Here is a 72,089-nt window from a genome sequence, read left to right as displayed (position 1 = left end):
ATATATATTCTTTGGTTTGTGGCCTATATCCAAATTTAAGCTGATGTCTTCTCACCATATTCTGTTTTAATATTTACTTTTTGTTTTATCACTGCAATGGTAAGAGTGGACTGCCGTTTTCTTTTAACCTTTTGCTTGTTTTGATTAAGCCAGGCAGCCAGGGTTAGATACATGCATTTAGATTATTATTACATGATGGTTCAGGGGTTGTGAGAGCTAGGTTTTTCTTTGTTATTTAGGCCTTTGTCCACTCTGAAGCAAACGCAGTGGTTCCAGACTGTTAGAAAACAGATGTCCTACCCTATCCAAGGTTCATGGTTCAACCTCTGTCCTTTTCTTTTGCTGAGACAGTTTTTCGTATCTCAGGGTTTTAATTTATGACTGAATCATGTTGTTTGAGCTTATGCAGTACTAGGCCGATATGTGTTAACCTTTTCTATAATTGGTGTTTACACGTTTTGTTTTGACTTTAAGTCTCCTGATCTTTAAACAATTAAGGACATCCTGACTTGTGATTTTGTTTTTGTTTCTTGGTTTCCTGCCATAAGCAGACTCTTTTCCCAGTTGGGAGTTCTGGCCATAATGATTTGACTTGCTGTTTTTACAAAAAGGTGTTCGGACCTTTTATAAACCTTAGATTCTCCCTGTTAATGAGTCTTGTCAACCATTGATGGGTTATTTAAATTACTGGTAATATATCATGGAACATGAGTTAATGAGTATACTTTGGTGTGGTTTATTGATCAAACTGAACTATAATTCTAGCTCACTAATGGGTTACCTTACTCAGGTCTTTTGATATGACATTGTGTTTATTTTTGTTATTTTATCTTTTGCTGTTCAAACGTTTACGTTCAGGGGGAACACAATGCGAGGTTTTTGTTTGTATTTCATGGTTCTTTTTAACTCCTAAAAGAATGCCTCAGGGCATTTTCTGTCCATCTCAGTATTTTGTTTGGATGTTGACTTCACATGTGTGTGGTCTTGATTTTAGCTCAGGATGATACCATGTGGACTGTGGTGGTCAGTTTCTGGTGAATTCCAGCCCCACTGGGGGTCCCGATTGGACTGATTAGAAAGAATATTGGATGGTTGTCGCTGACGACAAGTCAAATCCCAGAGTGATCTCGCAGAACTCTTTTGTGATTTCTCGCCACAGACCATGAAGCCAAGGAGATTGGGGTCCTGCTGCAAGTCCTGCTACCAGATGGGGCATCAAGATCACTCATCTCATCCCTCCCACTGCTGAGAACTGCTGAGGGGACCACTACGACTGAACCATCCTCATGCGAGCTCACCGAGGATGGTAGATAAGTAAATGATCTGCCTTAAGCTTGCAGGATCCATCCACGATACCGCTGCTGATCCCTGGTGGTCGCACTCTACCCTGGAACCGCCCCTCAGCACCTGACGGAACGAGAGGAAACAACAGCAGTTGGGAGGAACAATGGAAACAACACCTGGTGGTTGAGACCCCCCCCCCCCCGGTCCGTCCACACGCTGCTGTGACCTGCCTCCAACGATGTCAAGATCCAGTACCCCAAATCTCCCATCTGGTTTCATGGCTCCCTGACCAAAAAGACATCCCCTCACCGTCCCAACCATCACAGGATCCCACGTGCTATAACCATCAAAGTTGCTGACACGCCTTTTGCTCAGGATGGCTCTCTCTCCTGCCACACAACTGGTGTGGCCTGAAGTGCAGATTGGCTCCCTGCCCCCCCCCCCCCCCCCCCCCCCCCCCGCCTCACATCACCTGAGGATGGGCATCCCTACGAGGACATTCAAGCTGAAGTAAGAGAGCCTGGGTCTGTGATGACCCTTTGCCCTGTTCCACCAATAAAAGCCAAACCCCTCTCATCGACAGCTCCACCACCAGGACTCTTCTGTTTCATCTCGACGAAAGTGCACCACCATCCCAACTGATCTTCATTGCTCTGCCCCCACTGCAGTCCCACATAATTCCCCACTGACAAGCCTTTGACCCTCGACTCTGCCCCAATTAAAGCTGCTAAGGCCCCCTGACGCTTCCCATGCTTCATAGATTGGTATCGGCTTTTGTGACAATGTTTGTTCATGATTTACTTAGTTTAAGCTGTGTTTCAGCCTAGTTTGAGGTAAAAGAATGGTTAGTCCATATTTTTTTTTCCTAATAAAGTTTTAGTTAATGTTTTCCCCTAATAAAACTGGTTTCGTTTTGGTTTCTACAATGCAGGTTTTGTAACCATTGTTGACTGATGTTCTGGTTATCAGCTCATATGATCTTATTGTCCTTTATTTTTATTGGTATATTTTTCTTAATCAGTATATTCAGTGTTATTATAATCATCTTAAAATTAATAATCTTTGATCATTTTTTATATTCATCCAATTTCTTATAGGTTGTTGCTTATATTACAGTTTTGAGGATCACTAAATATTTTGTGATCTATTGGTGTGTTAGAGGTTGATTCTTGTATTACACTTAATCGTAGTTTTGTTGTTATTATTTTATTCTGCTGCTCATAGAAGGTGACATATGTTTCCACAGAGGACTGTTAAGAGTTATTAAACTCTCCTGATTGTTTAGCATCTTAATTGAAGTTCAGTTGATAATGATAGTTGTTTAAGATGAACTCCGTTTGAAAACAGGGAGGAATGTTAGATAAAAACTGATTTTCACCTTCTCTTGATAATAATGTTGTTCTTTCAAACAGAGTTCATTAGCCTTATTCACATTTAAAGTGGTAAATACAGTATTAGATGCATGGAAAATGATTTTGTCTGGGTACCATCTGGTGTTTTTTAATTCAAACGAAGATTCATTCCTTGTTCATATTTTGTTATTATTCTGTGCCTCCGGCAGGGAAATTCGACCTTGTAAGTCTGCAGTTCTGTTATCACAAAAAGCTCCCTAGTGAAGTCCAGACGGGGTGCTTCTCTGTTATATCAAGAACCTGGGAAAGTTTGCTTTCTGTGAAGGGGGTGGGTGTGTTTATCTTTAATGTGTGTGTGTGTTATGTTACTTTTGAATAAAACCTTTTTGCGAGCTTCTGCTCGTCGAGAGACCAAACAGATATCCCATTGGTGTGTATCTTCATTTCTCTCCGGTTTTGCAAAATCTGGTTGTTGATTATTGGTGTTTATTGGTAAATGATATTGATAACCTAATACCTCTAACCCCCTCTGTGTGTGTTGGACTTTCTTTGAGGTACGCCTGGATTTTTTAAATAAAAATACCCAACAAGTATCACTACTGAATGAGTTTTAAGGACTTTCGTTTTCTCAATGCTAGTTGACACCGTACAGTGTTTTAGTCTAAGCTAATGCTACAGGAGTGCTGCCGGATCAGGAAAACAGCTGGGCTGTTTACAAATTTATTTTGCCCACTTATCTAACTATGTGAACTGTGAACATGTATTCACAATAACACATGGGGGCTTGCTTCTCTTATATAAACTAATATTTCAGAACAGTTAGGAGTCATACTGTGCTTTGGGATTTGAAAATATAATGTTTACAGTTACTTAATTTGCACTGAGTGGCCCTGTGGGATAGGTAATTTAAGAAAAACATGTTTTTCCAGACTTAAAATATGGCAACTACTAACATTTTGGATGTACTCTCTTGCCTAGGTCAGTGAAGATGGGGGAGATGCTGGCGACAAGCTCTTGTATCCTGGTGCTCCGGTTTCTAAAGGAGAGACTCTACTGATGGTCATGTCCTTTCTGTTGCGGCACAATTTGACTGGTGAAGCAGTGACTCATTTGCTGGAAATGTTCAATATTACATTTCCTGGTTTGATCACATCCTCCCATTACCTGTTCCAAAAATAATTTGGAAGCACATTGTCATATGAAGTACACTTTTATTGTGAACGGTGTTTTAAGTAAGTAAGTAAGTACGTAAAAGTTTATTTATATAGCGCCTTTCACAGATATAAATCACAAAGCGCTGATTTATATCAGTTTTAAATACTTAGGTATTCGAACTGACTGTCCCCATGCATGCGATTCTTGTAACACACCATTTGATGTAGATGAACACCTGAAAAAAGGGGTTTCTATACTTGTGTTACCCCCTGCATGCTCAGATCAAACAACTTCTGGAAGTGCACAGTATGACTATTGCTCAGCATGATAAAAAGTTAGGGATTCGCACTGATATTCAGTTTGGCAAGGAGTACCAAAAGCTACGTGATAGTGGAGTTTTAAAAAAAAGATGATTTAACTTTAGTTTGGAATAGTGACGGAGCACCAGTCTTCAAAAGTTCTAAATGCAGCATTTGGCCAATTCAGTGTCAGATAATCGAATTAGCCCCAAATGAGAGAAGAAAACACATTTTGCTGTCTGCTTTATGGTTTGGGCCTAGCAAGCCATCTGTTTACATTACTAACCCCATTTTTAAAAGAAGCCTTTTTGTTGGAGACCAACGGTGTAGATTGGAAAGATAAGCAGGGAAACCCTCATGTGTCTAAAGTGTTTATGCTCCTTTGTAGCTCTGATTCTGTGGCGTGGCCATTGCTTCATAACATAAAGCAATTAAATGGTTTTTACGAATGTGATTTTTGCTATCACAAAGGCGGCAAAGTATATTCATACACCAGACCGGAACCCCCTCTGCGTAATGAGAAGGACCTTTTTAGTCATGCAGTGTCAGCAACAGTGGATGCACCTATTTGGAGTCAAAGGCCCATCTCAAATCAATCAAATTTTATTTGTATAGCACCTTCTACAACATTATCCGAAGCCCAAGGTGCTGAACAACATCATTAAAAGAAAAACATTCCCAATACATGGGCATAAAAGCAGGATAAAAACATAAAATCATAAAATAGCAAGCAAACAGCATTACAGATAAGAGATATTGGAATAAGACCAATCGATAAAAAACAAATGTCGGACAAAATAAAATCAAGCATCCGGTTTAAAAAGAAGAATAGTTAATAATTAATAATAGTTGGAATAGTTGGAATAATCTGTTCCTTTTGGTATTCGGCATATACACACTACTACAAGACGAGATCCAGACAAGCGCAATCATGATGGCAGAACTGGCACTCAAAACATTTGTTATTGACTTTCAGAGACTCTATGGAAATGACTAAATGATATTCAATATCCATTTGCTTACCCACGTCGCACAAAGTGTTAAAAACTGGGGGCCATTATGGGCTACTTCTACTCTTCCATTCGAGTCCAATATGGGCACTCTCCTAAGTATTTTCATGGGACACAATCTGTCCCATTGCAAATAGTCAGAAAATGTCTGTTGTGGCGAGAACTTCCAGACAAAGCCAAACAAACAATAACATCTGGAAATCCAAAAGTAGAGTTATTTGTTAAAAAACTGTGTTCCTATGACCAAAGAACAGAAAAATGTGTCATACTTAATGGAAGTGTCAAGGGTTTTGGCAATCCTCCTTGGCAGGAAAACCTCCCAGCGTTACATCGGCTTTCCATTGGAAAACTATGTGAAAATCTAAGTAACTGCTTCTGGTATTACATGCATTTTTTGGTTAAAGGTGTTTTGTTTCACAGAATTATGAACGGTTGAATAAAAGATTCAACCGTGCTGTATCTTTGAATGATGGTAAATTGTTTTTTGTCTTTAAAGAAAAGTGTAAAGGTATGCACTTGAAAACCCAGAATACTGTGCATGTATCAAACATTCTTGTGTCTTGGAAGAGGAGCTGAGTAAATCCAACAGACCATTGTGTAAAGATTCAAAGATTAATGTAGAGAGTACTTTCATTCACAAAGTTAAAAAGACTGGAAATGTGTGTGCCATTTGGCCTGATGTGATACTAAAGAAATGTGTTATTGAAACTGATGAACTATACGTTGTACCTCTGCCAAATCCATATGAACGGGATTGATTGTCTTTAATAAACATTCCCATTTTAAGAACAACAATGAAATTCCTGAAAAGTTCATTTTTTTCCTCCTAAAACTAAGAGAAAGCAGGGAAAAGGTACAAGTCAACAACTTATATTTTTGACCAAGTCTGGAGAAGGTGAGGCCCATACCTAACGGTCCGCCTGCTAGTATCATCTAGGCCGCAAGGAAGCTTCCCCGCTCAGCAGCGCACAGGTGTTTAACACCTGTCCGATTAGTTCAACTCGCATGCTGTCCCCTGCAGGAGCTAATACCTCTTCTCCAATGCTCAGTTCACTCTGAGATGAGCGGTTGTGTCACGGCCAGTACAAAATAAACAAAGCTGTTGAGTGCACAACACAGTATGAGTACCAATCTCCTTAAAACTAATTGATTAGCCAGTAGAGTACATACCACCAAAGCACAGCCAATAACCTACTGAGGCGCAGTTTGAATACAGCAGCTGACGCCAGAATGCAGTGTTTCCTTAGCATGCTCCAACAGTGAGCAAAGCTCCCTTTTATACCCACAGCGCCCTCATGAGTATGGTAGCCGGTATGCGCCAACCCACCTAATTTGGAGCAGGCTTGTTTCATCCTGCTACACATGAAAAACTCACACAGGGTGGCTGATAAAGGGGCACCCATGGCAATGGGTTTGTATATTCAACTTTACCTGCAGACAAGGGACGTTGTATGGTTACTCTTAATACAACAGATTGCTACAACAAAGTCACCACACTTTTGAGCAACAGCACCACATGTGGCAAGGGGGAGAAACGAGGGCCCGGGCGGGATTCGATCCTCAGACTCCCGGGTGAGAGTCACGCTCGCTAACCAGTCAGCCAAAGGGACATCCCTGTGGACAAGTAGCCAGGGTGCATGATCAATTGGGATACAGTGACAGGAAGCTCAGTCTGTCTTATCTCCCCCCCTCTTTCCACAAGCACGTCCTGTGCTCCCGCGCAGGGCCCTCGTTTCTCCACCTTGCCACATTTGGTGTCGTTGGCAGGAGTTTCTGGCAATGCCACTGGTTACAACACACAGAGTCCATCTCAAGGGCTCTCAATCTGGTTTTAAATGTATTCAAGGAGATCAGATCAGTTAACTTCCAATTTCCCTGAAACCTGTTCCGTGCAGAAGGAGCAGAGTAAACGAAAGCCATTTTGCCCAGTTCTCTGTGAGCAAATGGAACACAAAGTAACAGCGGATCATTTGCACGCAGACTGTGAGAAGTTACACTTCTCTGTGAGATTAAGTTACAGATGTAGTTGGGTAATCCAAGCATGGCCTTATAAATCAAAGTGTACCAATGTCCCAACCTCCTGGTGGACAACGAAGGCCATCCCACTGGAGAATACAATCCACAACCATGTGTAACGTACCAAAAGGCCATGTATTTCATCCAAATGACCAAAAGTTATCTTCTTCATACAGGTCAGTCTGACACCGTGGTGCTGATGTGAAATCTATGATCTCGACCCAATACTCTTAACTTATCCTGTGGTATATCATAAGACATCAGGATGCTGCAGAAGACACAAGACTTCTTATCTATCTTCTTGAATAAAGTTGATCTTTTCTGGCTCATAAAATGACTTTATCATTTTATAAGTTATATATAATCATATTTTGTTGAACTGACAATATGTTTAAGTCTAAAGTGTTTAATAATGTGTCCAATGCTCTATAGGAATGAATGATGGGTTAACATGAATGTTCACTCCTATAATGATTTATTCCTCATCTTAATTTACACCAGATTAGTATAGTCTGATTAGTTAAAAAAATCCTGCCATGTGAATTCATGGATTTTTTTTCACATTCTGTCTCTCACAGTTGAAGTGTACCTATGATGAAAATTACTGACCTCTGTCATCATTTTTAGTGGGAGAACTTGCACAATCGGAGGCTGACTAAATACTTTTTTGCCCCACTGTACAAACAGTCCAAAGAACTGGGTATGAGCGTAGCCTCTGTGTGGCCCTCCACATACGGCCCCTTGAACGCCCAGATGGTCTGCTACACATACGTTTATGGTTCTGATCAAGCGGCCAAGCAGTCAACAATACTTACATACAAACAGTCCCAAGTCAATATATATGTCTGTGGTACCAAGAACTGGGAGTGAGTGTGGCCTCTTTGTGGTCCCCACAACATGATGAACACGGGCTTTAAAAACTCTGGACATCTCCTGTGATTTAGATTCATCATATATTTCCCCCAGTTTCAGCTGAGTGTCTCATTTAGTAACAAAACATGATGAAAGTAACAGGAAAACATACTAATATGATCATAAATAATACTAGATATTAAAGTTATTGTCTTTTCATTACACAGTGAAAAATATTGCACTTTTGGACTGTTTTAACACTGTAATTTGATGTACCAAAATAAACACACATCACATGCATTATGGTCAGGGAGGGTGTAGTTACTCACCAACTGATGTCAGAGCAGAATAATGCGTCTGTTGTTGTGGTTCAAGGTGAAAGCATCGGTGATGTCCTGCTCATCAAGGGCTCTTGCACGTTCTGCGTTGATGGACAACAAAGCCAGGTTGCTGTTTCTTGAGTCCCCGCTTTTGCTCCTCAGGTATGTTTTGACGCGCCGTAAACATGAAAAGCTCCGTTCACAGGTTGCAGATGTGACAGGCAGTGTGAGTGAAATCCATTAAAGTCTGTGCAGATCAATGAATGCATCCTTGTATGGATGAAGAATGGTAAATGGTAAATGGCCTGTATTTGATATAGCGCCTTCTAGAGTCCTGGAACCCCCCAAGGCGCTTTACAACACAATCAGTCATTCACCCATTCACACACACATTCACACGCTGGTGGGGATGAGCTACAATGTAGCCACAGCTACCCTGGGGCGCACTGACAGAGGCGAGGCTGCCGAGCACAGGCGCCACCGGTCCCTCCGACCACCACCAGCAGGCAACGTGGGTTAAGTGTCTTGCCCAAGGACACAACGACAGCGACAGACTGAGCGGGGCTCGAACCAGCAACCTTCCGATTACGGGGCGAGCACTTAACTCCTGTGCCACCGTCGCCCACTAGAAGGGAGAAACACTCCTGTGTGGTGCTTACAGTCTGTCCGTTCTGTCTTTAATGGTCAAGCATCCGTTGCACTTGGTGCAGTTCTGCAGAAAGGTTGTCTTTGCTTACTCCATAATGCTGAGCCATGGGTAACAGGAGATCCATTTGAAGAAAGGACTGATGTTTTGGATTTAAAGCAGATGTGCCTTGTAGAACGCCACATGCTTCATGTGAAAAGCGTCTTTTCAGTTCACTGACAAGTCTATCAATGACAGGGTAGAAAGAGTTGTGTCTAATGGCATCAGGAGAGTTGAGGGCTGGATGTCTTCCTGTTTGAGCTTCAACTACAAAGCCTTCTAACTTTCCCGCAGTTTGCCGCCTCGCTGGTCTCATCTCTGTGAAGATGCCGGCCTTGGTTGACAGGGTTTGAGCTTTATCCCAAATTTCACGCCAAAACTTTTTGTTTGTCTTTTCAGAGAGATGCAATTGTGGACTCAACAAGGTCTGTAGCAGATGCTAGTTGAAGATCTGGGGACTGGAGGTGATCAGACAAGAATTTGGTGGTGCGAAAGAGATCCTCAAATAGAGCAAGCTGCACAACAAACTGAAAGTCAATCAGGCCCTTTACTGATCTTGCTTCTGTCTTCCTTCGGGCATTTGGCTGCTGCATCATATCAAGTGACGCACAGATTGCTGGCAGAGTTTTCTGAATGGCTAACAGTGCAGAATACTGACAAGCCCATCTAGTTTCAGACAGCTTTTTTAGTTCAAAAGGCTTATCTGCAGCTTGAAGCTCCTTTTGTTTCTTCATGAAAATACTGTGCAAAACAGAGCCAGAAAAAAAATTATGCAGCATCTGCACAATTTCAAAGAATTTTCCAGCTGGTTCGACATTATTGACACAATCCACCAAGACCAGATTTAGTCGGTGGGCATGGCAATGGACATAAAGAGCTTGTGGGACCTCCTGTCTAAATTTTTCCTGGACACCATTATTACATCCTGACATTGTGGGCAATTTCTGTTATTCTTAAAGAAAAGAGTCGGAGAGAGTTTTTCAGTCGAGAACAGCGTGGTCTTTTATTTGTCTCCTCACATCTCAGGACAGCCGGAAAGACCCCAACAAAAGAGTGGTTCCCTTTTTATAGCTCACAGCCTTTGAACATTCATTAGTCAACCGGCGAGAACCAGACCATATTTGGTAGCACATCTCTTCTGTGGAAACTGTGGGTGGAGACTTCTGTCTGGGACACAGCAACACTTTTGGAATCACATCAAGTATTTAGCAAGTCAGATAAGCTTTAAGCAATTTTACTGGAAGCAAGCAGAGACCAAAACAGGAAATTCCTTTGGAGCTGATGTTGGAACAGCACACGAACTCTAGCCAGAAAACACTTTCAACCTAAGAACTCAGCTTTAACTCAATACATTTTGTAGATGACCTCTTGACCTTTTTTGGCGACAACAGTCCTCCCTTTGGTGGACTTGTCCACCACACATTACTATCGTAAACAAATTAGCAAGGTATGGTATACCAGTAAATGAATGCTTAACTAAGTAACAGAACAAATGAGCAACAAATAATGATAATGTAACAATATGACCGAGGATAGAGACAAAAGGGCATAACATATGACCTTGAATCAAAGATGCATAAAGGAGAACCCATGCCAAAACACGAGATGATGTTCCAGACTAACACAGCAACGTTAACATGTATATGTAATGAACAATGATTAAGACACTGAAAAACAACCGATGAGTTCACAGCTGAGACAATGAAAAACTATGAAACAAGACATGAAACATGACTTTAGCATTAACTGAACCCATTACTTCACGAATGTATTGCATGCGCGCTCCGTATGGAGGCGAAAAACCCTGTCCGCTGTACTTTAACAGGGAAAATTCCTCCATGTCCTCCCCGACCCCAGGGACGAACACCTGAAGCACAGAGCGTGCATGCGAGGACATTGGTGACACATGTCCTCGTCAGTGATCAAAAGAAAAAACACACAAAACAACAAAAGCACATGAAGATAAACAGGTGACAAATATAATGAATAATGAACAATTAGCTTTAGCGAAGACATAATGAAACAGTAATAAGTCCGGTTGAAAACTTCATTCAAAAGAATAAAACGGAAAATACAAGTTCAGCATCCATGTTGGCGTTGGAGGCCTTCTGCTGCAGGAGGGCTTTATGTGGACAAGTGTCCTTTATTTGTCAGGAAAGCAAAGGCATGAGTCCTTGGCTCAGTCCTCCCTTTGTCCATCTACGTGCAGCGAGGCGGTGCCGACTCCATCCTCCCCACAGCGAGCAAAACACAACATGTCAATGAGGAAAACTTGAATTAGCACGCCAACTGCCTATAAACCTATTACCACAAAAACTTCCTAAATATTAGACCCAAAGACAAAGCATCCATCCCCACATTCACACCCCCTTTCTATTCCACTCACTTTCCTAAATTAAAGAGATAATGACGTGAATGCAGGTATGGAAACCAGTCTAGGGTGTAGTGTAGTTGCATTTTACTCATCTGTCATTGTGAACAATTCCTCTATTGGTGTCGCGGTCGTCGGATGGCCTATAAAACGATGATACATTGTGGTGATGTCTTTGTCCTCTTGTTATGCTTGTCCATTGGTTATCCTCTTCACCTCCTCCAGCAGAAACCCCATTGTAATTAATCATGGATGGTTCCTTTAGCCTTCATCTCAGGTATCGACGTGAGTCCATGAGAGTCCAATCTTCATCTTTTTCCATCCTCACCCTTGGTCACCGTGCAACACCAGGAAGCCTTGCACTCCGTACGGACCAGACGTCCCCCGAGCCGATCGCCTAGGGATTAATGGTTATGCACAAAAATGTCCTATCTCTTACCGACCCTAGCCTCTGATACCTACAACATCAGACACATACAGCTACAAACAGCAAGCGCAATTAAAGGTACAGTGACATCATGACATGGACACACACGGACACACAAACACATACACATGCACATACACACACACAGAGAGAGATAGAGAGAGAGCAAGAATGTGTGTGTGGAAGAAAAACTAAGTGGGATCCACTTTGCCACCAGCATCTCCTCCTGTGTCACAGAGAAAAAATTGCAAAGAAATTAAAACATAAAGCAAACAACAATAATTCAATGAGTATAAATGATTCAACTAAAATATACAACCATTTTTTTTATTAAACAGTTCCAGTAACACTGGCGATGCCTTGTGCAATGGATTCTTAAGAAGGTCTTCATCAATTAGAGATTTTAACTGAATTGTTTCAGGATCCTGTATTTGAATTTGAATTGGTTAATTTACTCAGAATAGTCCAATGGCTTCATTGATGTTTCTCAAGGCTCGGCCACGCCCATATAAATAAAGGAACAAACAAACAAAACAAACACAGTCAAGCACACGGTCCATACACGTCTCTGTGCCCTCACACACCAAGCAAATGTCAGACTGAAGCGAAAGTGTGAAATTCCTCAGTTAAGTAGGCATGCATGTTAGCAATTTCATCCAGAGCTTCCTTCCACTTCTTAAACCCCTAGATTATTTCTGGAAAATGCTCAAACTGCAAGAGCGGGACGCGCACAACTAAACTAAACTACTTATTCTCTCCAGTCTGTGTCTCCGCTTGGTTTAAATGAGCCACTTAACCGAACACTAAATCAGTGGAAGGAAAAAATAATACCTAAAGCGTGTGATCAAATTAATCCAACAAAACTTCCCATAACTACTGTTCTGAACTCATGTTGCTGTGTGATCTCTCCAATTAAAAATTAGGACAACCACTTTACTATCAATTCAACAAAATAGTTTCAGGTTTTCCAATGTCCCTTACTATTCACCCCAATTATGAACCTTCTTTCTTATTTTCTTTCCTTTTTCCTTTAAGAACCTCACTAGCACAAGAAATCCTAAGAATTAATTCACTACTTAAGGTTAATTCATAAATAACGAAACTGCAGTTACAGGTTTGTTTGTATATGTGGGCAATACAATACTATTGTTTTGTTACTTACTATTGTTTTGTTTTAGGTGACCTTTAAATTTAGAGGTATTATTGTATTGTGCACCAAGGGAGTGGCACTCCAATTTCGTTGTATCCAGTACAATGACAATAAAGGCTATTATTATTATTATTATTATTATTATTATTATTATTATTATTATTATTATTATATGGCATTGGTCATCAGCAGTTTTCCTTATTTCCTCACTTAGAAGTGTATTTCTGTGCTACTTCTCCATCTATAACACAAGTTAGTATCATCCTTAAAGCATCTGAAATTAAGCTGCATTGCTAAATCAATAACGTGATTTGTGCTAAGAAATACTCCCCTATCCTCTTTTTACCTACTCCTTTTTCCAGAGGCAGTGATTTCATGACAGATTTAGATCAATTTAACGTTTTATTGCTATTACGTTTCACTTAATTAATTTTCCTTTTTCTCTTTTCTTTCATTTATTTATTTTATTTATTTATTTATCATGCCATCCTGTGATGATAAACTTAAAGACTTTTTCCTTTAGCCAATTGTCGTCCTATTCTCATCCCTCCTACAGCAGTTATACTCTACTGCTGGCGCTGTCAGGCTGCACGTACGCAGCAGCTGGGCTGATAAGCAGAATGTCAGTTCGCACGTACACAGAACACTGCTTTTAGCTCCTACACTCCAATTCCCATGCAGCATGAATATAGCTTCGTTTACCTTCAGTGACACCTAATTTAAGTCAAACCAACATTTCAGTTTAGCCAATTTTCGGCTGTAGCCAAATCCAAATGTTCTCGCAACGCCATTCCCGCAAAAGGCCAATTAAAAATGTTATGTTAAAGATTTCACAAGATGAGAAAATGTGAACATAAATATTATCGAATGAGAGGTACAATTATTCAATATTATGTAACATTATTTTCTACGTTAGAACTTACAGCTGATAGAAAAATATAGGATCAGGTTTCTAATCCTATTTTTTAAGGATAACTTCCTCAGTTAACTATGATCTGCAGTAGTTTAGTAAATTTTTCCCAATTCTGACATTTCACCAAGTCAACTGATTGTTGCCAAAAAAGCTTTTTCCATTACCTAACTGCAGCAAGCACTCCTTCACTGGGTGTAACCATAGGAGACAGTCTCTTTTGAGCCTCTCTTTGTAAGTCCAGGATGACCACCGTCATTGATTAAAGTTCACATGTTGGCACACATGCTCCTCCCCTTTGTCCTTTGTTTCATCTGCAGCAGGGCAAATAAGCGTCTGCCTCATTGTCCATCTTGTAGTGCTGCCCCATCTAGATGTTATAATTCACAGCTTGTGGTGGGGACTTCCTGCTCCGTTTGTGTAGAGCCAGATCCAGAAAACTTTAATTTGCGTCCGCCTCTGTGACGGGCCGACCTAGTAAATCTCATGCCACCACAGTTATCAGCAAAAGTCTTCCTTAAATATGTTGATTGGGTTGAAATGACAGAACTGTCTCTTTTACAAATCAAAGATGGCTTCTAATAATAGTCGACTTTACTGACTCAAAGGTAAATCTAGACTACTTCCTGGGCACAATTGTTCCTTAATCATCAAATCAGTTCTACACAGGTTTTAATCATTAGGTACAATCTAACCCAAAATGCAAGATCCCTCTTTTCATTTTTATTTTTATCCATCTTATTTTGGGAGAATAACTACCAGTTTTTAATTCAAAACAGCCTGGCACAAGTTTTAGCCAGGTAGAAATAATACAATTAGTTTATCTGTTTTTCATCATTCAGCGTCTCAAAATCCAGCCACTAATGTTAATGGTTCTTAAAGTTGAGGCAAGACAATTATTGTTTTTTTTACAGCAAGATTTACAGCAATAATTTTACAAAACCTATACTAAATATTTAGAAATGGGTTTAACTGAACGTTCTAGAGCAAATACTTTATTTCCTGACTGATTGTTAATTTTAAGATTGGATCCTATGATTCTAAGAGGTATGAGAGCTGCAGAATGCAGCACCCTGTGCTATTTATAGACTACGGGATTCTTGTGTGTAAATGTGGGTGGAGTCAGGCCCTCAGGCAGAACTTTCAGTCTCATTCTTCCCTGACCGTTCAGGAGAAAAGATCTCATGGAGGCCAACCATGGACTAAGAATTAAGACTGGACTAAGAAGGTACGCCCAAAACACCAGATTTCCTTGTCATTGCACGAACTATAAGTTCTTTTTCTATTGTTTTTTCAGTCGGGCAAAGCTGGACTACGCCCTGTTTTTTCCAGCAGCTCCCTTTACTAAAAAACTGCGTCATTCAACAGAGTATCCAGCCAGAAGCAGCATTTACTCCTCATGCAAGAAACACTCACTCACAGAGGCACAGAGAACATTTTTTTTTCAGTTTGTCACAGTCTTTTAAACAAAAGTAAGTCAGTCCGTCACTTATTTATTCTCTTTATATACATAAACGTCTGTTTTACCTGATCTTTTCTTAATCTCTTTGTTCCAGTTGGACTATTATTATTATGTTTCTCCTAATGTTTTCTCCCTTTTAATCTCCAGGCCATTACATATATATATATGTTACTTTAAAACCTTTTATTTATTAACTTATGGTACTCTGTTCAGACTGATCAGAACAGGATTGCAGAATTTGAATTTTGCGTAACTTCAAACATTAAATTTAGCACTGCAGTGAACTTTACATATGCGAGTTGCAACTTTTAGAGCTCTTATTTATCTTATTTATTTTCCTGGTACCGCATCAGGCCCTCACACTGTGGTTCTTTCTATTCAACCCCCACCTCCCTTTGATTCTGAGAAATGATGGGGTGCTACTTCCACCTCCTAATATGGTCAAAAGTAGTTGAGACTTACATAAGCTGGACTGAACACCATGTTGTGGAGCACGTAATCAGCAGCTGGGCTGCCTGATAAGCAAGAAGTTGCACACCACGTGTGCGGCTGGACTTGATAAGCAACATGTCAACATGCACGTACACAAAACACTGCTTTTAGCTCCTACAACACATCATCCAGCGCTGACCACCCACACACGGAGCTCCCAAACCTCGGCTCTGCTTTTTTGCACTCTCCTAGTGCTCAAACTGAGAGCCATACGCAGCCTCTCGCTGCAAACTCAAGACGTCTTCTCACAGGCCTCACTACTGCTTTGCAAACACTCTTAAATTTGTTACTCCTCGAGGACGAACCGAACTCAGCAAAGACTTCAACTTCTTATACAGGCCTCTTTTTCTCTTTTTACTTTGCCACAAACTCTTATTAAATTTACCAATCCCCAGGGGAAAGACCGAATTACAGGCAAAGCTCATCTCTCACAACTTCAGCGCTTTTTCTTCAGGATCCCCGTCTCTTCTCTTACCGAGTCAGGAGACTGGATTTCTCAAAACCTTGTCAGCTGTTCAGATTCTATTCCAATCTGCTGTCCCACCTTTCAATTTGACACTTAAAATTTGTCCGTCATCAAAATGACACAGCTGACTTCACACGGTGTGAATATTTTACCACTGTCAGACATGAATCCTCTCTCCAACTGATATTTATAGTATTATCAGAACAGGAGAACACCCCTGCCCAGTGACAGAGGCCACAAAAATGAACAAAAACATGCTCACCTGGGCCCTTAGTTCGGACCTCAGCCACTGGACAGGAGCCAAGGGACGCCACAGAAAGTCCTCGCTGTTCAAACATCTGAGGTGCCAATATGTGGGCAATTTCTGTTATTCTTAAAGAAAAGAGTCTGAGAGAGTTTTTCAGTCGAGAACAGCGTGGTCTTTTATTTGTCTCCTTACATGTCAGGACAGCCGGAAAGACCCCGACAAAAGAGTGGTTCCCTTTTTATAGCTCACAGCCTTTGAACATTCATTAGTCAACCGGCGAGAACCAGACCATATTTGGTAGCACATCTCTTCTGTGGAAACTGTGGGTGGAGACTTCTGTCTGGGACACAGCAACACTTTTGGAATCACATCAAGTATTTAGCAAGTCAGATAAGCTTTAAGCAATTTTACTGGAAGCAAGCAGAGACCAAAAAAGGAAATTCCTTTGGAGCTGATGTTGGAACAGCACACGAACTCTAGCCAGAAAACACTTTCAACCTAAGAACTCAGCTTTAACTCAATACATTTTGTAGATGACCTCTTGACCTTTTTTGGCGCCAACAACATGACAGCTGCCCCGTCATAACACTGGCCGATGCACCTGTTGTGATCAATCTTGCATTTGCTCAGAGTCTGTTTGATGGTTGTCAGAAGGGAGTTGGCATCTAGCCCATCAGCTGGAGTAAAGTGAAGGAACTTCCCATATTTCATCATTATGCAAGTACCGCACAGCCACAGACACCTGCTCCTTCTTACTCACATCTTTACTCTCATCAACTATCAGTGCAAATACGCCAGCCTCTTGTACTTCCCCGCTTATTTGTTCCCTGACCATATTTGCCATGATGTCAACCAGTTCATCTTGTATGTCATGATTAGTGTACTTAGCATTTTTTGGATTATTGGCAATTTTTGATTCAACTGTTTTGTCAAACTTCCCAATGACATGTAAAAGTTCAATAAAATTGCCTCAGTTAGATGTTTCAGATTCCCTGTGTCCTCTCTGTGCAATGGTCTGACATGCAGTATAGCGTAAAGCTTCCACAACTGCACGCATATATTCCCGGTTTTCACGTACCATTTTGGAATGTCCCTCGCTGAGTGCATTGCTTATTTTTGAGCCACTCTCTTTTCTCAGCTTAAATTCAGACCACGCATCCATTGCATATTTATGGCCAGCACTGACATTGTGTGTGTGGAATGACTGCAAGGGCGTCAGTTTGTTGTCAGAATTGCTGGGGACAATAACCATACACTTGAGTGGGGTTTAAAAATTGCTGGGGGACAATAAAGTAGGCTAGCACAGGGGTCGGCGGCTCTGGAGCCGCATGCGGCTCTTCCATCCATCTGATGCGGCTCTCTGTGCTTGTAAAATAATGAATGGATATTTAAATAAAAAGCTTTATATTTTACTGCATTAATTTTACATCTGTATGCCAATTCTAAATGTAAAGATTGTCTGCGTAAACCTGAACAGGTCCAACCCGGTCTTACTGTGAGACCGGGTTGACGCGTCACGCTTGTGCGTAATCATAGGCGCTTCCTGGGCTGGAGGATGTCAGATTCTGGGCTTCTCCTCAGACAGGTTCCTGGATGCGTCGCCACATTGGAGACAGGAACAAGCACTATTCAGCCAAAGTTTCATAATCAGGTGTGGCAGTGTGAGTGTCCTGTCACAGTGTCCCGATAGATCATGCGTCCTGGCTACTTGGCCAAGGGGATGTCCCTTTGGCTGACAGGTTAGAGCGTATGACTCTCCCCCGGGAGTCTGGGGATCGAATCCCGCCCGGGTCCTCGGTTCTCCACCTTGCCACATATTGACGGATAAACTCAAGGATGTTGGTTGTTTTGAAAGAATTACCCCGACGCACACTGATGCGCATGGATGAGCTGACATTTTAATCGTTACGCACATCGCAGAGGTAACTTTATTCCCATCAGAACATCAGAGCTTTATACTGGACACTGTGTTCAGTGCGGCTCGGAGCGCCCACGGTGGACAGTGGGCTGAAGATCTGCAGAGGGGTTCGCAGCGCAGTGCAGAACCACGGTGCAGGTGATAAGATTTCCTCCCACTGAAGCGGTCTGGAAACCCAGTCTCTCTGAGGGATGTGTCACTTGGAAAAATGTTCTTTTTATGAAATTATGAAACTTTGGCTGAATAGCGCTTGTTCCTGTCTCTAATATGGAGACGCATGACGCATCCAGTCTGAGGCAGAATAGCTCTTCAGCTCAGAAAGCACCTGTAGAGACATTTGATTACGCACAAAGTTTATGTCTGGCCTGCCAGCCGCAGAGGAGTTCGGGTGCCCCCAAATTGTGAAGTTACAGTCTGGGGCCGAGCACGCGGAGGCAGGGGCGGAGCAGAACGTTTGGTGTTGGTGGACACTCTACCTGGGGATAAACCCTGGGGAATAGCCAGAACTCTAGCTGTAGTTAAAGAAGGAAGACTTCCTATCAGACTTTGTAACCCCCACCCGCATGAAGTCATTAAAGGTCGCTACCAGAAGCTGGGTCAGCTGTACCAGGTGGAGGATTCTGATGTACAGAGGGAGAATGACCTTAGTCTGACGATGGGATCTGATGGCGTGGTGGAGGTGGGTGTGGTGGAGGCAGCTGGACCAGAGGAACCTGCAATCCCTGATGAGGAGGTGAGCCAATTAACCAATTGTATGGATTTGACCCCACAGCAGAAGGCAGAGCTGCAGGCCCTGCTTCAGAGATGGCGGAAAGTGTTTGCTGTGGATGAGGAGGACTATGGAAAAACAGATCTGGTTCGTCACCAGATCCACACAGGTGACACACCACCTATTAAACAGAAGTATCGTCCATTACCACCACTGATGTACAAGGAGATTAAGACACTACTCACTGATATGTTGGATAAGGGGGTTATTCGGGAGAGTAGTTGTCCCTGGGCAGCCCCGATTGTGTTGGTGAGGAAGAAGGATGGTAGCTGGCGGTTCTGTGTTGATTATAGAAAACTCAATGCAGTAACTCACAAAGATGCCTTCCCATTGCCACGAATTGAGGAGACCCTGACATGTTTGACCAGAGCAGAGTGGTTTTCGACATTGGATCTTGCCAGCGGATACTGGCAAGTAGAAATGGACCCTCGGGATCGTGAGAAAACTGCTTTTACCACCCCTCTGGGTTTATTTGAGTTCGATCGCATGCCTTTCGGGCTTTGTAACGCCCCCGCCACGTTCCAACGGTTGATGCAGCGGTGTTTAAACAGCCACCTGTCAGAATCAGTGTTGGTTTATTTAGATGATATAATCATCTACTCACCTGATTTCTCTACTCACCTGCAACAGTTGGAGAGTGTTCTGCAGAAACTGTGGCAACATGGGCTGAGACTGAGGTTGGACAAATGTAAGCTGCTTCAGCGGCAGGTAAAGTACCTCGGGCATCTTGTTGATCAACATGGGGTGAGACCAGATCCCGAGAAAATCCAGGCTGTCCAGGACTGGCCTGTTCCATCTACCACCCGTCAGGTCAGAGCCTTTTTAGGCCTAGCAGGTTATTACAGGCGATTTGTCCCCGGATTTGCCAAGTTGGCTCAACCTCTGCATGCCCTTCTAATAGGGCGTCTTTGCCATAAAAGATCAGACACGCAGATTCAGTGGTCCGCCAAATGTCAAGAAGCATTCGAAATTTTGAAGGCTGCCCTCGTGAGACCCCCCATTTTGGCCTATGCTGATTTCTCCAAGCCGTTTGTACTTTACACTGATGCTAGTAACCAAGGTTTGGGCGCTGTGTTAGCCCAGGTACGAGACGGCAAGGAACATGTGGTTGCATATGCCAGTAGGAGTCTACACCCCACAGAGCGGAATGACGCCAACTACAGCTCGTTCAAATTGGAACTTTTAGCCCTAAAATGGGCAATTACAGAGAAGTTCAAGGACTATTTGACAGGGGCAAAGTTTGTGGCGTATACAGATAACAATCCAGTTGCCCACATCCATACTGCCAGACTGGGGGCAGCAGAACAACGCTGGGTGGCACAACTGGCTTCCTTTGATTTTGAAATCAAGTACAGGGCGGGAAAAGAAAATATTAATGCTGATGCACTTTCCAGGTTTCCAGCAGATTGCCAAGCAGCCCGTGCAACCACCTATAACGCCCTCTCAAGTGAGCGACAGGAGCCATTGCCACAGATGGATGACTGGAAGGACGCTCAAGAACAAGATGGGGAACTACAAATACTGAAGCAGTACGTGGTTCAGGAGACACTCCCTGATGCGGGGGTGAGAAGAACGCTGCCCAAGTCTGTGCAGAAGTGGTTGCACCAGTGGAGAAGGCTTCGGCTTCGTGGGGAAGTGCTCTGTAGGGAGGTAATGGACACCAACACCAATGAAACATTGTTCCAAGTCCTCTGCCCTGTAGGAAAGCGGGAAGAGGTGTGGAGGAAATACCATGAGGCGGCTGCACATGCAGGTGTGGAGAAGACGCTGTCCAGAATACGTCGTTTCTTTTTCTGGCCCGGCATGGAGAATGAGGTGCGTGGGTTCCATCTAGGTTGTGCTGCCTGTAGCCTGCGAAATAGAGATCAGCCTAGAGCCCCACTAAAGCCTATTGTGGTCTCGTATCCTCTGGAGGTTGTGGCCCTGGACTACCTCACATTAGGGAGGCCCACAGACCGATATCAGAACATTTTGGTTATGACTGATCTTTTCACACACTATGCTTGGGCAGTTCCCACTAAAGATCAGACCGCACAGACGACAGTACATGCCCTATGGACTTTTGGCTGTCCTGCCAGGCTACATTCAGATAGAGGGGCTAGTTTTGAGTCTGCACTAATGTATCAGTTATGCAGGTGTTATGGAATCACAAAGAGTAAAACCACACCATATCATCCTGCTGGAAATGGAGGGGTTGAACGACTGAACCAGACACTACTGCATATGTTGCGTTCACTTGAGGCAGAGAGACAGCAGAGGTGGCCAGAACTCCTCCCCGAGCTGTTGCAGGCATACAACAACACAGTTCATAGCGCCACAGGGTGCGCTCCATCATACCTAATGTTTGGGCAGCATTTGAGACAGCCAGTGGATGTTAACCTAGGAGTGGAACAGGGATCACTTTGTAATGATCTTGGAGGATGGGTTAGAGACCACCACCAAAAATTGTCTTTTGCTTATGAAACAGCAAGGAAAAATATGGCGGCTGCTGTCAACCAAAACAAGAAGGTCTATGACAAAAGGGCACAGGCTCTGCCATTAGCACCAGGAGAGAGGGTTTGGATTAGGGACAGGAACAGGCAGGGGCAAGGACTGACGTAGCTGATGGTGCGCGCGACGCGCCTAACTAGCGGCTGATGCACATTTTACGCATTTGGAGAGGTGGCTGGATGCTTTGCTTTTACTGGAAGATGGTCCACTTAACGCACGGGTGTAGACTACATATTAATGACAAATGAATGAAAATTAAATTGTGAGTTTTTATTTCATATTTTAGAAATTAAAATGACGGGGGAACACATTTATGACGTCTTTTTAAACTAAATTTTCTAGCGCGACCTGCCTGCTTCACTAAGTCACTGCTTATTAAGGTCCGTCCAAAATTACCGTGGCCCACCCAAAAATGAAAACCTGGTGCCGCGCCAGTTATAAACCTCTGCAAATTGTTGTTCTTCACTTTATCAAACTCAGACTTTGTACAGCTAATGTCAAGATGTAAAATTATGAATTCAGTCGAGCTCTTCCGTCCCTCCCTCTCCTGCTCTCCTGGAAACCCGACATCGGCTGTCAGAAGCGGGAGGTGAAGAAGGAGATGAGGCAAACAGAGTGAGTGCGACATAAAGAAACCAGACTGGTGTGGAGGTGAGCAAAACAGAAGGAAAAGTGTGGGTGTTGAATCCCCCACGGGTGCGACACCCATGCGAGCGACCGGTACCGGCTGCTGTCACCTGGTTAAAGCAGCTCTCTGCTGTCTGAGGGTAGGCCCTGCCCACAACGCCGCGGCTGCTGCGGTGTTTTCTTTACTGTGGGAAATGGGTAATAATGGCTCTTTGATGGGAACAGGTTGCCGACCTCTGGTATAAGATCTGAGCTGGTAAAACAAAAATCCTCATCAGCAGGCTTTTTTTAAAGTGGGGGGGACACAGCTGCCAATCACAAACTTTGCTGGGGACATGTCCCCGGCGTCCCCGGTTAAAATGACGCCTATGAATGACTGTGTAGCTTTAACCCATGTGCTGAACCCATCCTGGGTAAACACGGTCTCTTTCCGAAACTGCCGGCCTGGGTGAGCAAAATGTCTGCATGCAAAGCAAAACACATTGTCCTTGGTGACCGAGTACTTCAGCCAACTATACTGCTCGCACCATCGGCGGTTAAAGGACCGCATTTGTATGCCGCACTTTTTAGCCCGGTATTTTACCAGTATTGGGCGACATGGTCCTTCATGAGGGGTTTGGCTGATATCTGATAAAGTTGAGTCGTTGTTTGTTTCTTTGCCTGGGACAGATAGAAGCGGGTCAGGGCGCGTCTCTTCACACAGCGCGGGCACCTGTTCTCCTCTGTGCTCATCTCATTCATCCTCGACCCGTGGATCCTCGCTGCTGTTACAATCCGTGGCGTGGTCCTTTTCAATGGTAGAAGTAGCTGCATCATCCGTCTCCGTTGATAATCGCGGTCGTTTGGGTGGAATAAGATATTTGTTCATGTTTGCATCGGGCTGCTTTGTAATAGCTATGTGCTCTCAGTGCTTCTAAAAGCATGGGGTCAAATCGAAGTCTCGCGATAGCACCAGTGAGGCACGTCTTTTTTTTGTTCTTCCAAGAAATTTGTTCTCCAAAACTATAAGTAAAACTACCACTTTTTATGTTAGATTAAATATATATACTTTAAATTATTTAATATAAAAACTTTATACAATCTTTGTTACAACATAATCAGGGTTGCTAAGCAGTTGCTTGGTCAAATCTTGTGGTTGCTATAGCAACACCAAGCTACCGCCTGGTGCCACACCTGCTCTCAAGACAAGTTTATTATATAGCCCATTTCATACACAAAATGGTAGCCCAATGTGCTTCACATAGTTATAACCATGACAAGTGAAATGAAATAGTTAAAATGTCACATCATGTTGTGTAAAATAAAATCAAAGTATATTGACACAGAACATAGTGCACAAAAATAAAAGCATATTAAGTAAAATTATTGGTAGCACTTTCTTTTACAGTCCTCTAATTACTTAGTACTTATATGGTAATTACTTAGTAAGTTAGTGTATTGTTGTTCCTGAGTTCTTCAGTTGTTATTACCATGTAACTCAGGTTCAATTCTAGTTTTTATTTTTATTAATCATTCCTAGTATATACTGCTTTACACAATAACTACACTTTATTACAAGTATTCACTTTAATTACACAATACACAATAAAACAGCACAGAATAGGTATACATATAAAATACATATAGAATATATTTAACACAGCACAGATAAAGACCTAGTAGAGCACAGATGCAAGGATAGGTTGATGGAAGGAATCATGAAAGAGATTAGTTTTTAATCTGGATTTAAAAATGGAAATGGTGGGAGAGGTCTTCGTGTCTATTGGAAGACAGTTCCAGAGACGGACTGCATAGCAGCTAAAGGCAGCCTCTCCGTGCTTGGTGCGGGCTCTGGGTTGTACCAGTTGGGATTTATCTGCTGACCTAAGTGCTTTTGAAGGGTGATGCGTTTCAAACATCTCTGCTATATACAGAGGTCGTTGGCCATTTAATGATTTAAGTCAGTAAAAGGTCTTTGAAATCAATCCTGTAAGTTACTGAAAGCCAATGTAAATATTTTAAGAGTGGTGTGATGTGATCATTTCTTTTGGTTCTGGTCTCTTGCTCCCTGTCTCTCTGCTCTGTGTAACACACAGCCTTCAGACCTGCGGAGAAAAAAACCTACAAGATGCAGAAAAAAAGGATAAACCTCCAACCTTCATATCGTCAGCAATAAACACAGCAAAACTTAACTTTCATGACCAAAAAAATCCATAAAAATTATTCAGTAAATCAGGAGAGCAGGAACAAGTCTTATTTCTGATTGTACACTTTTCACTTCAATTCAAACTATTTAGACTTTTGTGTCTTCATCACATTTTGTTTGTATTTTATATAAAATATCAGCTTTACAGGTTAGCTGTTCCTGTGTGCTTAAAAATTTATGTTACTAACCTTCTAAAAAAATTACCAAATCATTCACATGAAGTAGATTTGTTATTCATTATCTCAAAGTATCTGATTAGTTTAAAAAACTAAATATGTTTTGTTCAATTTGGTTTTCAGAATGTCACTAGTTTACTTATACTTTAAAAATATATATATACTGATTTACTGAAATACAGAGAAATCAACTTGTGAGTACAATGCATGTTAATATAGTAAGTATAGCATGTTTAACATAAGCACATTCACACATGGAAAGTATCAATGTAAATAAATCATATGGCAGTGACTCTGCTGTACTTTCATTGTGTAAAAGTAGCTCACGGACCAAAAAATGTTGGAGACCCCTGCAATAGATCGTTCAGCCCTAGTGGATGCTTAGATGATAGTTTAAAGTTTTCTTTTAGCTAAATCTTCGTCCAAAGAGCTCACAAGCAAAATGCACCCATCCTTTATGGACTCTTTTGTGACCGTTTAAATTGATCTTTTGGATAAATCTTTTCCAGCGAACTCACAGGCGGAAAGCCAGTGTGGACTCTCATGTGTCTGTTTGAAGTTGTCTTTTCGCTAAATCTTTTTACACAGAGCTCACAGGCGAAAGACTACTGTCCTGTGTGGACTCTCATATGACTGTTTAAATGTGTCTTTTGGCTAAATCTTTTTACACAGAGCTCACAGGCGAAAGGCTTCTGTCCTGTGTGGACTCTCATGTGACGGTTTAAATTTGTCTTTTCGCTAAATCTTTTGCTACAGAACTCACAGGCGAAAGGCTTCTGTCCTGTGTGGACTTTCATGTGACTGTTTAAATGTGTCTTTTGGCTAAATCTCGTTCCACAGAGCTCACAAGGAAAGGGCTTCTGTCCTGTGTGGACTCTCATGTGACTATTTAAAGTTTTCTGATGGCTAAATCTATCCCCACAGAGCTCACAAGGAAAGGGCTTCTGTCCTCTGTGGACTCTCATGTGTCTGTTTAAAGTTGTTTGATGGCTAAATCTTTTTCCACAAAGCTCACAAGGAAAGGGCTTCTGTCCTGTGTGGACTCTCATGTGACTATTTAAAGTTTTCTGATGGCTAAATCTATCCCCACAGAGCTCACAAGGAAAGGGCTTCTGTCCTCTGTGGACTCTCATGTGTCTGTTTAAAGTTGTTTGATGGCTAAATCTTTTTCCACAAAGCTCACAAGGAAAGGGCTTCTGTCCTGTGTGGACTCTCATGTGAATGTTTAAAGTTGTCTTTCGGCTAAATCTTTTTACACAGAGCTTACAGGCAAAAGGCTTCTGTCCTGTGTGGACTCTCATGTGTCTGTTTAAAGTTGTTTGATGGCTAAATCTTTTTCCACAGAGCTCACAGGCGAAAGGCTTCTGTCCTGTGTGGACTCTCATGTGTCTGTTTAAAGTTGACTTTAAGCTAAATTTCTTTCCACAGAGCTCACAAGCAAAATTCTTCTGTCCTGTATGGACACTCATGTGACTGTTTAAATGTGTCTTTCGGCTAAATCTTTGTCCGCAGAGCTCACAGGAAAAAGGCTTCTCTCCTGTGTGGACTCTCATGTGACTGTTTAAATGTGTTTTCCGGCTAAATCTTTGTCCACAAAGCTCACAAGCAAAAGGCTTTTCTCCTGTGTGGACTCTCATGTGTTGGTTTAAATTTGTCTTTTCACTAAATCTATTCCCACAGAGCTCACAAGCAAAGGGCTTCTGTCCTGTATGGACTCTCATGTTTGTGTTTAAATTTGTCTTTTTACTAAATCTATTCCCACAGAGCTCACAAGCCAAGGGCGTCTCTCCTGTGTGGACTTGCATGTGTGTGTTTAAATGTGTCTTTTGGCTATATCTTTTGCTACAGAACTCACAGGCAACAGGCTTCTGTCCTGTGTGGACTCTCATGTGACTGTTTAAAAGTGTCCTATGACTAAAGGATTTGTTGACAGTCCTAAAATCTGACTCAGAACACCTGTTCTCATTCCAGTGATTGTCTCGGTCTCCAGTTTCAGACCCAGAGTCTAGAGTTGCATCATCATCATCATCATCATCATCATCATCTCCAACGTCAGTCTCTGAAGAATCAGGAGTCAGTTCATGAAGGTTCAGATCTGGGTTCCGGCTAGTTTCTACTCCACCAGTTTCTGCTGTCGTCTGGTCAGCTAAGCTGCTGGTTGAAGCATCTCTGTCTTCTATTTGCTTCTGATGAAGCTGTGAGAACAGAGGCTTCTCTTCATCATCCTCACTCTTTATCGAAGCAACAGTGAATGGAAACCTGGCAGCATCAGTCTCCTCCTTCAAATGGAGATGCGCCCCTTCCATACTGGGCCAGAGTTTCTCCTTTTCCTCCTTTATGTGGAGAAAATCTAAGTCCTCCTGGTTGACACCAGTGCTATGTTCTTCTAGAGCTTCTTCTTTAACCAGCACCACCTGTTGAAAAGCTGTAGGAAACAATGAAACGCATGATGTGAATTACCGACAGCTGTAACTGTGTTTTCAAACATATAACAGGAGCCCTGACAAACGGCCAAGTAAAAGACGCATAATAACATCTATTATAAAAAGACCTTTTTTCCCTGCACACTGGACCAGGACATGAAAATTCAATGAGCTGCATACTGACTAGAAAGTTTGCCCTTATAGCCTGGTGATAGTGTGTGTGTATGTGTGTGTGTGTGTGTGTGTGTGTGTGTGTGTGTGTGTGTGTGTGTGTGTGTGTGTGTGTGTGTCTCACATCCACTGTGAGGACACATTTTTCTCCTCTAACATAGGGACATATTAAAATTGTGAGGACATTTGCTAGGTTATCACAGTAAATAAAAACCTAATTTGGTTTTAGAGGTATGGTGTGAATTATGGCCCGACCGATATGCTTTTTTTGGGACCGATACCGATATAAAACTTTTAACAAAGGCCGAAAGCCGATATAATGGCCGATAAATCTCCCTCACAAAAAAATAAATACAAATTTTCTTAAGATTAAACCCTTCATTCTCTGCCTTTTTGATGCTAACTTATTTCTATATTACACACCAAAGAACTGTCTCAAAAACTCACTAGGGTTTCCAAGTAATGCAAATAAGATTTATTTTGCAATCTCAAAAACAACAGAACACACAAAGTACTACTGAAGATGAGCAGATGCTGCAGATGACATCACCGGATGGATCTTTAGTGAAGTAGGCCCACACCTTACTACGATCCTCTTTTTCCATCTGTAATAAAATAATCAGCATAAAAGGACAGTTATATATCTGTTGATACCAAGACAAAGTAAAATACATCAAATGTGGCATTTTTATACTTAAAAGTTTAAAAATTATCATGTAAATAAATGATATCAGGCATTGTGGCTCAAAACCAATGGCTCTGTTTTTGTTTGGTTCCCCAGCTGTTAAGGTTTTCTCATTTAGTATTCAAGTCTTTTTTTCTTCCTTCCACTGAATTTTCTACTCCGTTTGTTGTCAGGTTTTTTTCTAGTTATTCTTCTTTCCCTTTTAGGATTCTTTCTTCTTTAAAAATATTTTCATTTATAGTTCCTCCTATGTTCCCCTGCTGTACTCTGTTCCCACTCACAGCTCCTCCTAACTAGTTGTAATAAAAATGAACTTGTCATCTGTTGTATAATTGCTTTATATAAGTTATTGATCACTACTGTTTGTCAATCACACTTATCATGAGGATGTAATCAAGGGTAATCATGGTAGAGCCGAACATAATGTGATCATGAGGATGTAATCAAGGTAATCATGGTAGAGGTGTGCAGCTTTGCACGCACATCAGGGAATGTATAAGGAGCAGAGCAGGGCTCAGGGGGGTTAGAGCTGCTTAAAGGATTCTACCTGACGAGGTTCATGGATTACATGTGTTCAGTTCTTCACCTATCATGGATTACGTTTTCTAACTGGGGTGTTCAGCTCTCCACCCATAAGCAACGGTAAGAGAAATGTTTCGTTCATGATTGATAACTTGTATGAATGCCGGTTGAATAAAGCCTTGTTGTTCATCTGATATTCAAGTTGTGTTTCATTGTTTCTGGCGTCGACTTGACAACGATCCTGATTAAATAAATATAAAGTGTAAAAAGAGACTTTGAGTCTTTTAAGGTAATTAAAATAAAATAAAACATTTTATTTTAGAACATTTTTGGCGTCACGAACAGGATCAGTCAAGCTATTCCAGCAACAATGAAGTGTTTTTGGAGAAGCAAAAAGGAGCCGAGTGCTTCTGGGGAGGGAACGCCGATTCCCGTGCCGATTCCCGGCTGGGAAACGGAGGAGTTCCGAACCATTGGTGATATGTTAAGGCAGCGCGGTGGACGCCCTGGGCCGTGGGGAGAGTTAAATGGAGTGGTCAGCCCCGCCGTGGTGCTGGACCGTTTGACGCGGATAGAAGTTAAAGAAAAAGCGCCGCTGGCAGGAGTGAGACATATGATGTGGCTTTTTGCAGAAGCATGGAAAAAACAGGAGTTAGAATTGAGCAGTTGTAGAGAGCGAGCGGCGCAGGAGAAAATCCATGCTGAAGAAGTTGAAAAATCATGCTCAGAGTTTGAGCAGAGAGTGTGTGTGATGGGGAAAGAGCTAAAGCATGCTCAGAATGTTTTGGATAAAACGCTGACTTTTGTGTCTCGAGCGCAAAGGAAGGAAAAGAAGCGACCTCGTAGAACAGGTCCTGCTCAGATCCGGGCGTTTGTAAAGAATGTTGGTGAAGATTGGGACCCAGAGAAATGGAACGGGGATCTTTGGGGGGATGATGAGGAGGAGGAGTGGGCGATTAAACATGACCCACCACCTCAGCCCTTGTATCCATCATTACAGGGGATAAAGATGTCAGAACAAAGACCTATTACTAGGCGTCGGCGAGAACAGCAAATTATTCCACCAATACTGGTAGATATGGTGGATGATCAGGGACGGCCGGAACTCGATGAGGCGGGTAATATAAGAAGGATGTTACAACAGCAGCCACAACCCGCCCCTAGGCTGCTAACAACGCTAGAGGATTATTCACAAGATGAGTTAAATCACATGAATGGGAAGCTGAAACAGCGCCCAGGCGAACCAACTGACTCCTGGCTTAATCGCCTTATGGAGGATGGCGCGTGTGATATAGCCATAGATGCCGGTGATGCCATGAGATTTTCAGGATTAAGTACTGATGCACAGATAAATGCTGAGTACCGGGCTACAGTCCGGGCATTGCCAGCTGATGAAGATTTCAATGTGGGGGATGCATATGCTCTGGCATGTCATGTAATCTATCCTACCACGGCGGACTGGTCTGAGATTAAAGGGCAATGGCAGACAGTGAGAGATGCCATTCAGCGGCTCACCAGACTCACTATTAGAGAGCAAGTGGCTCGAAACGGGGGAGCTGGAGTGGTGGACGGTAACATCTCTAAGGCAACTAGAGATCACCTCATCAGACATGCCCCACCACATTATAAACCCATGGTGACCAGCTTGTTGTTTGGCGCGGCAGACCAGACTTTTGCCGCGATAAAAGATCGTCTTGGCGAACTCACCACGCTGGGTGATTGGTCTGAGACGAGGAGAGAGGGAGCTAGAACTGAAAATAAACCCAGGATTGATCCACGTTCAAGGGGTCGTAAAGGGGGGGCAATGGGCCCCTCTAGAACAGATTTGTGGAGGGCACTGCGACAAGCGGGAGTGCCGTTTGAGGAGATTGATGGATTGCCCACTAATGCATTGATGGAGAAATGCAGACAAATGGGACTGAAGGTCCATTGTCAGTTCAGACATTGTCCTGAAAAGGACGACAGGATGTCTGTGTCAGAATTGGCTGGAATGTTGCAGAATGTGATCAGGGAGGTGGCGTCGAAGCCTGCTGAACCTTCCGCCCCTCCCAAGGAATCTTCAGAGGAGGAGAGTTCAGATGAGTGTTATCAGGTGGCGGCAGTGAAGCGTAGAAAGGAAAAACAGCACCGAAGGGAACATGATGATGAATAGGATGAAGGTCAAGCTCGGGTTGTTGCCAGTGCCTCAGGATGGTCAATAAATGATATCAGACCACATGTGGAATTACAGATTTATTGGAAAAAATCAGTACAGACAGTAATGGCATTGGTTGACACTGGGGCGGAGGCCTCGGTAATTCATGGCAATCCTGATAAAATAAAGGGAAACATTGTACCTTTGACTGGACTTGGGGGGCAGATGTTAGTAGGAAAGGGAGTAACTTTGCCCTTAAAAATAGGAAATCAACCTATTAGAAATTACAGTGTAGTAGTGGCTCCTGCAAAGGAATGGATTATTGGAATGGATATATTGGCCGGAATGACTCTTCATCTGAAACATGGTCGATTTTGTTTTGGTATAAACAGAATCCACACCATTTTGGTAGGCAAGGTCAAAATGACACCTTTTCCCATTCCTGAAGCAACACAGGTGGTATCACAAAAACAATACCGGTTGCCTGGGGGTCAGAAAGAAATTACGGACACTATTAAAGAATATCTGGAGGCAGGAGTTTTGAAAACATGCACCACACGGTGGAATAATCCCTTATGGCCAGTTAAGAAATCAGATGGTTCATGGAGAATGACTGTGGATTATAGAGCGCTGAATAAACATACTCCTCCTTTAACGTCTGCGGTTCCGGATGTTATCACGATTGTGGAAAGGGTGCAGCATCACTCTGGTACATGGTATGCGGTGATAGATTTGGCCAATGCTTTCTTTACCATACCTATCCCTGAGGACAAGATGGAACAGTTTGCCTTTACATGGGAAGGAAGACAGTACACCTTCACCAGATTACCACAAGGGTATTTGCATTCACCCACAATCTGTCATAGGATAGTGGCTGAAAATCTGTCGACTTTAAAGATCCCATCAGGCATATTGCTATCACACTACATTGATGACATCATGATTCAGGGAAACACTAAAGAAGAGGTTGAGCAATTGCTCCCACTTCTGATAACACATATGAAGAATCATGGATGGGAGATAAATCCAGCGAAAGTGCAGGGATCTGCACAGTCAGTGAAGTTCTTGGGAATTATCTGGAATAGAGGGGAAAGAGAGATAACAACTAAAGCTAAAGAGAAAATAGCACGGTTCCCAATACCACAGAATAAGACAGATGCTCAGCGGTATATTGGGTTGTTCGGGTTCTGGAGACACCACATACCTCATTTAGGACAGATCTTGCAGCCTATGTACAGATGCACTCGGAAGAAGGAGCAGTTTGAATGGGGGCCTGATCAACAACAGTCATTTGAACTAGCTAAAGAGGCAATCCAACAAGCTGTTTCTTTGGGGAAGATGTTGTCAGGACCAGTGGAGTTACAGGTTTCTGCAGTAAATGATTATGCTAACTGGAGTTTGTGGCAAAAACAAGATAGGTGCAGAAAACCTTTGGGTTTTTGGTCTAGGAAATTGCCTGATGCAGGACAGAGATATACTCCATTTGAAAAACAGTTGTTGGCATGTTATTGGGCTTTGTTGGAAACAGAAGCCCAAACTGTGGGGCATGAAGTAATGATGAGAACACATATACCCATTCTAACTTGGGTCATGAGCAATCCTACAACTCACCGCATAGGGGTAGCTCAAGAGGCTAGCATCATAAAATGGAAGTGGTATGTTTCTGAGAGAATGAAACCAGGAGAAAAAGGAGTATCAATGCTCCACGAGCAAGTGGCAGACGTTCCAGAAATGGATGAAGTGCCTTTTGAGGTAAAACCAATCCAGGATTCTCCTGTGAAACTGGGGGTAAGATGGAGCGAACTCACCCCAGAGCAGCAGGAGCGAGCCTGGTTCACTGATGGTTCCTGTCAATATGTGGCAGGAACCAGGAAATGGAAGGCTGGGGCATTTAACCCTGGTACACAACAAGTTATGGAACTCACAGGGACAGGAAAGAGTAGTCAATGGGCGGAGTTGAAAGCAGTACACATGGTAATAATGGCGGCTGGGGTGCAGGGAGTAAGTATTTATACTGACTCCTGGTCAGTAGCCCAAGGAATGTTAACTTGGATGCCAACTTGGCATGCTACACAATGGAAGATACATTCAAAAGAGGTTTGGGGAGCTGACCTATGGAAGGACATTTGGGAGAAATGCCAAAATATTCCTGTGTCAGTATTACATGTGGATGCTCATACTAATAACAATGATCCTGAATCCCTGCATAATCAGACTGTAGATAAGATAGTGAAAATTCAGGCTGTAAGACAATCAAGTCCTGGATTAGCCAAATGGGCTCACGTTACTGCTGGACATTGGGGTGTGCAGGGAACATTGAAATGGGCGAGGGACAGAGGAATAGATCTCATCATTGATGATATTAAAACTGCCATAGAAGATTGTGAACCTTGTCAACATCAGAAAAAGAGAATCCCTCGACATATACAGGGACAGATACATCGAGGTAAACAAGCGGGACAGTGTTGGCAGATTGATTTCATTGGACCATTGCCAAAAAGTAAAAACTGTAAGTATGCATGCACAGCCGTGGATACGGTGTCAGGGGTACTGGTGGTGCATCCGTGTCATAACGCCAATCAGGAGGCTACATTGAAATGTCTGTCATTAATAGAGACCTATTATGGACTACCTTTGCAGGTTCAGACTGATAATGGTACCCATTTCACTGGAAATAAGATCAAAGAATGGGCAGAGAACAACACGGTAGAATGGATCTATCATGTAGCATATCACCCGAAAGCTAGTGGACTCATTGAGAGAATGAATGGGTTACTGAAAGAGAAACTAAGGAAACTATCGGTTACTAATTCTTTGGACAAATGGAGAGAAAATCTGACTAGGGCAGTACATCAGTTAAATAACAGACCCGTGGGGGATGGAGTTACTCCACTGATGCTAATGGTTGCCAGGGCAGGAAGGGAAACAACTTCTACTGACCTTCCTATACGAATGTGGAAACTAACTTCTGAGGCAGAACTCCCTGTTAGAGCAACTGCGGGCTCTGTGGGATTAGATCTTAAAATCTTGGAAAGCATCACTTTAGTAACCAATAAAGTGACAGTGGTAAAAACAGGATTGGGAATTCAATGTCCACCAGGAACTTATGCTCATGTGTGTCCAAGAAGTGGTTTAGCTTTGAGGGGTCTAACCATTTTAGCTGGGGTAATAGACTCAGACTATCAAGGGGAAATAGGTGTGGTGTGTCAGCATACAGGTAAAGAACCGTTGGTACTGGAAAAAGGAGACAAGATAGCTCAGTTAGTAATCAAACGGTGTGTAATGTCCAAAGTTGAAGAGATTACTAAACCTACCACTATCACTCAGAGGGGTGAAACTGGGTTTGGATCATCAGACTTTACTGCGGGGGCAAAAGTGTGGGTGGAGCAGCTCAATGGTCCTCCCAGAGCTGGAGAGATTATTGCACAGGGAAAAGATGCTGTGGTAAGTGTATTGTTCCCCGGAGAGGAAAAATGGATTAATATTCCGATAAACAAATGTTACAGGAGAGAAAATTAATGCTTGTCATTCTATCTGCAGTTTTGTATGTATCCCATAGGCGGGTGTCTGAGTGACGGTGGTTGACTGGGTCCCCTTCCCCTACAAAAGGATTGAACCCTTGTCGAGGCGATGGATGGGCTCCGCGGACCTGGTGGTGTCGGATGTTTGGTCATCGTCCTCCATGTCCTCGCTGTCATCGCACTGAGGGCACATTTCTGTTGGGGGCTCACGGAAGGACAAGTGTTGGAAGAAGGGGTCATGGGCCATCTGGAATTGGTTAGCAGTATGTCCAACCGCACTCAAGGCACATTCACATGCAGAGCAAATGACGCTTGCTACTTGGGAAACCTAACATCTACCGGTAAGATGTACCGGTGCAGAGGATGTCTTAAATTCCGAGGAAGGGTGATCAGCCCGGGGGTGTTGGTTCAAGGATCAACAGTAACCTTTAATTCTGCAGCGCGCATCTGTGCATACCATCAGGGGAATGGTACTTGCATACAAAATGGCACAAATTGGAGTATGAAGGTTGATCACGATTTCTGGATCAGGAATGGAACTGTAATCACAGGAGGACACGCCTATTTGTACATATTCTGGGTGCTGCCCGACACAGCTAGAGCTACGCAGACAGCTGTAGCTCCCCTGGTTCACACTTGTCAACAAATGGGACAAATAAGGGTAGCCGAATATGTGCGATGGACTGTGAAATTCCCTCCTATTCCGCCTTGTAACAGGAGGAGGCGAGCATGGTATGACACCGTGCTAGGAGGAACTGGAACTTTGTATGGTCTGGCTAACACAGCAGACAATGAGGTAACACGAACTATGCTGTCCAACACTGGAGAATACACCGCACAAGCTGTCACCAAGACTGCAAGATGGATGCCTTCGACTGTATCTAGTCAGTTAGAAGGAAGTGATGTGTGGAAAAGTGTATTTAAATGGAATCTAAAGCTTTGGAATGAAACTTATGATGCATTGCATAATTTGTCACACATAGGTAATTGGACAGTCTGTTCCTTGCAGGCTATTCATGCTGAGACACAAAGAAATAGGTTTCAAATACAGGTAATGAGTAATAACTATCATGCATGGCGAACATTATGGAACATCAGTAGTTCATTATGGCTACAGCCACATGCAGAAATGACGATTTGTAATAAATCTATGTGTACTGGATACTGGGATCAGTATAATATGACATCAGTAATGACTGTGTGTAGATATCAGATACTGCCGGTGATAACCACTAAAGGGTTTTGGTATCTCCATGTTAGTGGAGAGTGGTGGGATGTTAAAACAAATCGAACATATGAAGTAAAACACTGTGATGAGACTGATAAGGGTTTAGCCTGCCCATTGGTAAAAGGACATAGCAATCCATGTTTCACTGATTCAAGGGTCGTACTCTGTGATTGGACGGTCACACCCCCAGAGGAACAGTTTTGGCAGGTGGGTCCTAACACCTTATGCGTGGCTACAATGACCAATTCCCCACAGGTACCTTCAGTTCCCTTTTCAGGTTGTCTCAAGGGTATACATATGTGGGAATGGAATAACGTGACCTATTGGTTGAGTAATTACACTGTATCTAGTCGGCTGACTAAGATACAATGGGAGGTTTTACACTCTCCTTGGACACTCTCACTGGAACGATTCAAATGCGCATTGGATGGTTCCACTGAAGTGGCAAAATTGATTGACTCTCATAGGTCCAACCTTTCCAGGCTCATGGTGTCTACTCTTGTGGCACAAGGGGAAATAAAACATGTTGCTACATTGATTGAACAGGCTTCCGCTCATCATTGGTGGGATATATTTACAGGCATGTCGAGTACCGCTAATAAAGTGCTAATTCCACCTATGATTGCAGCATTAATTATAATCAGCATTCTAACATTGTGTAATCTTATTATTTGTTGGTATGTTATTCGATTAAGAAGAGAAATAAATTGGGTAATAATGCAAAGACTACGATGAAAATTAAAGTGGAACTACAAGGTATGTTATAAATGACGTTGGTTTTGATGGGGAAATGGTGATGGATATGTTACATAAATTAGATGAAAAGTTCAAGAGTGGAATGTAATAAAAATGAACTTGTCATCTGTTGTATAATTGCTTTATATAAGTTATTGATCACTACTGTTTGTCAATCACACTTATCATGAGGATGTAATCAAGGGTAATCATGGTAGAGCCGAACATAATGTGATCATGAGGATGTAATCAAGGTAATCATGGTAGAGGTGTGCAGCTTTGCACGCACATCAGGGAATGTATAAGGAGCAGAGCAGGGCTCAGGGGGGTTAGAGCTGCTTAAAGGATTCTACCTGACGAGGTTCATGGATTACATGTGTTCAGTTCTTCACCTATCATGGATTACGTTTTCTAACTGGGGTGTTCAGCTCTCCACCCATAAGCAACGGTAAGAGAAATGTTTCGTTCATGATTGATAACTTGTATGAATGCCGGTTGAATAAAGCCTTGTTGTTCATCTGATATTCAAGTTGTGTTTCATTGTTTCTGGCGTCGACTTGACAACGATCCTGATTAAATAAATATAAAGTGTAAAAAGAGACTTTGAGTCTTTTAAGGTAATTAAAATAAAATAAAACATTTTATTTTAGAACACTAGTCCTCTGTCATCTCTCACTCCTCAGTGCATACGGTTCAGTTTCAGTCACACTCTGCTGGTTTCAGCGTCCTAGCTACCTGATTTTATTTCTGTCACCTGATTTTTAGCATTAAAATACTTTTGAGTTTTACACTTTTGTGTTTTGGTCCTTTCCAAAATTGACAGTGTAAGGAAAATAAAAATAAGATACGTTAAATGACTAGTATGTGGCAATGTATAAGCCTTATGTAAAATATAAGGCTGAAAAATACAATAGATTTATTCTATTGTAGAGAGGGATGTTTCTTTTCTCGTATTACCGCCCCTACTCCTCTCCCAGGTAGGGAGAGGAGGGGGGACTCCCTGCACAGCGTTTCATTGCTTTGTTGCCAACCCCCCCTCGCCCGTCCTCAGCTGCGACAACGGTCGTGTGCTGCCGAAGCGAAGCGAAACGGGGACCACCTTCATTTGTCGCCCTTGTTATCCTATTCTGCAGTGCTTCAGCGCTCCAGCCCGCGCCGTGCAGCGATTGTTTCGGCTTCTGCACTATTTTTTTCACGAGCTGCGGGTGAATGGCATGAGTTTGAAAAGACAGCTGAAGAGCGGAGGAAATTGTCTGAGAATATTCCAGAATGTCTACCAGAAAAAGGCCAGCAGAAAAAGGGGAAGCAGCGTGAGCTCTGCATAGAGCATAATGCTGCGGCAGTTTTATTTTTTTTTTTCAGGTTAACTTTTCAATACGAGGCCACGAGGCACACAATGAACTTAGGAAGCATGTTGAGGGGAAACATACTTTTGTCATTGCTTATTTTACCGTTCAACTTACCACTGACAAAACAAATATGCTTAAAACTGAAGACTTACCTCCTACTTCCTCATCACCGTCGTCTCTGCTTGACTGAATTGCTTCTGCTGCTCCGCTGCATGTGTGCTGTGACGGTGCCCCCCCCCCCCCCCCCCAGGAGTGGAGCCACACAACTTGAGTTCATAAAGCTGGCGCCATCTGCTGGATAGGTAGCGCAATATCGGCCATATCGGCCGTCTTTTTGGCCGATAGCCGATAGTGTTAATGACACCTATATAGGCCGATAATATCGGCCGGCCGATATATCAGTCGGGCCCTAGTGTGAATTAACTTTTAGTTGAGGTTAGAGGTGGGAATACAGCAACAGTAGTTACTTAACCAGACTGGTAATTGAGAGAAATGGGAAATGGCCTGCCATTACCCTGGTCCACTCAGTGATTGCCGTCAGACATGACATGCTTCATGTCTAAATGAACAATCTGTCATGTGACTAATCGGGCCTGTAATGGCACTTTCACATCTGGGCAAGCACGGATCGGACCATGTGGCATTTGTCCGGGTCCTGCACCAGTAGGTTTTGTTCACACACACTTCTCATGAACAGGGAAATCTCCTAGCTAGTGGGCTGGGCCAAATAAAGTACAGAGAAAGTCAGCGATGACTCCCTTAAACAATGGCTGTGCAGCTTAAATCTCTATGTGTGTGTGTGTGTGTGTGTGTGTGTGTGTGTGTGTGTGTGTGTGTGTGTGTGTGTGTGTGTGCTCCTCACAGCAGTGAGGAGCAATGCCGCTTCAGTCAGAGGTGACATTGACTAAACAGTATCCATGATAATGAATTGTGCATGCAAGAAGGTCCCGCTGCTTGGTTCAATCCGCCAAACGAAGGCTCCCACTAACAGTAGGTGTGTTTTTGAACCGGCCAATCAGTTGGTAATGGGTGTGTTGGACCTGTTCAGCCCAAAGCAGACCTCCTTGGTATGTGGGCCGAAAAACCGACTGGTTTAGTGCAGAAAATTACAAGACTACCTAGATATGAACACTTTAAAAGCTACCCAGTCTGGTCCATGCTGGCCCAGATGAGAAAGCACCATAAGTGACCATTTTGGAAGAACCAGTTTAAGGTGGTGTTTTAGGGCCAATTGAGTTAACACGAAGTGCACATTGCACAATGATGAGTATGCAGGGTGGGTTTGAGTAAGTAAGAAGAAACAATGGCTGCCAGGATTTGATAATCTGATCATCATCACCTGACACCACTTCTAATTTTGACCTTTCATCATACTGGGACTTTTTTTCTAGGGTACAATGCTTACCTGTAAAATGTCCTGGTATTTATTAGTCCAAATCTCTGAGATTTCTGAAAAACATATCTGTGTTCAGAAAAGAACCAAATAATGGAATTGGATAACAAACACAGATTATATTTAACAAAGATGTTCAAAGCCTTTTCTCTAACCGCAGCACAGTCAGAGCCGCTTGAATAGAATAGAATAGAATAGGCTATTATTCCCACAGTGGGGAAAATCACTCCTTACAACAGAACATACACTTAGAGAAAAATAAGCAGAAAAATAAGCTATTATTGTAACCTTCAACCACTAAAATCAACGAATAAAATAAAAACTTGGGTTTCCAGAAATATGCATCATAAAGGACACTGACATACTAATGTACATCAGTGCACAAGTACTGAACACATTCTGAATATTGCATTGATGTCATTGTGTAACAGAGCCATTATACACGTTTACTGCAGAGGGGATGAACGACCTATGGTAGCGTTCTGTTTTACATCTGGGATGTCTCAGTCTGCCACTGAAGGAGCTGTCCAAGGCCTCCACAGTGGAATGCAGTGGGTGAGATGTTTTTTAAGATGGAGGTCATCTTTACCATCATCTTCCTTTCACACATCTCCTCTACTGAATGTAGTTGGCAGCTGGGAATTAACTTTGAAGAACCTCAGCCTCCTCAGGACGTGGAGGCGGCTTTGGCCCTTCTTATACAGAGCATCTGTGTTGTTGGACCAGTTTAGTTTACTGCTCAGGTGAACACCCCGGTACTTAAAGGTATTCACCACCTAAATGTCTGAATCCTGGATGTTTACTGGTGACTGAGGAGTAGTGTTTCTCTGGAAGTCAATCACCGTCTCCTTCGTCTTACTGGTGTTCCAGCAAACACCAGTCAATAAAGTCTATGATGACTGACCTGTACTTCAGGTCATTCCCCACTGACACACAGCCAAGTCATCTGAGAACTTCTGGATGTGACAGCGCTGCTGGTGTTGTAGGTGAAATCCGAGGTGTAGAAGGTAAATAGCAAACCTTTCTTTTCACTGCAAGTCAAAGCGTTAGGAAACGGTCGCGAAACATCCAAAATTTTCTCTCTCTCAGCCTCAGAACCTGGTTGAGCTGGAGAGTTTTCTGCCATCCAGGATTTGATGTCTAAATTGCAGTTAAAAAGTGCATCCATTGGCCGTGTGTCATCAGGAGACATGGAGATGCACAACTGCGAATCATTAGCATAACTGTGAAAGTTGACTTCATGTCTCCTGATGACACCACAAAGAGGGAGCATATAAAGGCACTGGGCTTTAAAACTGAACCCTGAGGCACACCACATGTAATCCTATGAACCCTAAAGGAACAGGTATCTAAACTTACCATAAAAGTCCTGTCTGAGAAATAAGATGAGAAACATCTTTGAACAGTACCAGAGTGGCCAATTTCTTTTAGACATGTTAAAAGAATAGTGTGGTCTACAGTATCAAAAGCAGCACTTAGATCCAGTAGAACCAGCACTGTCGCTCTCTGTTCATCATAATTTTATTTAAATAAAATTAAATAAAATTTTATTTTATTTCCTCTGACAAAGCGCTGCAAAGACCCCCCTCCCCAGAGCGCACTACCACACCACTGAACCTTTAGCCCCTGAGGCTAAATGGATTGAGATGGGCCAGGAAAAGTGGAGCAGAAAAAGAGAAGCTGAAAAAAAAAAGCTCTGGCAACAGATGCATGTTCAGTCTGGTTTAAGGTGGAGATTTTGGGTCAGTTGAATTATCGTGCAGCGGCTGGGTGCGCAGGGAGGGTTGGGGAGGGAGAAACGGGGGCTGTCAGGAACTGATCATGATGATGCGGTGCTGATGATCCGATTATCAGACTCATATCCTTTGGGGATAGAGAGCAGTGCTTTGGGCCGGTACCAGTACCACTGCCATTACTAATTTTGACCTTTCAGCATACCCGCACTTTGGTCTAGGGCACAGTGCATACCGGTAAATTTTTCAGGGTATTCATTAGTCAGAATCTCAGAGGTTTAAAAAAAATTATCTGCTTGTCCTCAAACACCAGTCATCCACAGTCTGGCACGTGCTCCATGAAGGTCCGCATTACGCTAAAGGTGCAGCACTGCCATGAGGTGTGCCGCTTGTACAGCACCATCAGCATCAGCTCAGGCAGAGGAGAGGATAAAGAAAAAGGACGAGTTATCTGACACCGTGCGCATTTCTGCAATGAATGACAGCAGCAGCCAGTGGATAAATGCTCCGACAGACAGGTAGACGGAGGTGGAGAGATGGCATCCAAACGGAATATAGATCGTGAGCAAACACAAGAAAAACAGGAGTGTGCTTCATTTGAAAGTGGGCGTGATGTTGCAAACAACTTTGTAGTAATAAACATCCAACTGCTGCTAGTCATGAGACAGAAGAGGAGAATTATGAGTGGAATGGAAAATTTATTTTACAACAGCCTGATGATCATTCATGAAATCTCTTGTCAAATGCATTAACCTTCGCCTCTGGCTTATATTGTCTTTGGTTCATAGCCTTTCAATCTATAGTTTTACTATTGGTGTGTATATGAATAATATTCAGGAAAACATCCAAATCTATTGACCTAAGTCTGTCTGTCTACAGAGAGGGTTTGCGTTAACAACGTCAATTATTTTACCGCATTCAACGCATGCGCAGTGTGACGAATCATTTGTTAGGAAAGTGTTTGGGGAGTAAAGGCGAGATGGAGCAAGGTGGGCCTATGGATGGATTCAGATATAAAAAGAATAATGATGGTACAGTTAACAAGTGCAAGGTTTTTTGCCAGATTTGTAAAAAGGAGTTTCAATTTCACCAGAGCTGTTCAAGCTTGAGGTACCATGTCAACGCCAAACATGCGTTTGCTGGTGGACCCTCAGGTGCTGCAAGTGGTTCGTGCCAGACTACGCTGGATTGTCCAAGGTCATTAACAAAATCAACCTCAGATAAGTTGACCAACACAATAGCAAAATGGATTGCAAATGATTGTAGACCCATTAGCATTGTGGAAGACCCGGGCTTCATGGACGTTTTGCAAGTCGCGTCTCAAGACTCATCCTATAAGCCACCGTCATGAGCCACAGTTATGACGAAAATCCATGAGCTCTATGAAAACGAAAAAGAAAAAAGGAAAGAGGTCTTGGCTCAAGTAAATCATATCACCCTGACAGGAGACCACTGGACATCCGTGAGTAACAACAATTACCTAGGAGTAATGGCACATTACATCAGTGACGCATGGGAACTGAAGTCTTTTGCGCTGACCATATTAAAAACGAGGAGCGTCATTTTGCGGATGCTTGTAAAGAACAGTTCCTGTCTGTGGCACGTAAGTGTTATGACCCCGGTCATAAGGAATGTTATTTCTTTTATTTTTATACTCTTTGCATTTCTAGTGTTGTTTTCAGTGTGCAGGTGCCCTTCTAGGATTGGTGGATGATGGCCAGGGGACGTTTTGACTGGAAGATCAGCTGGGACAAAGCTGTTAAAAGGAGCCTGATGAGATGCAGCTGTGTTCTTCATCCTCCACTCATTCCAATCAGCCACCATTTTGATGCTCTGTGTTTGTGTGATGCCCTTGTGACTAGTACCTGCCGTTCGAGGATTCTGTAGGGGTGAACCGCCTTTTTTTCTTTGCATTCCTGTTTTCTCCTGTTTTGGATAGTCAGGGAGGTAAGTTTGGTTGTCATTTATTTCCTTTAAGTTTGTAGGTCAGTTGTCATCCTGAAGTTAGAGGTGTTTTGTTTATTGTTTTGGGCATTGGTTCACCCTGAGTTATTAATCCTCCCTCGTCCTTAGTTCATCACCTTGATTCTGTGGATAAATTATATTATTGTAATAAATTATTGTACTTGGAATTCTGGTGTGGTGGTTTGGAATTGGTGGAAGATGGAACCATTTTGATGTTACAGCCTGGCCCTCCTAGACGGGTTGTAACATTAATTGGGGGCTCGTCCTTTTTTTTCTGGCGTTTTGGTTGCCGTTTTGTGTCTGGTTGGTGGTTTTGTTTTGTGTGTGGGGGGAAGTGTGTGTGTGTGTTTCTGTGCTTATGGATTTTTCCATTGATCATTTTGTGGAGTCTCCTTCTTGGGCCCAGTTGGACAGTTGCACCAAGGCCGACCTGCTCATTGTTGCCAGTTATTATGATGTTGAGGTGCCATACGATGCTCGCAAGGTGGACATAAAGGCAGCGTTGTGTGACCGGCTGGTGGAGAGGGGCTTGTTGGCCGAAAGAAACGTGGAGGAGGCTGCTGCGCCTGGAAAGGGTGTGGCCGCGGCAAAGACTGGTGGACCTGCTAAAGTGCCTGCAGTGGCTGCCCCGGTGCGGGCTGAGGCGCCTGCTGTGCCTGCCATGGCTGACGAACCCAGAACGATTCATGGGTCATCCTCTGAGGATCTGCATATCACTCTCCGCATCAAGGAGGCTGAGATCCGACAAAAGGAGCTGGATGTTCGAAGCAGGGAGCTGGAGGTACAGGCGATGCATCTTCGACTCAAAGCCTTGGAGATGGAAGAAAAGAAAGGTCTGCCAGCAACCAACGCCACGTTCTCCAGCCGTGATGCCGCTTCTGCTTCTTCTGGGTTTGACATCAGTAAACACATTGCTTTAGTTCCTCCCTTTCGTGAAACTGAGGTGGATTCCTACTTCAGTGCTTTTGAACGTATAGCTGCTGCTTTACGTTGGCCTAACGAGTTCTGGTCCCTGTTACTTCAGTGTAAACTTGTGGGTAAAGCGCAGGAGGTTTGTTCCAGCTTGTCTATTGAACAAAGTTTGGATTATGAAATTCTGAAAAAGACTGTTTTACAAGCATATGAGCTAGTCCCTGAAGCGTATCGACAGAAATTTAGAAAACTCAGCAAAACCACTCACCAGACATATGTCGAGTTTGCGCGTGAAAAGGGTGTTCTGTTTGACAAGTGGTGTCAATCATGTAAAGTTAAAACTATGGAGGAAATGAGAACATTAGTTTTATTGGAAGAGTTTAAGAAATGCTTGCCTGAACGTGTTATAGTCTATTTAAATGAACAGAAAGTAGCCACATTAACAAATGCTGCTCTTTTGGCTGACGAATTCGTACTAACTCACAAAACTGTGTTTTCTTCGCAGAATTCGTTTCGGGACAATTTTCAGGAACGGAAAATAAAATCACCCAAACCACTGAATATAAACAGGCCTGTTGCTGCCTCATCTGACAGACGGGAATGTTTTTATTGCCGCGAGCCGGGCCACCTGATTGCGGTGTGTCCCGTTCTTAAACAGAAGGAAGAAAGACGAGAAAAGTCACCTGACGGTGTGTCATGAACTCCTCCTCTTAACCTCCTCTGCGGGCCGGGCTGGCGCTGCACTCCAGTTCCCAGCATGCCTGTCACCGACGCTTCCCGGTGACGTCATCCCGCTGAGCCTATTTAAGGACCTGTCACAGCGGAGCCGACACTCAGTCATCATCTAACGATAGACGCCAAGCCATTCTAAGACCTAAGACACTAACTCTACAAACCATACGGGAAGAGAACTTCCCACGCTGCCACATATCAGTCTCCATCCACCACTCTCTCCGCGCCTGGGTCTCATAACCACTCCAGCTCAGCCCACCGAACCTGACAGGATGACTGAGACCCGAGTAGACCCAGCGGAGATCGCACAGCTGCGAGCTGAGGTAGCGCAGCTGCTCAGCCGAGTAGAACGCCAGGAGGCGGACAACGCCCAACTCCGTGTGGAGAACAATCAGCTGCGTGCTGTTACTGATCGCCTCGCATCCAAACTCGATTCCGTCACCGAACTGGTAGTCCAACTCTCCTCAGCCCTCCAACGACAGTCATCTGCCACTCCTAACGTGGTGGAGCCGTATCTAAGTCTCCCAGAGAAATGGGATGGGATTAAAGGATCCCCGGAGAGCATGTTGGCCGTTCTGTCAATGACTTTTGAGTGTCAGCCGGCACGCTACCCGACTTCCTGCTCTCGCGTGGCTCTGTTAACCTCCCTGCTGACTGGGCGAGCCGGTGAATGGGCGGCTGCTCTGTACCATCAGAAGTCCCCAGTCTGCAACGACTATGAAGCCTTCGTGAAAGAACTGAAGAAGGCATTCGTTCATCCCAGCAGCGAGGTCGCAGATGAGACACGCCTGCTCCAGCTTCGACAAGGCTCTCAGACCGTGGCCGAATTCACCTCACGCTTCCGGACCACCGCTGCCCGTCTAACCTGGGGTGATGCCGCGGTGAAGGCTGTGTACTTGGAGGGATTGTCACCCCGCATCCGTGAGGGCATGATTGGTCACGAGGCTCCAATCACCCTGGACCAGGCGGTGGACCTGGCTCTCCAGCTGGACCGCTGCCTCCTCACCAGACCAGGAGTGAGGGCGGTTCCCGTACAATCCCGAACTTTCCCCCGCCGTCAGGAGAACCAACCCATGGAGGAACCCATGCAACTGGGTCATTTGCCCCCCGAGGAACGGGCGCGCCGTTTTCAGGAGGGACGATGCGCCTATTGTGGGGCTCTGGGTCATCCCCGTGCAACATGCCCCATACGCCCGGGAAACGGTCCCTCCGGGTCGGTGTAGGAGCTGCCTCACTCGGAGTTTCCACTCATGCAGCTCCTCATCACACCACCCTCTCGGTCTCCTTCCAGCTGAGCCAAGGACCGGTCCCCCTGGTGGCCCTCCTCGACACCGGAGCTGCAGAAAGCTTTATCGATCAGGGGTTGGTCAACCGGCTCAAGATTCCACTCACCCTCCTCGATCATCCCGTTCCCGTCACCTCAGTGGACGGGCGCCCTCTCATGCCATATCCGATCACGCACCGAACCCAGAACCTCCGGATGACCATCGGAGAACACGTAGAGACCCTTCATTTCTTGGTCATTCACGCCCCTACGACTCCTCTCATTCTGGGTCATTCCTGGTTCCGCCTCCACGACCCTCACATCTCCTGGTCCACCAGTAAAGTCATGGCATGGGGTGTTAACTGTCGCCTTCATCATCCGTCTCCAGGATCACAGCCTAGGGAGACACCACCCAAGGATGTGGATTTAACACTCCTTCCAGGATCACAGCCTAGGGAGACACCACCCAAGGACGTGGATTTAACACTCCTTCCACCCCAATACCACGATCTGGCTCGGGTCTTTGCAAAAGAGCCTACCACCAAGCTGCCTCCTCATCGCCCCTACGATCTGGAGATCAGGCTTCAGCCCGGAACCACCCCGCCTCGGGGTCGGCTGTTCTCGCTCTCCCCGGCAGAGACCCAGGCGATGGACGCTTACATCAATGAGGCTCTCCAGAAGGGGTTTATCCGACATTCCACGTCTCCTGGGGCGGCAGGGTTCTTCTTTGTGAAGAAGAAGGAAGGTGACCTCCGGCCCTGTATAGACTATCGTGGATTGAATAAAATCACCATCAGGGACCGCCATCCTCTTCCCTTAATGAGCACGGCTCTGGATTCCACTGCCCAAGCCACACTGTTTACCAAGCTGGACCTCCGCAGTGCATACAACCTCATCCGCATAAAGGAAGGAGAGGAGTGGAAAACCGCTTTCATTACACCCACTGGACATTATGAGTACCTGGTCATGCCCTTCGGCCTCTGCAACAGCCCTGCCGTTTTCCAGCGTTTCATCACTGATGTCCTCCGTGACATGCTGGGTCGTTGGGTTTTTGTTTATTTGGACGACATCCTCATCTACTCCCGCACGGCCGAGGAACACACCCAGCATGTTCGAGCCGTTCTGTCACGCCTCCTGGAGCACGACTTATTCTGTAAACTGGAGAAGTGTGCTTTTCACCAGGAGTCCACCTCGTTTCTGGGATTCATCATCTCCTCCCAGGGCCTGCGCATGGACCCACAGAAGGTTCAGGCGGTCGCGCAGTGGCCACTACCCAAGACCCTGAAGCAGTTGCAGAGTTTCCTGGGGTTCTGCAACTTCTACCGCCGGTTTATCCGCAACTTCAGCGCCCTGGCGTCACCATTAACTTCCCTGACGAAAACAACCAATCAGCCTCGCCCTTTCCGCCTCTCCCCGGAGGCTGTTGCTGCCTTCCATGAGCTGGTCCGCCGCTTTGTAAGCGAGCCCATCCTCCTCCACCCGGACCTAACCCGGCCTTTCGTTGTGGAGGTGGACGCCTCTGAGACGGGCGCGGGAGCCGTACTGTCACAACGTGGCCAGGACTCCAAACTCCATCCCTGCGCATTCTTTTCCCGGAAGTTCTCTCCTACCCAGCAGAACTATGGGGTCGGGGACCGGGAATTGTTGGCGATAAAGTGGGCCCTGGAGGAGTGGCGACAGTGGCTCCTGGGTACCCCCACTCCTTTTCTAATCTGGACTGATCATCAGAACCTCATCCATATTCAGACCGCTCGCCAACTCAACCCTCGTCAGGCCCGGTGGGCCCTCTTTTTCGAACCTTATAACTTTCACATCGCCTACCGCCCCGGCTCAAAGAACCTCAAGGCGGACGCCCTGTCCCGTCAACACACCCAGGATCCAAGGCCTCCTGAACCGAGGTCCATCCTCCCGACCGAACGGTTCTTGGCCACCCTGCAATGGCCCCTGGAAGCCTCCATCCGGGCGGCTCTCCCGGCAGACCCGGCGCCCCCAGAGACGCCTCCTAACCGCCTTTACGTTCCGGCCGTGTGTCGACAGGAGGCCTTGAGGTGGGGGCATAGTTCATGGCTCGCGGGACACCAAGGCCAGGCTCGTACCTTCCAGTTCCTCCGCCGGGCCCTGTGGTGGCCCTCTATGAGAAAGGACGTGCGTGAATACACCGCTGCATGTGACACTTGCGCCCGGTCTAAGTCCACCACCCAACCTGGAGCCGGGGAATTGCAACCGCTCCCTGTGCCTAAAAGGCCGTGGTCGCACATAGGTGTGGACTTTGTCACGGGGCTTCCCGTTGCTGACCACCTGGACACCATCCTCACCATCACCGACCGCTTTTCGAAGGCTGTGCATTTAGTGGCTATGGCAGGGCTCCCCACGGCTAAGAAGACGGCGGAGCTCCTCCTCGATCATGTGGTGAGGCTCCACGGATTCCCCCAGGACGTGGTGTCTGACAGAGGGCCTCAGTTCATCTCACGTTTCTGGAAGGCTTTCTGTCGGTTGGTGGGCGCTTCTGCCAGTCTGTCGTCAGGCTATCATCCCCAGACTAATGGTCAGACGGAGAGAGCAAACCAGCAGCTTGGGCGTTACTTACGCTGCTTCGCCTCGTCTCAACCGTCCACCTGGCCTCGTTACCTCCTATGGGCGGAGCTCTCTCACAACCTCCAGACGTCCTCCGCCACGGGTCTATCGCCCTTCGAGACCTGCTACGGATACCAGCCCCCTCTTTTTGACCATCAGGTGCCGGAGGTGGAGGTTCCGGCGGCTCAGGATATGGTCCGCCGCTGCCATCTCGCTTGGATCAGGGCTCGCGCCGCCATCACCCGGGCTAATACGGAGTACTCCCGACAACACTGCCGCCGCCACCGGCCCGGCCCTGTGTTCCAGCCTGGTGACCGGGTTTGGCTCTCTACCGCAAACCTCCGGTTTCCGGCTGGTTCCAGGAAGCTGTCGCCTCGCTTTTTGGGGCCCTTCCCAGTCCGAGATGTCCTCGGTCCGGTCGCTTACCGGCTGCGCCTCCCTTCCACTCTTAAGGTGCACCCGGTATTCCACGTCTCACAGCTCAAGCCGGTGGTGTCTTCTCCTCTCCATCTGCCTCCGGCCCGGGTGCCGACGCCCCGAGATGTCGATGGGGACCCCGTCTACACCGTCCGCAAGATTCTGGACGCCCGCCGCCGGGTCCGTGGATGGCAGTATTTGGTGGACTGGCAGGGTTACGGTCCGGAGGAACGTAGCTGGGAGCCTGCCCGCTCGTTTCTGGATCCTTCCCTGTTGGCTGATTTCTGGTCTCGTCGCCCTGGGCCTTCTGGAGCCGTCCCTCGCGGGGGGGGGGGTCCTGTCATGAACTCCTCCTCTTAACCTCCTCTGCGGGCCGGGCTGGCGCTGCACTCCAGTTCCCAGCATGCCTGTCACCGACGCTTCCCGGTGACGTCATCCCGCTGAGCCTATTTAAGGACCTGTCACAGCGGAGCCGGCACTCAGTCATCATCTAACGATAGACGCCAAGCCATTCTAAGACCTAAGACACTAACTCTACAAACCATACGGGAAGAGAACTTCCCACGCTGCCACATATCAGTCTCCATCCACCACTCTCTCCGCGCCTGGGTCTCATAACCACTCCAGCTCAGCCCACCGAACCTGACAGGGTGTCGGGTTAATTAAGCCCGTTCCTCAGCCTAGTGAGTATTCCACCCAGCAACAAAGCGAGTCTGTGATTGATCCCAAATTTGGGCAGTTTGTTTCAAAAGGATATGTTTCGTTAACGGGTGATAGACAAGATTCGGTGCCAATCACCATACTGAGAGATACAGGTGCGTGCCACTCCTTTTTGTTGGATTCAGTGTTGCCCCTGTCTGAACATTCATCCTGTGGCTCCGACATCCTGGTGTGGGGGATTAAAATGAGTGTAATCAGGGCTCCTTTGCATATGGTGCACCTGTCGTCGCCGCTGGTGTCGGGACATGTTAAAGTCGCTGTGCGTCCACGGCTACCATTCAAAGGGATTTCTCTCATACTGGGGAATGATCTGGCAGGTGGGAAGGTTTTTCCTCCACCAGAAGTCGTCGATGCGCCGTTTTCGTCCGCGTTTGCTGAACCGGATTCCCCCTTTTCTGAGGTTTTTTCTGCATGTGCAGTTACCCGTGCTCAGGCACGTAAAATGGATGACGTGATAAATTTGTCTGATTTTTTATGGCTTCTTCTGCTGATGAGTCTGTGACCTCTTCTGTTGATGTTAACGTGAGTGATACAATTCGGGCGCAAAAAGATAAAAACAATGAAGTCTCAGACATGATTCCTGCTGAAATGAGCATGAATTTGAATATAAATAGAGAGACATTGGTCCAGTCACAACAAAATGATCCTTCGTTGACAAACTGTTTTTCTTCTGTTACAGAAAAGAAAGTGCCTGACAGCCAAGTGTCTTATTTTGTTAGAGATGGAGTACTACTAAGATCATGGTCCCCAGATGCAAGTGATTTGCAACAAATAGAACAGGTGGTTGTACCGGTGGAATATAGACCACAAATCCTGGATTTAGCACATAATGCTATTCCAGCTGGACACCTTGGAGTGAAAAAAACTTACTATCGGGTCTTGCGTAATTTCTTTTGGCCCGGTCTTAAGTCAGATGTGGTAAAACACTGCCGGTCATGTCACACCTGCCAAACGGTGGGAAAACCAAATAAACCTATCCCTCCAGCACCTCTGCATCCTATTCCAGTACTCTGTGAACCATTTGAAAGGATAATATTAGACTGTGTGGGCCCATTGCCAAAATCCAAGTCGGGTCATCAATATGTTTTGACTGTGATGTGTGCTGCTACGCGTTTTCCTGAGGCCTTTCCCTTACGAACCTTGAAGGCTAAACCGGTAATAAAAGCCCTAACAACCTTCTTTTCGACCTATGGCTTACCAAAGGTTGTGCAAACTGACCAAGGGTCTAACTTTATGTCAAAGGTGTTTGCTCAAGTTTTAAAGGTATTACAGATCCAACATCAGACATCCAGTCCCTACCATCCTGAATCCCAAGGCGCACTGGAACGTTTTCATCAAACTTTAAAAAGTATGTTGCGCAAATATTGTCTTGACTCAGGAAAATGTTGGGATGAAGGTCGTCCTTTGTTGTTGTTTGCTATCCGTGAAACCGTTCAAGAGTCCCTAGGTTTCAGTCCGGCTGACCTGGTTTTTGGTCATACCGTGCGAGGCCCCCTCCGGTTGTTGAAGGAAAAATGGCTAGAGTCTCCTCCCACTGAGACAAACGTGCTAGATTATGTGTGTAAGTTCCGTGAACGTCTTTTCTCTGCATGTCAGGCGGCCCAAGACAATCTAGCAAATTCGCAGTCTAAAATGAAAGCACGTTATGATAAAAAAGCGGTGCTTCGTAGTTTTGCCCCAGGTGACAAAGTGTTAGTATTGCTCCCCTTAAGTGGATCTTGTTTGCAGGCGCGATTTTCTGGCCATATGTGGTGGACAGAAAACTAAATGACACTGGTTATGTGATAAAGACCCCTGATCGTAGAAAGAAACTGTGCGTTTGTCACGTTAATATGCTAAAACGCTATGTAACCCAAGACGATAGTACTGCTGTGAGTCCTACCACTCCAGTATCTGTGTGTGCTTCTGCTTCTTACCTTCTTTCAGAAGATGGCCTAACGGACAAGAATGGATGTGTTCCGATGGCTCGGTTGGGTAACTCTGCGGTTTTGAAAGATTTAGACTCCTTCTTGGCTCACTTGGCAAGTCCCTGTGACACCCCGTGCTTCTGAAATCGCCTCCTTTGTAACATAAGTGGGACATAGAGGGGAACACGACAACTATTGGAACTGACAGTGCACGCAACATGGTTGCCACAATTCGACTTACACCGTATGAACACATGAACTGTGTCGCTCACATGGTGCAGAGAAGTGTTACAGTGAGTCTTACTGACAGCGGCTTTGTGAATGCTTTGGTCAAGGCTCGCAAAGTTGTCGGTCATTTTCAGCACAGCCCAGCAAATTCTGCAGAGCTTCAAACACAACAAGCCAGCCTGGGAAAGAAGCAAGAGCCATTGATCAAGGATGTTACAACACATTGGAATTTGACGCTGGAAATGGTCAAGCGCTTGAGCAGCAATAAAGAGGCTGCCATCGCAGCCCTGGACAATCAGGAGCACAAACTCGTTTTGCCGACCGCAGCAGAGTGGGATAAACTGCAGAGGCTGGAGACACTTCTAGAGCCATGCAGGTAAATCAGTCTGTAGCCCATCAAATAATATTGCCTTGATTATTTTCTGGAATAAATTAAACCAAGGTAAATATCTATAACATGTATGTATGTAAAAAATAATCTCTCTCTCTCTCTCTCTCTCTCTCTCTCTCTCTCTGTGTGTGTGTCTCTCTCTCTCTCTCTCTCTCTCTCTCTCTGTGTGTGTGTGTGTCTCTCTCTCTCTGTGTGTGTGTGTCTCTCTCTCTCTGTGTGTGTGTGTCTCTCTCTCTCTGTGTGTGTGTGTGTGTGTGTGTGTGTGTGTGTGTGTGTGTGTGTGTGTGTGTGTGTGTGTAGGTAGGTAACTGAGCTCCTGGGTGGGGAGGCCTATATGTCCTGTTCTGTGGTACTACCTTCTCTCTGCCACTTGCGTCTCAAGATGGAAGGCTGTGATGAGGACCCTGGATATGTGGTGCGATTCAAGACCAAGTTCAAGGAGGAGATAGCATCCCGTCAAGAACAGCTCAACAATGCATGGCTCCAGATTGCTACAGTATTGGATCCTCGTTTCAAAGACTTAAAATGCCTGCCCAAGACAGACAGGGAAGAGGCGTGGACCACACTTGAAGGAATGCTGCAAAAACAATTGCCCAAAAAGTCTTCACAGACACATGATGATGGGCCACCCGGTAAGAAAATCTGCCTTCTGCAAATGAGCTCGGATACAGAATCAGAAGATGAAGAGGTCCAACCTGCCATACACAGGTACAGAGCAGAGCCCACCGTTAAATTGGAGGACTGCCCCTTGAGGCTGAAATGTAAACTCCCCTCAGAAGAAATGTGGAATGCTGCTGTCGCCATGGAAACTCTTTCTCCCTGACCCAGCCTGGGCGGGACTGTGACCGGTGAAGGCCGTGGAACCATATCTAGGGTCAATGTGCCCTCTAACCCAATAATCTCCTTCCCCTGTCCAAACGGAGGTGGTGAGTTCTGCTGCCCCTCGGGGATGCTTGCGGCTGCGCACTCTGAAGTGAGGAGAGTCCCAGAACCTTGCCTCCCCACCTAGTGGAGACTTATGCTGTGTATCATCTGAAGTCTGTGTGCATATCTGTCTTAGGTGGTTTTTTTTTTTTTTTGCATAGCAAAGCAATCCTCTCTGTCGGGGGTAACTCTGAAGTGCCTTTTTCCTCTCCTCCTGACTCTATCCTCATATAATCCCTCTCGATCTGTAACGGTAGCGCGACTCATGTCGCGAATGACCACAGTCACCAATTCTTGTCATGTGTCTATGTATGTGTGTATGTCTGATCTTGGAATTGTCTACTGAAACAATTGCCCCTCGGGCAATCAATTTCCCTCTGGGATTAATAAAGTATTATTGAATTGCATTGAGGTGGTGGGCATCTCATTCAGGAGCCTATGAGAAGCTGGCCTCACTAGCTCAGAAATATCTAGCCACTCCTGCAACCATTGTTCCCTGTGAATGACTTTTCTCAGTTGCAGGTCACATTGTGAACAAGCAAAGGTCAGCTTTACTTTTGGAAAACGTGAACAAGTTAGTTTGCCTCAGCAACTGGCTGAAAGATGAAAAAGTTCAGTAGATTTGAAAGGTGATGTGCGAACAAAAAGACCAGTTTCAGTGCAACATGTTAGGCTTGCTTGAGCAACTGGATTAGTGAATATAGGAAAAGGTAAAATATTGTTCTATTGATTTAATTTAAAAGTTTTATTGAAAATATGTTTCAACACAAAAACACAAAGGATGACTCAAATTGTGTATGGTAAAAATGTGGTAGGCCACAGTTATGCTTTGACTGCATTTATTGCTTTCTGTTCTATTGAATACTGCATTGTACATCCTGGTTAATAGGAATGCCAAAAAGGAAGCGGTGGGACATTGCAAAGACAAATATTATGGTGTGTAATATGTTTCAGCTTGATTTAAACCACCAATATTTGGCTGGGTTAATAAACAGACATAATATGAAAATTGTGTATCTGTATCCGGTTATTTATCTTTTGGTATGCATTTCAGAAAAAAACTGGTTAGGATTCAGGAGTGGTTTCAAATAGTGATTAATCCTGATTAATCTGCTGAAAATTCTGATTAATCTGATAAAAAATTTGAATCATTTGACAGCCCTAATTGTTGGGTAAAAAACTGATTTTCACCTTCACTTTCTAATAGTGTTATTCTTTCAAACAGAGTTCATTAGCCTTATTCACATTTAACGTGGTAAATACAGTATTGGATGCATGGAAGATGATTTTGTCTGGGAACCATCTGGTGTTATTGACCGGCTCCTGCCGCAGGGAAAGTCGACCTTGTAAGTCTGCAGTTCTGTTATCACAACGAGCTCCCTATTGAAGTCCAAACGGAGTGTTTCTCTGAACCTGGGAAAGTTTGCTGTCTGTGAAGGGGATGGGTGTGGTCATCTTTAATGTGTGTGTGCTATGTCATCTTTGAATAAAACCTTTTGATGAGCTCCTGCTCGTTGAGAGACTAAACAGACCTCCCACAACTGGTGTGTTTCTTTTTTCTCTCTGGTTTTGCAAAATCTGATTATTGATTATTTGTGTTTATTGGTAAATGGTACTAATAACAAGAATATCTCTCACCCCCTTGTGTGTTTTGGACTTTCTCTGAGGTACGCCTGGATTGAATAAATAAAAATACCTAACATTTATATATATATATATATATATATATATATATATATATATATATATATATATATATATATACGACCAATTTCCAAATTACCGTTTTTATCTAAGGTCCTTGAGAAAATAGTCTATGCACAGTTGGTGAAACATCTAAATGAATATCAGGTAATGGACACCTGTCAGTCTGGTTTTAGACAACAGCACAGCACTGAAACTGCTCACGTTCGGGTGTTTAATGACATTTTTCTGGCTTTAGATTCAGGTTTCCATGTGGTTCGGGTACTTTTGGATCTATCTGCAGCATTCGACACGATCAATCATGACATTTTGATCACAAGACTTCACACTTGGGCTGGCATTTCAGGCACTGCCCTGGATTGGTTTAGGTCATACTTTTGTAACAGGTCTGCTAGGGTCATGTTGGACGGCTGTTCATCAGAGTCACAGCCTCTACGTTGGGGTGTCCCACAAGGTTCAATTCTCGGCCCGTTACTGTTCAACCTCTATATACTGCCCTTAGGAGCCATTTTCAGAAAGCACGCTGTCTCATACCATCTTTACGCTGACGACTGTCAAATCTACTTTTCATTTAAGCCAACTCAGTCAACGAAAGTTCTGTCTGATTGTATCCTTGAGGTCAAGCAATGGCTAGCTGACAACTTCCTCCATCTCAATGACTCCAAAACTGACTTAATCGTTTTCAGTCCTAACAGTATCACGGCAACTCAACAACCTGACATCAACTATCTCTCACCTAATGTATCCTCTGTAATCTCCAACCTTGGAGTAAAAATGGACCAGGCTCTGAAGATGGATACCCAGGTCAATAACACAGGTAAATCATGTTTTTACCAACTAAGACGCATCTCAAAACTAAAGCACATCCTGAGTGTACGTCTTCTGAAATCGGTGGTCCACACTTTTATCACCTCAAGGCTGGATTACTCCAACTCCTGCTTATATGGCATCAGTAAAGCAGCTCTTTCTAGACTTCAGCTGGTCCAGAATTCAGTAGCTAGGTTGCTGACTGGAGCTGACAGAAGACAACACATTTCTCCAATTCTGAAATCTCTCCACTGGTTGCCCGTGCAGTTCAGGATAAACTTCAAAATTATGCTTCTCACTTACAAATCCTTGAACCATCAAGCTCCTCCATATCTGTGTGAACTGGTCCATTACTACAACCTGCCGCGTGCTCTCAGGTCTGAAGATAAGCTCCTCCTAGCTGTTCCCAATGCACGTTTAAAAAGCCGTGGAGAAAGGGCTTTCTCTGTCTGTGCACCAAAGCTGTGGAACGCATTACCACTGCTAGTGAGGCTAGCACCAACAGCTAGCATTTTTAAATCACGCCTGAAAACTCACTACTTCAACCTAGCTTATACAACAAAATTATGAACCTCACTGACATCTGCACTGTTTATAAACTGACTCCACAATTATCGACTTCCGTATTATTGAGGTTCTTTGTAAAATGTTTTTTCCTATTTTTACTTCACCCTGTGTCTTATTGATTTTTAGCTGTTATTTTTGGGAATTTTGTTGTATTTCCTTTTTATCTTTTATCTGTGTTCGACATGTTTATATAACGCCTGTTTAATTAACCAACATTTTTAGTGTACAGCGCCTTGTTTGGTTGTAATGCCTTGTGAATGCGCTTATTAAATAAAACTGGATTGGATTGGATTGGATATATATATAGTATAATGTCAGTTGTTGTAGTCGTATTTACAATAATTTCATTTAGAGCAAAATAATCTGCTTGTATGATGGATTCCTGGTCAGGGTCAATGCTTTAGAAGTTAGAAGTTAACACATCAACTAGGGCTGGGCGATATGGCCTAAAATCAATATCACGATATATTGAGGATTTCACCTCGATAACGATAAATGGACCATAACTACAGGTATGCGTATAAAACAAAAGTTGTCCACTAGATGGGGCTGTCTCATGTATCACGTTGAGTCACATTTCTACGTGACTCAAGGTGGTACAGCTTCTTAAAGGTAATGTTGCCAACCGACACACATCTTTTCATTTTTTTATTATTTATTTATTGACGGGAAAAGTGATTTTGATATGTCAGAAATTTCGATAACGATAATTTTTCGGTTTATTTCCCAGCCCTACCATCAACATATAAAAAATGGACATCCCCCCCCCCCCCCCCCCCCCCCCGCCCATTGATCATTGCTCTCTCTGTTAGTTGTTGCTGCTGCTGACTGAGGCATCACAAAACCGAGGCTCATCTATGGCCACTGGGTTGGCTGGCATACCTGCTGAACACCTAAGGTATGCTAATTCAGTGGTAGCTGTTCTGTTGGTCCCAGTGATGAAAGAAAAGGGTGGGAGAGGTGGTAGCATGGATACCTATAGGCCCATTGCTCTGGCTAGCACTCTCTCAAAAGTCTTGGAAAGAATTCTGCTGGACAGAATTAATGACGCCTTAAAAATCACAGCCAATCAGTTTGGGTTTGAGTCTGAGCGTGGACAAACATGTATATATATGCCCTAAAGGAGATCGTGTCCAAATACAGAAACCAGAACTCCTCTGTCTCTATGTGCTTCAATCCAGCATTTCATTCATTGTCTCAGTTATCGTGTTTCAACCATCATTCATCATCATTTGTTCATTATTGTTCCTAACCCTCATCCCACGTCTGCCTGCTGCCCGTCCGCCCTGCGCTCCCACCGCTCACCTTTCCTGAAGTCCTGGACAATAACCCGTTCGACTCCTCAAACCACCACCTTGCCTACAAGCTCACCACCTCCTCAGATCTGACTCCTTCCCTCCCCCTCCAGCCCTCAGCTACCAACAATACAGTAAGCCACAATTCTCCGTTCACATCAGCTACCAGTCTGCAGCCACTTAATTCTCTCATTTCCAGAATCTCTCGAGCCCGAGACCATCGCCACACGTTGTGTTCTCCCTCAGTTTCCCTTAAATAAACCCTGTTTGCTTTGATTTCCTGTGTCCGAGACTGATTCTCCGTGTCCTGGGTCAAAAACACAACCCCAACATGTCATCTATTCATAAAGCTGCTGCAAAGAGGTGTTCCAAGATACATTGTACACATCCTGGTTTATTGGTATGGTATGCAAATGTTACACACAGGTGCGATGCAAGCTTTTCAAAAGTGTCGGGGATGTTGACTGTGCCTAAAATAATTTCATGTTATTCATCTTGTTAGTTTAATTTCCATAATAGCGGAGCAGGTGCGAATTTTAGACGCGTCACGCATGTCTCCGTTTTAAACATGTTTAAACTGTTCAGAATACAAATTCAGGCTCTGTCTCGTTAGATTGGTGCAACTAAAGTTTGTACGGAATGAAACTACATTAAACCATGTTGAAAAGAAAAGTGTCCGATTAAATCGTTCCCCCTCATTTACAGTCACAGAGTACAGCGCAGTGCGCATGGCTCTGGGGTTAATCAAGTTTAGTTGTTTCTCTTTGCAACAATCTTCACAAGAAGGCAAAACAGTTAAATGGCAGGTTACAGATATTTCCATTTGACTGTTTATTTTGACGGATAAACTCAAGGATGTTGTTGTTTTGAAAGAATTACCCCGACGCAGACGCACACTGATGCGCACGCAGATGAGCTGACATTTTAATCGTTATGCACATCGCGGAGGTAACTAAATCAATCAAGAAATGATTCCCATCAGAACGTCTGAGCTTTATACTGGACACTGTGTTCAGCGCGGATCGGAGCACACATGGTGGACAGTGGGCTGAAGATCTGTAGAGGGGTTCACAGCGCAGTGCAGTACGGCGATGCGGTAAGATTTCCTCCCACTGAAGCGGTCTGGAAACCCGGTCTCTCTGAGGGATGTGTCGCTTGGAAAAATGTTCTCTGATTATGAAACTTTGGCTGAATAGTGCTTGTTCCCGTCTCTAATATGGAGACGCATGGTAAAATGGCCTGTATTTGATATAGCGCCTTCTAGAGTCCTGGAACCCCCCAAGGTGCTTTACAACACAATCAGTCATTCACCCATTCACACACACATTCACACACTGGTGGGGATGAGCTACGATGTAGCCACAGCTGCCCTGGGGTGCACTGACAGAGGCGAGGCTGCCGAGCACTGGCGCCACCGGTCCCTCCGACCACCACCAGCAGGCAATGTGGGTTAAGTGTCTTGCCCAAGGACACAACGACAGCGGGACTCAAACCTGCAACCTTCCGACTACGGGGCGAGCACTTAACTCCTGTGCCACCGTCGCCACAGAACACATCCAGTCTGAGGCAGAATAGCCTCTTCAGCTCAGAAAGCACCTGTAGAGACATTTGATCACGCACAAAGTTTATGTGGAGCAGAAGCGGCCGGGCCACGGCAGGTGAAATGTTCCTAGCCTACATGAAGTGAAATTGTTTAATTGTAACATTAATATGTTACTGGACACGCTGGTCTGGTTGGTTAGACCAGTGTTTGATGTGGGAAAAAAACCACACACACACACCAGATAAAATAATGCTGATAGCGTGGACTAGAAGACAGGTGATGGTTTACGTATTTAAATGATGATCAGGCTGCTGTAAAATGTAATCTCCATCCACATCCAGACACAATTATCCTCTATTCTTTCTCTAGTTGCTCTGCTCTAGTCTGGGATGACGTAGCTGATGGGGCGCGCGGCGCGCCTAGCGGCTATGATGCACATTTTACGCATTTGGAGAGGTGGCTGGATGCTTTGCTTTTACTGGAAGATGGTCCACTTAACGCACGGGTGTAGACTACATATCAATGACAAATGAATGAAAATTAAATTGTGAGTTTTTACTTCATATTTTAGAAATAAAAATGACGGGGGAACACGTTTATGACGCCTTTTTAAAATAAATTTTCTAACGCGACCTGCCTGCTTCACTAAGTCACTGCTTATTAAGGTCCGTCCAAAATTACCGTGGCCCACCCAAAAATGAAAACCTGGCGCCGTGCCTGTTATAAACCTCTGCAAATTGTTGTTGTTCACTTCATCAAACTCAGACTTTGTACAGCTAATGTCAAGATGTAAAATTATGAATTCAGTCGAGCTCTTCCGTCTCTCCCTCTCCTGCTCTCCTTGAAACCCGACATCGGCTGTCAGAAGCGGGAGGTGAAGAAGGAGATGAGGCAAATAGAGTGAGTGCGACGTAGAGAAACTAGACTGGTGTGGAGGTGAGCAAAACAGCTGGAAAAGTGAGGGTGTTGAACGATCTCATTAAGAAAAGTGTGGGTGTTGAATCCCCCACATCCCCCACGGGTGCGACGCTCAATCCTCTCCTGCCTTTTCCTTTTCTGCATCTTTGTTATACTGAGTGAGAAATAGGTAAATAAAAGCTTGATTTTGACATGGATCTTCATATGACTGAGGAAAATTTTTTTGGCTAATATCTGCTAAAATATTAAGATAAAATATGTGTAAGCCTATTCTGTGTAGGTACATACCCAGTGTATTTTCACCACAACAAGCCGAATGTCGGACAATGACCACACAGGCGGGATTTATGGTGGGCAGCAAATCGATTGGTTGAAAGCCGGTTGTGTCAGAGGAACAGGAGAGGGAGGGAAGAGCCCCTGGGCTCTTCCCTCCCTCTCCTGTTGCTGCTGCTTGATACCAACTGAAACCCGAGGCAAACAGACTGCGACGTAGAGACCAGACTGGTGTGGATGTGAGCAAAACAGCTGGAAAAGTGAGGGTGTCAGTTGAACGATCTCAATAAGAAAAGTGTGGGTGTTGAATACCCCACTGTCCCCACGGGTGCGATGCCCATGGTTACACATAAAATGGGGTAACAGTATCTCAGAGCCATTTAAGGTCAGTAATGGAGTCAGACAAGGAGGCGTTCTATCCCCTCTTCTTTTTAACCTGTACATGGATGATTTATCAGTGAGGTAAAAGGTCAGCAGGACTGGTTGTGCAGCGGGTGGTGTCATAAATCATCTGATGTATGCAGATGATTTAGTGGTTCTAAGTCCGAGCACCGCTGGTCTACAGCAGCTACTAGATATCTGCTCTGACTATGAAGTAGAACACAACATTGTGTAAAATGCAGCTAAAAGTGTGGTTATGATTCGCCGGGCCGAGGAGGACGAGCAAATGAATTTTCCAGAGTTTTATCTGTCAGACTCTGTGATTAGTGTCACCAAGAATGTGAAACATCTTGGTCATATCATCACTGAGGACATGAGAGATGATGTCATGTACAGGCAGTGCTGTGAGTTATACGCTCAGAGAAATACACTCGCTCCTAAGTGTGGGTCTTGTTCTGATAAAGTAAAGATAACCTTGTTTAAGGCTTATTTACATATCTGAAAGGTGGCAGCCCTACCTGTGTCCATGCTGTCTAGGTCCAGGTGGTGAAGAACACACGATGAATCAGTCCCAGCTGATGGATGATCCTGAAGTGGTAGCAGTTTTTCTTTAGTCGTGTTTAGCTAACAGCTGCAATAAAAACAAAGCAGGAGAGCTGATTAAGATGCTGCTTCAGAACAACGCAGGAGATTAAAGATCCAACGCTTTGGTTCTGATCAGCTGAGGACAGATCCAGTCTGGAAAAGAGGACCTTTGCTCACCAGAATTCACGGAGTAGAGCTAACCGCTTTTTCCTCCAGAGTCACATTCAGATTCGGGGCTTTTCCGTCGGAGAGTGTGAGCAGCGATCCTGCATCATGACCAACTCAGATGAGCGAGTCTGATAGAGGGAACCTCTTCAATCTGATGAAAGCAGCAAAACGAGCGCGTTTCTCAGAGAGGCCAAAGGAACAGCAGCAGATCCAGAGGGCAGGAAGTCTAGAGAAAAGCTTTTCTCACCCACAACCTGATTCTGGAGCTCCGATTGTCACGAAGACCGCAGAATATCTTCTCTGGTTCTGGAAAGAACTCCACCAAGTTGTTGAGGAGGAGAAGAAAGTTTCCACAGCCTGGTGAGAAGATTTCTGCAGCAGCAGCAGTTAGTCGCTTTAGCTGAGCAACTCTCCCAGAGACTGAAGTGAAGACATTTTTACTGCAGAGCCTCAAATATTCTCCTCACACACCAGAACAACAACAAGCTAGCTCTGCTAGCAGCTTCCGGTTTCTGCTTTTTCCGGTGGTCGGTGACCAGCGTAAAGGTGCACTAGCGCCACCTGCTGGAGCAGAATAAAACGCACCTGTGTGTTCAGAATGGGACTAATAAAACACATAACATGTGATATCTTCCTCAAACAATTACTTAAAGTAAAGACAAGTTAGTTTTCCACCTGTTATAATAATTTTGTTATTTACTTTATTTTTATTTTAATCTTGTTTGTTTTTATCTCATCTGTTTTTCTTTGATGTAAAGCTAATTATGTGTCTGTTGCTGCTGCCTCTTGGCCAGATCGTTGTTGTAAATGAGAATGAGTTCTCTATCAACTCATCTGGTTAAATATATTTCTGATAAACACACACACACACACACACACACACACACACTTATATATATATATATATATATATATATATATATATATATATATATATATATATATATATATATATAAACATTTGTTGAGGAAAAATGGCGGGTGTGCAGGCTGGTGGCTCTTCAGCTCCAGCAGGCTTGAGAGCTTTTGGTGGACCCAGAGCTAAACCAGTGATTTATAACACTTCTGATGGCAAGACTCTTGTTGAAGATGAGTTTTTACATTTTCTTGTTGTTAAAATGAAATCGTTATGCCATGATGACATCATTTTACTTGCTGTGAAACACTTTGATTCGGAGTGGATTGAGGCCTCAAAGAAGGTCTTCCATGATTTATGCCCGAGCCCAACGTTGCGTCCAGTAACGCATAAAGGCCCGCAAAAGGACGTGAACAATGTGAAGAATTGCTTGAAGCTTCTTAATGAGGCCGGCGAAAACATCCCCCGCTTTGTGTCACATAATCTGGATGAGCTTCCCACAATTACTTTTAGCAGTATGGACGTCTCCTGCCTGCTTGGTAAAATTGAGAAGCTAAGCACTGATGTTTCTCTGTTGAGGCAAGCGATACCTACTCAGACGAGTGTCTGCAAAAATCTCTGCGTGGTGACAGCTAACATGAGTGATCGCCTGGGCGTGGTAGATCAAATTGGTGTGAACGGCGGAGGCAACCCGCCTTGTTCCGATCAGCTGGTGACGTGTCAAAGGATGGCGAAGACGGCGCAGCAGATCGAAGCTACTGCTGAGGTGCAAACGGCTTCATCACCTGCTTCGGGCGGTGGGGCCGGTGCCCAAACGGTGAGGAGGGATTCGGTGGAATCAAATAATGTGGGGGTTTTGGATCCAAGTAACACTTCACCTGCTTGGAGTCAAGTTGTTAAAGAAGGACGCCATCCAAAGCGGGCTCCAGATGAAGGCCCTGCGCAACTAAGGCCTAAACGGAATTTCGCTAGGAGACATGTCGTGGGATCCTGTGCTGGAGGAAGGATCAAAGTGTTAAAAACGAAATTGGTGAGTGTCTTTGCAACGAAGTTCTGCCCTGATCTTATGCCGAGTGTGCTGGCTGACTATCTGAAAGAAAAACTACATCACGAGGTGCGGTGTGAGAAGATTAACAACAACCAGAGCCGATGTAGTTCCTTTAAAGTTTCGGCCGGATGTGAGGAGGTATCTGAACAGTACGATCCTCAACTGTGGCCTGAAGGAACCTTCGTGAGGCGTTTCTATGAGAAGCGCAGAGCTATGGCTGCAGATGGAGCTGCGGGTGGGCCCAGTGGGGAGTCACTTACTCAGGAAGCACCCAGTAAAGCATGAGAATTATATCATATAACTCCTGTGGCCTGCGCCTTGGTAACGGGGCTGGGGATAGGGCACGTCGTATTGTTGTTGATAAACTTTTGGAAGATGTTCACATTTTATGTCTGCAAGAGACAATGCTGCCCAAACAGAACCTGGATCGGTTAAACTCCTTTCACTGCAATTTTTTTTGGTGCTGGGGAGTCCACTACTGATCTGTCATCTGGAATTATTCAAGGAAGGATACCTGGAGGCGTGGCCATCCTATGGCACAAGGATTATGATCCTTTTATTTCTGTTGTCAGGCTAAATGTGGACTGGTGCATAGCAGTAAAGATTGTTATGGATGACAAGGCACTCGTGATCTTAAATATTTATATGCCATATGAGAGTCAGCAGAATGAAGATGAATATCTGGCGAAACTTGGTTTTTTAAGCTCATTTATTAGTCAGTGTGAGTTTAATTGTGTTTTTATCGTAGGTGATATGAATGCTGATATTTCAGACACTCGCTCCACCTTTGGGCAACATCTGATTCAGTTTTGTGTAAATGATAACTTGGTTTTAACTAGCAAAGAGAGACTGCCAGCAGACAGCCACACGTATGTCAGTGAGGCATGGCACTCAACTTCCTGGCTTGATCACTATATATGCACTGAGGATGCACATCAATGCATATCCAAGGTGGAAATCTTATACTCCCTGGCAACAACTGATCACATCCCTGTTTCCATAGTAGTAAACTGTGAAACATTGCCTGTGCTGCTCCAACACCAGAGCCCCTCACACACAGAGAAGCTTACTTGGGCTAAAGTGTCAGTCGAGGATATTAGGAAATATTACTTACTGTCAGATTGTAGTCTGAGATCTGTTAATGTCCACAAAGAAACGTTACAGTGTAAAGATGTTAACTGTGAACATATAGAGCACAGGCTGCACTTATGCACTTTGTATCAAAATATCGTGGACAGCTTGATTATTGCCAGCGAGTTCCTCTGCCAAAAAGGATCAACAAAATTTAAACCGCTTCCAGGATGGAGTGAGCATGCTTATGCATTACATGCTGAGTCCAGAGCAGCCTATAAAGCCTGGGCAGCTGCTGGCAAACCAAAATCTGGTTCAATACTGGAGTCTAAGAAAGCTGCGAACGTTAAGTTCAAGAATGCTGTTCGCTATATTAAAAGGAATGGGCAAACAATGCGGACAAACTCCTTAGCGAACAAACTAAAGAATAATGATGTTTCAGAGTTCTGGAAGGAGTTAAAACGCTCCTGTATCAGTAAGCAGCTGCTACCCGCATCTATACATGGGGTATCAGGAGATACGAACATTGTAGAAGCCTGGAGGAATCACTTCAGCAGAATTTTTAACTGTGTAAATAGTGAAAGGTTCAATGTTGGCAACATTGACTACAATCATGGTATGATTGTCCAGTGTTGGGCAAGTTACTTCAGAACTGTAATGCATTATTTATTACTTGTTACCCTCATTTTAAAGTAATTCATTACATTACAATATTACTGATTTTAAAATGTAAGGCATTACACTACTTTTGCATTACTTTAAGTTACTTTCACCAAAACAACTTCAATATGAATCTGGTAATGTGACGCTCAGTGAGCTCATGACATATATGTGGAAGGTGATGTGGTGTCTGAGCTAGGATTGCTGTTAGAAACAGTCAGATATAATAACAGTGCTTTAAAATGATTGTTTATTAAATAAAAGCAACAACAATCTGTACTGTCAACACATTGCCATCTTATATTAACTGAGCAGGGAGTGAGGTGGTCGGGGGCTCCAAGCCTGTATTTGCCTTGGTGCCCAAATGCCTTGATACGGCCCTGGATGTGGGACTGACTTCTGGGGTGATCTGATTCTATCACATGTATAAATATTAAATGCTTATATATTATTGCTTTTCACTGGTAAAAATGTGTATTGGGGATAAATCTACCTACTTTTTTCTTTTTTTCTTGATTTTATTTGAATAATTTCCTGCCTTTCTCTCTCTAACCTTCCTGCATGCTGCATGTTTTCTCCGTCTTCCAGAAAAAACTGTAAACTAGACTTCCTACTTTCTAACGATCAGCCAAAGGGATCTTCACATGCGCGGCGCTCCAGCAGTAATGAGTTGAAATCACCGGGGCACAGATTATGAACTCAGCTGAGGCAAAGCACGTCAGAAAAGCACAAAATACCAGAGAATATGCGCTGATATGAACGATCGCAAATGAATTATTTTGTTTTAGTGGAGCGATTTTGTGAATGTTACAGCGGCCGCGCGCAGGACGCAGCTGAGCCGTTACCGTATGGCGTTTGAAGCGTGCCACAACCCGTGCACGCGCATTGGGTCCACAGCGCGCGTGTGAACGGGAATCGCGAGCGAAAATATACATGGCAGCTCGCGTGTGAACGGGACTCGCAAGCGAAAATATACATGGCGAGAGGTCATTTGTGCACTGAGAGGGAGCAAACTGTGTCTGTGAGCGCACAAGGATGTGCACAAGTGACAAACCTGCGTGCGCGCGTTGTCAACGAGCACACGGCAGAGGAAAACGTGCGCGCGCGGCAGCCTCTGTGCGTGCGGCAGCCTCTCTGACTCCTGCTCGCTCGGCTGTAAGGGCTTTTGGCACTCTAGAGGCGTGGCCTGTGGCAGATCTTCTCTGTCCTCTGATTGGTTAGTTTACCCCGCACTTTACCCTCTACCTATCTATATAAAAAAGTCTAATATTCAGTTGTTGCTGGCATAGCTCAGCTGGGAGAGTGGGTGACACTCCCCCTGGAGGATCCAGGTTCGAGTCCGGGCAAGGAAAATGCAGTAGTTGTCATATTAATTTTTCTTAAGTACAGGTATTTTACAGTTGTGACCGTTCAACTGTCATTAAACGTCCGAATGTTTGCTGGGCAGTGTTTTAAAAAGTGCACATAAGCTAGATGGTTTTAACCATATAAAATTACATTTTTTGTGATACTGGAAAAATACATACTGAAATAAAACTACTGATTGAAAACTTTATGACTGTGGTTGTACAATATATGACTCACTAATACACTGCAAACTCCCTTAGAGTGGGGCTTCCAGAGAGAGAGAGAGAGAGAGAGAGAGAGAGAGAGACAGACAGAGAGAGAGAGAGAGAGAGAGAGAGAGAGAGAAAAGTTCTTGCCTCATTAATGAATTGTTTATTTTTTTCAGTATTTAATTGACAAATTATCCTTTCAAATAATTAATTGATGAGTTACATAATTGTCCATTTAGAATTGTTGAATGGACTGAGTAAAGTTTGGTGCACTTTATATATTTCAAAACATGTTTTTTTTTATTTTAATGATGCATATAAATAATTTAAATGTTAATTTAATGAAATATTTCAATTTTTTTCATTACCTCACCCTTGTTTTGACAAAAACGGGACCTTGCTGGATAATATCATGGAGAAACTATTTGTTCACAGTACATGGCTCAGTGAGGATCTGTGTACCAAAGGAGGAGATGCTCAGAAATCTGTCTGCAGATTGTTACAACCCAGACTGGAAGTGGTGGGCTGTAATAAGAAAGGAGACCAAACAGAGGAGTGGGGGTTCAACAACTGATTTATTTAACAAAAGTAAGGATTTACTAAAGCAAGTTAGTGAACAGAAAATGGCCATCTCAAGGTTTTACTCGGATGTCCCTCAGCAGGGACCTCACTTACTTTGGTTAAATAAATCAGTTGTTGAACCCCCCACTCCTCTGTTTGGTCTCCTTTCTTGTTACAGCCCACCACTTCCAGTCTGGGTTGTAACAATCTGCAGACAGATTTCTGAGTATCTCCTCCTTTGGTATACAGATCCTCACTGAGCCATGTACTGTGAACAAATAGTTTCTCCGTGATATTATCCAGCAAGGTCTTGTTTTTGTCAAAACAAGGGTGAGGTAATGAAAAAATAGAAATATTTCAATAAATTAACATTAAAATTATTTATATGCATAATTAAAATAAAAAAACATGTTTTGAAATATATAAAGTGCACCAAACTTGACTCAGTCCATTCAACAATTCTAAATGGACAATTATGTAACTCATCAATTAATTATTTGAAAGGATAATTTGTCAATTAAATGCTGAAAAAAATAAACAATACATTAATGAGGCAAGAACTTTTTAAACTTGAGCATACCTACACCCACAAGTCTATTTTTACCTGGTTAAAACCATCTAGCTTATGTGCACTTTTTAAAACACTGCCCAGCAAACATTCGGACGTTTAATGACAGTTGAACGGTCACAACTGTAAAATAATATCACAGGAATTAGGAAAGAATAATGACATCAACTCTATGTTCCTTGGCCGGACTCGAACCTCGATCCTCCAGAGTGAGAGTCACCCGCTCTCCCAGCTGAGCTATGACAACAACTGCTGAATCTCAGATTTTTTTTATATAGATAGGTAGAGAGTAAAGTGCGGGGTAAACTAACCAATCAGAGGACAGGGAAGATCTGCCACAGGCCACGCCTCCAGAGTGCCAAAAGCCCTCACAGCCGAGCGAGCGGAATTAGAAACCGAGCGCGCAGAGGCTGCCGAGCGCGCAGAGAGGCTGCCGCGCGCGCACGTTTTCCTCTGCCGTGTGCTCGTTGGCAACGCGCGCACGCAGGTTTGTCACTTGTGCACATTCTTGTGCGCTCACAGACACAGTTTGCTCCCTCTCAGTGCACAAATGACCTCTCGCCATGTATATTTTCGCTCGCGAGTCCCGTTCACGCGCGCGCTGCCATGTATATTTTCGCTCGCGAGTCCCGTTCACACGCGCGCTGTGGACCCAATGCGCGTGCACGGGTTGTGGCACGGGTCTGACGCGATAGCGCGTGCACGGGTTGTGGCACGGGTCTGACGCGATATTACCGCGGCGTCCTCTCTGCCCGCAAAGCTGAGTCCATAAATGACATAATATATGCAGATACTGGATCTTTCTTCGGGTTTCCCGCAATTTGAATTTTTAAGGAACACATCTTGATTCTGGGTTTAAAAATGCATTGTAATTACCGCGTTACTGACAATTGTACCGAGTAAATATTTCCATTTTCTTTCCCAGTGTTGCCTTACATTACCACATTACAGCAAAAAGCAATGCATTACAGTAATTAATTACTTTTGTACCACATTACTCCCAACACTGTGATTGTCAGAGCTGATGAAGTCTGTCTCGCTATAGAGAAAATGTCTTTAAACAAAGCTTGCGGCCCTGATCAACTATCAGCAGAGCACATGAAGTACGCTAGCTGTAGAGCTCAGGTGATGCTTTCATTGTGCTTTACCGGCATTTTGAAGCATGGAATCTTGCCTGACCATATCTTATCTGTTGTCTTAGTCCCTATAGTCAAAGAGAAAACTGGAAAAATCGCCTGTATTGATAACTACAGGCCTATTGCTATGGCAAGTGTGTTGTCCAAAGTGCTTGAGCATATTTTGCTGAAAAGACTGCAAAATTTTATAACTACGACAGATAATCAGTTTGGTTTTAAAGGTAAACTTAGTACTGACTTGTGTATCTACGCTTTAAAAGAAACTGTAAGCAAATACATGAGACATAACATTTCTGTTTTTATGTGTTTTTTAGATGCCTCTAAGGCCTTTGACAGAGTCAATCATCAGAAATTATTCATCAAGCTACAAAACAGAGGGGTCCCTTCATACCTAGTTAGGTTTTTGCACTTCTGGTACTCTCATCAACTGATGCAGGTAAAGTGGGGGACAGAAGTGTCTGAACCTTTCTCTGTATCGAATGGAGTCAGACAAGGCGGGATTCTGTCTCCTGTCCTTTTTAACCTGTACCTTGATGAGCTGTCTGTTACTTTGAATGATAGTATGACTGGATGCTTGGTGGGTGACCACCTTGTAAATCATTTAATATATGCAGATGACCTAGTCCTCATGTCTCCCTATAGCGCAGGCCTGCTCAGGGCATGTAGGTATGGTGAGCAATTTGACATCCTGTTTAACCCTAAAAAGAGTGTGGTTATGATTGCTGCTACTAAAGGGGACCTGAAGCTTAACTTTCCATCTTTTAACTTAACAAATCAGGTCCTGGAAGTGGTAAGCAAAGTAAAATATTTGGGGTACATTTTAAGAAGTGACCTCTGTGATGACGAGGATATTAAGAGGCAATGCGGTAAGTTGTACATGCAGGCTAACACTCTGGCACGTAACTTTGGCATGTGCTCAGATCCTGTTAAAGTGTCCCTCTTTCGTTCCTTTTGTACTCCTCTCTATACAGCCCACTTGTGGTGCAACTATAGTAAGGTAGTAATGAAGAAGCTTCAAGTGGCTTATCAGGATGCTTTTAGAATCCTCATGAAGCTCCTTAGATGGACCTCTGCAAGTCATATGTTTGTTGTAACATCCCTACTTTTCATGCGCTTCCGATGCTCTGCATGTATAAATTCATCTGCCGACTGAGTTTGTCAGCTAACGCTGTTGTTAGAGCGCTGTCATCTTTAACTTACAGTGACACGAGGTACTCCTCAGTCCTTTTTAAACATTGGAACAACTGCCTATATGGTTTGTAATTAGAATGTGTTTTTACTTTTATTTTATTCTTGTTATGGGCATATCCCATGTCTGAAATAAAGTTTGAATTGAAGTGAATTGAATATATATATACTGTATATATATATATACTGTATACATATATATATATATATATATATATATATATATATATATATATATATATATATATATATATATATACACATATATATACATATATATATATATACGTACATACATACAAGTTTGTATGTTTTAATGGTGGGCTGGTTTGATTAATATGTGACAGGCTGGGCGATCAACTGGTAGATTCATCATATATTACCCCCAGTTTCAGCTGAGTGTCTCATTTAGTAACAAAACATGATCTAGGTCTAGAAGCAGACTCTTGTTCATCATTGATTGTTTATTTTTGTGGAACCCCCCTTCCTTTTGTTTTTTCCTTTCTCTTTCACCTCTGTCTCTGTGTCTGGTCAGAATTACAGATCATTCAAAAAACAATAACAATAAGTTTTAAGTATCAGGCGTGACATTAAAGCAGACGCTTTGATGTCACGCCTGAGAGTAAATCTGTTAGGCTTGTCACCAGCATTCAAACATTAATTCTGTTTGCTTCACAGCCAGACAGGACACGGGGCGTAAAAGTAATCAAATGTGATTGTGAACGCTTATTATATAGCCCATTTCATACACAAAACGGTAGCCCAATGTGCTTCACATAGTTAAAACCATGACACGTGAAATGAAATAGTTAAAATGTCACATCATGTTGTGTAAAATAAAATCAAAGAACACAGAACATAGTACACAAAAATAAAAGCATATTAAGTAAAATCATTTACTTTAAAATATAGAACAAAGATAAAACAGCACAGAATAGGTATGCATATAAAATAGACATAGAATAAATTTAACACAGTACAGATAAACACCTAGTAGAGCACAGATGCAAGGATAGGTTAATGGAAGGCATCATGAAAAAGTTTAGTTTTTAATTAGTTTAATTAGTTTTCACACCTGCGGAGAAAAAACCTACAACATGCAGAAAAAAAAGGATAAACCTCCAACCTTCATATTGTCAGCAATAAACGCAGCAAAACTTAACTTTCATGACCAAAAAAACCCCATAAAAATTATTCAGTAAATCAGGAGAGCAGGATCAAGTCTTATTTCTGATTTAAAATTTTTTACTTCAATTCAAACGATTTAGACTTTTGTCACATTTAGCTTGTACTTTGTATAAAATATCATCAGCTTTACAGGTGAGCTGTTCCTGTTAGGTAATTTCATTTTCCCATCCAGGGTTACCTGAGGGAAAGTTTAATACGCAGGGGTTATATTAGTAACCAATTAGATCAGTAACCAGAAGGTCATTTGCACGTGTACACATCATGCAGAACTGAATCCAGGGTAAAGTTAACTTGCTCTCACATGGCTTTGCTCCATAACAACAAGCTTTCTGACTCTGAGAAGGCGTGTTCTGAGGTTTTGTTGAAACCAAAATCTCCGCAACTCAAGTCCAGTTCTTGAACCAAGCAGATACTCTCCGTGGTGACGAGAGTACCAGAGGACGAGGGTTGGTCACCCGAAGCCTCACTCAGCTGTTCAGTCACGCTGATAGAATCACTCCAAATAAACGCCACCTGTAACCAGTTGATGCAAAACTCCTTCAGAGTTATTCATTTTGAGACGCAACTAGTTTCATCAGTCGTTGTGAACCGGAGACGTCTCGAACCGATTTGGTCGCACTAAGGTCCTTCTACCAACCTCGTGCTCGGGGGACACCATCTCCACCTGACATCTCGGATCCAACAGAGGGTCTCCTGAACTGGGTGCGGTAGACACTTTCCGACAGATGGCGTCCGATAGTGTTCTCTCTACGAAACAATTCAGTTAGCTGCAATACAACTTTTTCCACCCAGAACTCGTTTCTCTCTCTTCTGAGATCCATCCACACATCCAAACATCACATTTCATTTTAGTTTCCATTCAGACACAGGGTTACTTTTAATATCAAAGCTGTTACAAATTGTCATTTTTAAATTGTCATTTCAATTGTCTTCATCTTCGTCTTCCTCCGCTTATCCGGGTCCGGGTCGCGGGGGCAGCATCCCAATTAGGGAGCTCCATGCCGTCCTCTCCCCGGCCTTGTCCACCAGCTCCTCCGGCAGGACCCCAAGGCGTTCCCGGACCAGATTGGAGATGTAACCTCTCCAACGTGTCCTGGGTCGACCCGGGGGCCTTCTGCCGGCAGGACATGCCCGAAACACCTCCCCGGGGAGGCGTCCAGGAGGCATCCTGACCAGATGCCAAAACCACCTCAACTGGCTCCTTTCGATCCGGAGGAGCAGCGGTTCTACTCCGAGTCCCTCCCGAATGTCCGAGCTCCTCACCCTATCTCTAAGGCTGAGCCCGGCCACCCTACGGAGGAAACTCATTTCAGCCGCTTGTATCCGCGATCTCGTTCTTTCGGTCATTACCCAAAGCTCATGACCATAGGTGAGGATTGGGACGTAGATCGACCGGTAAATCGAGAGCCTGGCTTTCTGGCTCAG

At 44.0% G+C, this 72,089-nt stretch overlaps 1 protein-coding gene across 1 annotated transcript; it reads right to left on the bottom strand.

Moving 5' to 3' along the window:
- Nucleotides 1–22,727: 22,727 nt before the first annotated feature.
- LOC107374617 (zinc finger protein 235-like) lies at nucleotides 22,728–61,387 on the bottom strand. Its single transcript, XM_070542336.1, has 4 exons — nucleotides 61,080–61,387; nucleotides 60,842–60,983; nucleotides 60,598–60,710; nucleotides 22,728–27,088 (listed from the first exon to the last, which is right to left on the bottom strand). Exons 3-4 carry the CDS (start codon nucleotides 60,605–60,607, stop codon nucleotides 25,269–25,271), a joined length of 1,830 nt encoding a protein of 609 aa, XP_070398437.1. The 5' UTR covers nucleotides 60,608–60,710; nucleotides 60,842–60,983; nucleotides 61,080–61,387; the 3' UTR covers nucleotides 22,728–25,268.
- Nucleotides 61,388–72,089: the final 10,702 nt, after the last annotated feature.

Source organism: Nothobranchius furzeri, chromosome 12, assembly GCF_043380555.1.
Source record: "Nothobranchius furzeri strain GRZ-AD chromosome 12, NfurGRZ-RIMD1, whole genome shotgun sequence".
NCBI lineage: Eukaryota > Metazoa > Chordata > Actinopteri > Cyprinodontiformes > Nothobranchiidae > Nothobranchius > Nothobranchius furzeri.
This window is presented reverse-complemented; position numbering and strand designations above follow the sequence as displayed.